General features: G+C 52.8%; 3 protein-coding genes and 1 pseudogene across 4 annotated transcripts; all 4 read right to left on the bottom strand.

The window, feature by feature from the left end:
* Window positions 1-2,700: 2,700 nt before the first annotated feature.
* LOC141978579 (amine oxidase [copper-containing] 3-like) lies at window positions 2,701-12,748 on the bottom strand. 2 transcript variants are annotated; one of them, XM_074940776.1, is made up of 4 exons: window positions 10,588-12,748; window positions 7,937-8,222; window positions 5,637-5,766; window positions 2,701-5,329 (listed from the first exon to the last, which is right to left on the bottom strand). In XM_074940776.1, exons 1-4 carry the CDS (start codon window positions 12,158-12,160, stop codon window positions 5,045-5,047), a joined length of 2,274 nt encoding a protein of 757 aa, XP_074796877.1. In that variant the 5' UTR covers window positions 12,161-12,748; the 3' UTR covers window positions 2,701-5,044. The 2 variants fall into 2 exon arrangements, with proteins under 2 accessions (XP_074796877.1, XP_074796878.1); XM_074940777.1 differs by lacking the exon at window positions 10,588-12,748 and adding an exon at window positions 8,761-9,128.
* Window positions 12,749-22,678: 9,930 nt separating this feature from the next.
* On the bottom strand, window positions 22,679-35,824 carry LOC141978378 (amine oxidase [copper-containing] 3-like). Its single transcript, XM_074940415.1, has 4 exons — window positions 34,179-35,824; window positions 25,240-25,525; window positions 23,983-24,112; window positions 22,679-23,453 (listed from the first exon to the last, which is right to left on the bottom strand). The coding sequence occupies exons 1-4, from the start codon at window positions 35,746-35,748 to the stop codon at window positions 23,169-23,171; spliced, it is 2,271 nt and encodes a 756-aa protein (XP_074796516.1). The 5' UTR covers window positions 35,749-35,824; the 3' UTR covers window positions 22,679-23,168.
* A 1,821-nt stretch (window positions 35,825-37,645) lies between these two features.
* Window positions 37,646-39,410, bottom strand: LOC141978369 (amine oxidase [copper-containing] 3 pseudogene; annotated as a pseudogene).
* A 4,763-nt stretch (window positions 39,411-44,173) lies between these two features.
* PSME3 (proteasome activator subunit 3) lies at window positions 44,174-56,089 on the bottom strand. Its single transcript, XM_074940491.1, has 11 exons — window positions 55,941-56,089; window positions 52,336-52,368; window positions 51,853-51,915; window positions 51,326-51,430; window positions 50,975-51,023; window positions 50,306-50,418; window positions 49,592-49,660; window positions 48,836-48,903; window positions 48,613-48,667; window positions 46,391-46,477; window positions 44,174-45,840 (listed from the first exon to the last, which is right to left on the bottom strand). Exons 1-11 carry the CDS (start codon window positions 55,980-55,982, stop codon window positions 45,760-45,762), a joined length of 765 nt encoding a protein of 254 aa, XP_074796592.1. The 5' UTR covers window positions 55,983-56,089; the 3' UTR covers window positions 44,174-45,759.
* Between the last annotated feature and the right edge of the window lie 1,011 nt (window positions 56,090-57,100).

Raw genomic sequence — 57,100 nt, 5'->3', positions numbered from 1 at the left:
AAACAGTAGCAAAGTTATTGCACAGATACAGAACAGCTGGAGAACTCATGCCTCTGGGGCCCTGGATGTGCTGCTCCCAGAGCCCTTTAACCTGCCCCTTGCTCTGTGTACCCCCGACCCACCGGGCTCCTTACAAATCACAATCAACGATTGAACAAATAGTCCTCAGGGAACAACAGGCAACCCAAAGGAGGGGGAGCTGAGCCTCCCACACGCTGGGCCACAGACAACCCCACTGCGCTCTTGCCCTGCGCCACAGAGCTCGGAAGCAGCTGGGTTGCCGCCTGCCGGGAAAGGGGGGAAAGGAGGAGAGCAGAGGTGGCATCCTCATGCTGGGAGCTAAGCCAGCTCCACTTCTCTGGCAGCTGTGAGTCTCCTCCCCCTCGCATGCGAGGTTCTCCTGCGCCTGGACGGCGGGGCCGTCTTCAGCGGTCTTGCACCATGGCCGCTTCCCCCTCTGACAGTGACGGCACGACTGGCTACTGTGGTGACCGCTGTGATGTCCCAAGCAAATCGAGCCCGGAGGAAGCAGCCGGAGCAAGGGAATTTCGAAGGTGGCTGATGACCTGTTCTCAGGCCAACCCTCTCCCTGACCCCAGAACCCTGCAGAGTCGGGCGGAGGAACACGGACAGTCCCCTTCATTAAAGGGAAGGCACCACACTTCCTTGGGCCTGCGCCAAGGGCCCCCTCCCCCCAGCCTGGCGAGAAAACCCGTCATCATAACAAGAGGGAATAGCGGGCACTTCGCTCCTCAGCTCCGGAGCGAGGGGCCTGTTGCTTTGTGCAGTGCCCAGCTTAGTGGGGTTGGGGCCACTCCACAATCCTGCAGCACAACTCCCAGCAGCCTGCTCCAGCGTGGAATACGCCCCAGCCCCCGGGCCGCAGCACTGCCCGCCCCAAGCCAGCTACTCTACCTGGGCCTACTTACCGGAAGTGGCTGGGGAGCATGTTCCAGCTCGCTGGACCCTTGCTATGGGATTTGCCGAGAGCTTGGCCCTGGTGCTCAGCCTCTGACCCCTCTTGCCCTGACTGTTTGTGCAAGAGAGACAATTAAGCGGCCCACCAGTGTCCTAAGGGAGTGAAACTTCCTCATCGCGGACAGAGGGGATCTGAGGACCAAGAGCAGAACCTAGCATTTATTTCCTGTCACTGCGCTGAATGCTGCAAAGAGAATCTTGCAACCCCCTCACAGCAAGCCAGGCCAGTGCAGGTCTTTCCTCCATCTCTGAGCTTTCCAGTGTGTTGCAATGCACTTTTAATGACAATCAGCGTCTCTGAGCCCCCATCTCCCACAACCAGCCAGCTCTGCAGCACCGCTGACAGGCTCCAGAGTCAGGACTGACGGCCAGGGCCTGGGGAAGGAGAAATGAAGGACAATTTAAGGGAGCACCTCTTCCCACTGCCCCCCAGATCATCTCTTCCTGTTCATAGCAAACAGGCAGCGGAATCCCCATGTGTTAGGAGTTGGAGTCAGGGAGTAAAGTTTAGGCCTGAATCCGAACTTTCCCAGAGAGTGTTTGGAGCTGGGGTTCTGGTTCCAGCCCATCTCTAGGAAATGGATCCTACACAGGTCTGGGTTTGAAAAGCACTTGAGTGCTAGCGTATTAGGCAAGGAATGCCATTCTGAGCACCAGCTCCCTTGACCCAACAGAGACTGCAAATCCCCCAGACCCCTCAGCAAATGACTCCTGACCAGCTAGCAGACAGATGCAAAACCAACCCGAAAAGCCTGGAGAAAGGGTTGCCAACATTGTATTTTAAAAATAAGGGACTGTTTTCTTAGCGCCCCTGCCCTTCCTCTCCTCTGATATTATTATTATAATTAATTATTGACAGGACTCACCTCCATTCACCATCACGCACTCAGCAACTCCCACTCTTTTTGTACCAAGATGAAAAAATAAGGGACTGTTATCAACCCTTATTGCATGGATCCACCTAGCACTCAAACCATCCAGGCTGTTCTCCCACGAGCTGGGCAGTGAAATAACAAGGGGCATTCTGGACAATTCCAAGCAAATGAGCATGCCAGCCAATGCCCTAACACCTCCCCATGGAACTGGCAGTCCCCGAACTGCACCAGCCATTGGGACCGTCTTGAACATCTGTCTGCCATCTGCAGTCTGCTGCAACATAGCCTGAGCTTTCTGACAGTCTGCCTGGTGCATTCCCCCCTCCTGCCCCTTCCTTTCCCAGGACACAGAAAGTCATCGCTGTCCTACACCCTCCTGTTGGGTCTCTGCAAAAATCCTGCCGGGTCTGTTTCAGCCCTGCCTCCCTCCAGTGGGAACACTCATCACCTTCATCCATTGAGCTCAAAACATTTTACAATACATGGTCAGCATTATTGATTCATGCCCCTTTTACAGCAGAGAAAACCATGGCACCAGGAGGTCAAGTGACACCTCCCAGGTTACCCACACTGAGTCATAAGCAGAGTTGGGAACAGAACCCATACCTTCTGCCTCCCACTCAGCGTCCGGCACGCTGGACCACACTTCCACCCGAAGGTGCCTTTGCTCCCTTACAGCAGTGGTTCTCAACCAGGGGTACACGCACTCCTGGGGATATGCACAGGTCTTCCAGGGGGTACATCAACTCATCTAGATATTTGCCTAATTTTACAACAGGCTACATAACAAGCACTAGCAAAGTCAGTACAAACTCAAATTTCATCAGCCAATGACTTGTTTATACCGGTCTATATACTATACACTGAAATGTCTAAGTACAATATTTTAATTTCAGTTGATCTGTTTTATAATTATAGGGTAAAAATGATAAAGTCAGCCATTTTTCAGTGATTGTGCGCTGTGACACTTTTGTATTTTTATGTCTGATTTTGTAAGCAGGTAGTTTTTAAATGAGGTGAAACTTAGGGTACATGAGACAAATCAGACTCCTGAATGGGGTACAGTAGTCTGGAGAGCCAGTGCCTTACAACAACACAAAATGGGAGACAAAAGCAGGACATTTCTAAAGCCGTTAGCACTTTTTAAAACCTTTTCTGAAGGACACTGCTGTAACTGACCTTTTATTAGGCTCAGTATTAATAGCATATCTTTTCCTGTGGTTTGTAATGTGGAGATGACGTACGTCTGACTATTGACTATGGGCGAATGTACCGACGTCTGCAATATTCTGACGTACGTCTGACTATTGACTATGGGCGAATGTACCGACATCTGCAATATTCTGACATACGTCTGACTATTGACTATGGGCGAATGTACCGACATCTGCAATATTCTGACGTACGTCTGACTATTGACTATGGGCGAATGTACCGACATCTGCAATATTCTGACGTACGTCTGACTATTGACTATGGGCGAATGTACCGACATCTGCAATATTCTGACGTACGTCTGACTATTGACTATGGGCGAATGTACCGACGTCTGCAATATTCTGACGTACGTCTGACTATTGACTATGGGCGAATGTACCGACGTCTGCAATATTCTGACGTACGTCTGACTATTGACTATGGGCGAATGTACCGACGTCTGCAATATTCTGACCTACGTCTGACTATTGACTATGGGCGAATGTACCGACGTCTGCAATATTCTGACGTACGTCTGACTATTGACTATGGGCGAATGTACCGACGTCTGCAATATTCTGACGTACGTCTGACTATTGACTATGGGCGAATGTACCGACGTCTGCAATATTCTGACGTACGTCTGACTATTGACTATGGGCGAATGTACCGACGTCTGCAATATTCTGACACACGTCTGACTATTGACTATGGGCGAATGTACCGACATCTGCAATATTCTGACATACGTCTGACTATTGACTATGGGCGAATGTACCGACGTCTGCAATATTCTGACATACGTCTGACTATTGAATATGGGCGAATGTACTGACATCTGCAATATTCTGACATACGTCTGACTATTGAATATGGGCGAATGTACTGACATCTGCAATATTCTGACATACGTCTAAGCCAATGAGGATACAGAGCTTGCAGCAATATAGAAATGTTACAGGAAATAAAAATTGGTCTTGAATGCACATCCACCCTGAGCTCCGTGGTAGGCCTGTGAGAAGATGACAGATGCTTACAAGTGAATGTTCTGCTTGCAGCTACGTCAGAGCATGTCTAGTGAGTTTGCACAGCTTCTGTGTCTAACTTTCTTATATACACTCTTAGATAAACTGCAACTCTGCACTGGGTCACTAGGTATCTGTTGAATCAAAAGGGACCTGGGAAAACTTTAATTAGATATGAGGTATTTCAAACTTTGCCCAATTGAGGGCCCTGTTGGCAACATGTCAGGAACCTGACTGCTTCACCTACTTGGCATTCAAAGGAGTAGACTGCAGCCACCTCTCCTCTTTAATACAGAGGTGCAAGAGATTCCAGCATGCAACGCTCCATCTCAATCCCTGTGGCCTTAGGGATGAGGCCAGCCACGTGCCGCCCTGCACAATTCTGTGGGCTGCATTATACAGGATATGCAGCAGCCTCAGTCACCTGCATGCTGAGAAATCCCACGCTGCCATCTAGATAGAATCACTTTGCAGAACTCCACCTGAAGGGCCAGATTGTCAGAGGAATTCAGCTCCCACCTAGGAAACTTCTGACTGGTCTATTTAAGTGCCTAAATGGGAGCTGAGCTCCTTTGAAAATCCAGCCCTAAATGTACACAGCGAACAGGGAATCACAGAAAAAAAGTGAAGCTAAATAAGACATGCTGCAGGGGTCTCATCTAGTCCAGCTCTGGGTAGTGCAAGATTTCTCCTTGTCTGTTCTCAGTGCTTTGTCTAGGACTTGTGCATTTTTATTGATGTCAGTCCAGCAGCAGAGTACGGCAATTATGTTTGATCAGAGAGAGAGAGCGCATCCTCTTTCACTGACGTTTTTGTAAGCAGTTTGACTATTCAGCTACATATAAACCATCTACAGATCTATGGGTGTGAGTGAGCCAGAGGTGACTGCTGCTTCCGATGGAAGCCTGAGCACATGGCCCAAGGAACAGTCGATCACCAGCACACTGGCAAGGCCCTGCAGTCAGTGGCTCAGGGACCTATCTGGTTCTGGAAGCCGTTGTAGGTGAATGAGGGGAGGGCTGGTGAGCACGAGGCAGTCTTTGACAGGCAGGCAACATGGTTAACTTCACACTTGCTGGGGTCCTGGTCACTTCTGAAATAGATGCCGTCAGGTGAGTGAACAGAGGGGTCTTCATCGAAATAGTTGTAGGGTCTCAGGAAAAAGCCGACCCCGTTCCCCACAGTCACCGTGTTAGGAATATCCTCCGTGTGCGGGACATGCAGGAAACCAACAGAAATCCAGGCAACCAGGTCCTGGAAGAGGAAGAGATGCATCACTGGGCTATTTCAGGAGAACTGCTAGTTAGGAGAACACACTTGGGGCAGACCCTCTGTAAACACCACTGAGCAACGACCATTGGTCCAGCAGACACTTCAACACACACAGGGAATGAGGGAATACCCTGATGGCTGTGACATGAACTGCTCTAGCCAGCACTGTGTCTGCCCACCCGTGGACTGGGCTCCCCATTTGCTTGCTGTGTGTGTATGTCTGTCTGTCTGTCCTGCACACTCCCCTGGAAGGTGCTGCAGCCCCCAGTGGAAGGAGAACCCCGCACACCTCGTTTACGATGGTCTCATTGTCTATGAAGTCAGCGAAGGCCACGGTGGGCGTCCAGGGGTCGTTCTGATTGTAGATGCTGGTGCTGGTTGGCTCCTTCTCTTTCCGTTTGGTGACAGCAAGTTTGTATCTAATGAGCAGAGAGAAGAGATTGATTTGCTCTCCCCATGCAGACTGAGCGATGACATCTGTGCTGGGAGCCTGGACTCCTGGATTCTCTTCCCTGCTGAATGAGCCTGGGCGAGTTACTTCTCCGCTCTGTCCCTGTTTCCCCAGCAGCAGAGTGGCAATAATGATCCCTGCCTCCATGGGTGTGTGACAGTAAGAGTTAGTGCTTGTAAAGGGCCTGTGTGTTTGTCTGGGCGGAGTGTTAGTGAGACTCCCTCTCTGCAAATCAGCAGTGTAGTGGTCCCCCTTGCATGGCATCCGTCAGTGCAGAGCACCCCAGGCCGGGAGAGGACCCACCCCACACTTGCAAATGCTGACGAGGGGCAGGAATACTAGGGGAGAGGATGTGAAATGGAAGGGCCATGAAACCATCAGCACCATACGGTCAGACAGATGAGTAACGAAGGACAGGATCTGGCACAGGCTGTGTGGTGGAGGGGTACAGTCTGGGGCATGACAGCAAGCACTGGAGAGATTACCCTAGAGCTCTGGCTACATGGACCTTGTGAGCCCCAGATTGCTGCCTCCCAGTGGGCATCACACTGAAGTTAAAGGGACACTGCTCAAGATGACAAGACTCAACATGTAGGTGTTAAATAACAGTCTAGATTCACCTAAAGATGGGGGGGGGCATAATATCTTTATTGGACCTCACCCACCTTGTCTCCCTAATACAGCTACAGCGATACTGCATACAACAATCAAGATTCATAGCACTTAAGGCCAGAAGGGACTATAAGATCTATCATATCCCTCCTGTATATGATAGGTAGGCTATCTAATTTGAATTTGTCTGGCTCCAGCTTCTAATCAATGAACGACTATGGAGAGAAGCAATTCTGCCACTTTTCTCTTGCATTTTAAAGGCCAAGAATATTTATTTTAATTGTTTAACCTTTCCCCTGTAGGGCAGGTAGCCCCAGCCCCACTGCCCAGGGCTATGGCATGGCCCGTTGATTTCCATTTCCAAACAGAGCAAGGACAAAGTTAGCAAAGAGCCATGGCACAGGGGAAAGGAAACTGGGGTTCGAAATACTTTGGGGTTTGTGTCATCAGCAAAATAGCCTGGAGTATCTCTGGGGCTGAGCCCACGGTGAGTCCCCCCTCAACCAGGGGCCTCTATCTCTGGGTCTGAGCCCACGGTGAGCCCCCCCTCCCCCCCCATACAGGGACCTCCATGTCTGGGGCTGAGCCCACGGTGAGGCCCCCCTCAGATGGGATCATCCATTTCTGGAGTTGAGCCCAGAGTGAGGCCCCCCCCTCAGATGGGGGCCTCCATCTCTGGGGTTGAGCCCACGGTGAGCCCCCCCCCAAGATGGGGGCCTCCATCTCTGGGGCTGAGCCCACGGTGACCATGGGAGCTGTGCCTGGATCCTTTTAAAGTCTATTTTTATCTTCACTCACAGCTCCCCAGGCTCCAGCAGCTGGGCAGGGGGAGCGAGCGCCTCCGTACTCCTGGCCTCTTTCCCTCCACTTTGTCCCAGCCCTGGATGCTATTTCAGCACAGGGATTTTATCATTTCCCTGTGGCCATATTCCCTCCTTGTATGGGGCTTGCCCCGTCCAGAGGCTGAGCAATGGCAGAGAGGGAAACACCGTCGGCAGAGCTTGCACCAAGTCACTTTCTGCTTTGGATCCATCTCTCGGGGTCTCACATCCCTGCTGCCCCAGAGTGACTCCTGTGTGACCCCAGCAGGACAGGGTGGGAGAGCCGGAGTCAGAGGCCCAGCTGGTATATCAATCAGACCACAGCATTCCTGTTGCGCCCAAGTAAGGCTGGATGGAAACGGGCCAGCACTGAATACCCTCCTTTATCTTGGCGTCAGACTGGAGAGTCCATCCAATCCAGTGTCCCATTTCTGAAAGCAGCCAGCACCAGATGCTTCAGAGGAAGGTGCAAGAAACCTCATAGCGGGACTTGTGGAATAACTGGCTCCCCTTACTGCCAGGCAAGCAGTGCTTGGCTCAGGCCCTGAAGCAGGAGGCTGCAGGCCCATTGCTGCACCGTTGGGGGCTGCTCCCCAAGGCCCCGGTTTTGCAGCCACTGGTCCCAGCATGGCACCAACCCAGAGAGGGATGGCAATTCTCTAAGCACAAGCAGGAATTGCTTAATTTCTAAATGTAAACACCTACCTCCCCCAGCTGATGGACCGCTCCATGGAACTGGCTTCTGGCAGAGGGTCACCAGCAAAGCTGACTATCTGGATCCTGTAGCCACGCTGGTTACCCCACTTATTTTTATGGTTGGTGGCAAAGTGGATGTATCTGGGGATCTTGGAGTGAAGTGGGAACACGGCCTTGTCCTCTGTGTCCAGGACTGTCTTGGTGAGCCGTGGCCTCTGTATCTGGTGCTCTGGACTCCAAGGAGCCTGCACGGTATCAAATGTCATGTCATGAGCCACCAGAGAATTCTTGGTTCCTACAAAGCAAAGAGAAAACCTCTGAGAAATTGCACCTTTGGTCTCCTGGGCTTCCCCATAGGTTGTAAGAATCAGGCCTTGGCTCATTCTAAACTGCAAGCTACAGACGCAGGCCCTGCGGCTCACTCAGGAGTGAAGAAGAACTGTGTGAAAGATCTTGAACAGAACCAATCTATTGCATAGAGGAAACACCACCCCTCCAAAGGAGCAGCTGACAATACTGCAGAACAAGGAACTTCCTACTCACTTAGCATGTTGAGACATGAAAAATTCTAGAGTTCTCTCCTGGATCGACTCATCAGGGTGAGGATCCCCAGCCCACCCTGCTGTGCACCCTAACTACTTGTGTCCTCTTGGAAACTCCTCCTTGCTCCACTGCTTTCCATTCTTCAGCCATGTGGGAAATGGGGAAAGGTCATTCCCCCCCACAACTCCTGGGAAAAAGGGTGTTCTCCTCTCTCAACACTTAGAGCTAGCATGGGGACCTGAGATTTATCGCACAGGGCTTACTACACAGTGACTGTGTTTCAAAATCACCTGCTATATTTCTATGATGTCTCTTCAGGCAGCTCCACCACTAAACGATGTATCTGCCACCCTCTGTCTGTGACATGAGTATAGAGGTAGTCCTTTAATAGGCACATATTTTTTCATAGGTATCACCAGTCGATATTTAGATCGTTCAGCCATCTAACTCCTCGAGGGTAGCAAGGTGTTACAGTTCACCCTCCAATCCTCTAATTGTGCAACCTTCAAGAGTCTATCGTCCAGTCTTCCAAGAGGTGCTGGTCCCATGGGACTCATGACATTTCATGGGTGGATTAGGGGCAAGGCCCAGCCATCTTTGTTGAGAGGATTAATGTTTAATTTTAGTTGTAAAATACCTTGCGCTTGGCTCAAGAGAGTTTAAAAGTCCAGAAGGGAGACAGAAAATTAGCAGTGGAATATAGCCAGGAGCTAGAGCTCTGCCCTGCTGCTCTCCAGGAGGACACCAAGTGCTTTCAGCCAATGCAACCCAAGTTAGAAGCATTGTATCATCAGAAGAGACTTGCTGGCTGATAATGCCCAGAGGGAGAAACTGTTCCTAGAAGCTTCCAACAGCTGCTGCCTTTTCACAAGTTAACTCTTCCATGGGTGTGAAAGCATTCGCAGGAGTCACATGACACAGGGGTATTTGCCGTTGAACCCTTCCTGCCCCAGGTCATGCCATGGCGGTCAGGACGGAACTGAAGCTTCAGCTTCTTGCCAGCTGTCCCGTGTGTCTGACTCTCGTTGTAGCGGCTGTCCCCTGTGTGCTGAGAATGCCCCTGGGACTTGTTCTGCGGATGCTCCGCTACTTAGGCTCACGCCTATCGGGATGCTGAGAATCACCACCTAGTGGTTAATTGGACGCTTTACTGGCATGTGGCTAAGTATGGTCGGTATTTCGTCATGCGACGCTGTTCATGCAGAAAGTCACAAAGTCACTAGCAAGAGTAATCTGTTTTCCATGCTATATCCTACTCGAATAGCTGGGTTTGATTCCTGCAAGCATCCCCTTTGGGGCTCAGTAGGTCTGTTACATACAGTGGCCTCTTACCTGTGCAGAATTAATGCATGCCCCCACAGGTGGATTGGAGTGAATCCATCCAAGCCTCTTATTCCCACAGGCAGTTAAGTTATACTCTTCCATGTTCAATGCGGAATCCTTTCTCCTCCCCCCAGGGAGGCATCCAAGATCTATGGCACGCAGTCAGCAAAGTTTGTGTCCTCAATTGCTAAACCTGCCAAAGTTTTATGTTTTTCCTATGGAAGTTGATCCAGAAGGTTTTCTAATTTAATCTGGCTTCTCCACTTTATCTGCTGCTCTGGTGAGTTTCTGTGCTACTTAGTTACACTGGTCTCCAGCTCGCTTTATGGGGAGGGGCCCTTGCCAGCTCCCTGAAGTACAAACTATAGAATGCAGAGCTTATATCCAGAGGCCCCAATTCTTGCTGCATTCCAGCTTCTTTACACCATTTCAGCACAGGGCAGATCCCAGAGCAACCCAGGGATGGTGTAATGACTACTCCTACGCACTCCACTCCTGGCAGAGTGACCCAGGGGTGGGAAAGGAGATGGCTGCCTGATCCCTTTGAGTTGCAGTTGTTCTGGGCTGTGGGAATCTGCCTTAAATTAGGTTCTAATTTACACTGAGGGATGGGCAGGCCCTGGCCAAGCCCAGAACTCAGAAGCCCCCTTTGCGCCACCTTGGGCTGCTCTTCCCAGAATGTGGTCCCCCATAGCTACAAAGAGCACCGCAGTGCTGGGTGTCCTTCACAATGCACAGGCATATGAGAGAGAGAGAGAGAGAGAGAGAGAGAGCGCACATGCAAAGAGACCTACCTCCAACATCCAAGTCCACTTTATAATTGATGAGATGGTTGTGCATTGTCCCCAGGGTGTGTTCCCCAACCTGATTGCCATGGTCAATGCCTGTGCCATAGGAAAAGGATGAGCTGATATAGCCGGTGGCGTGGATTTTTACTTCGATAGCTCCATTCTGGTAGAACATGAAGTCCCAAACGTAGTCATAGTTTATGAGAGTTGAAATGGCTCTAAGAACAAGAGCATATTTAGCCAGACCCCCATAGTACAGGGACTGCAAGTTGGAATAATGGCGCCTCAGCGGGACTGAAGCATCCTGCTCGAAAATACATAAGGAGTTTTTATTAACTTTAGGGGTCTTTGATTCAACTAGATAGTGTCTATCCACATAGGTGGCTGTGTAGGGGCAATCAACACCTCTGACCAGCTCAAAAGCAAACCTGCCGATGCCAAAGCTCCCATCCATGTATCTGGTCACCATCCCTCCAGGACAATTAGAGCCATAGACAGCAAGGGCTTCTTGGAGACTCAGCTCATAGACAATCCTCTCTCCTTTGAACTTGATGTCAAAGAGACGTGGTCCTGTATTCACATCCATCCCAAAGGCGAAACTCCAGGACTGGAAGATGACTTGATTGTTTTGGATGCTGTAGCGGGGCCCACGAGGCTCATATTGCAAAGGGCCTGGTGCCACGGGGACTACTCTGGGCCTCATGGAACCAAATTCCTCATCAGGTTGGACTTTCTTAACTTTTACATCTTTCACGTGGCCTTGTATGAACTTGCTCTCCAGCTGCTCCATGTCTTGATAGTACTGGCCATTATAGAACACTTGGCTTATCCTCCATTGGGAGATGTCCAGGCTGCTGTGATTAACCAGCACCTCCAGCCCCACTGGGTGCAGATAGTAGCCACTGCCATTCACATTCTGGAACAGAACAAACCAGGTGGCACGATCTCCTGACTGGAACCCCCGAGGAACCGTGGTGAGGGTGGCAAAATTGGTCCCATCATAATCACAGCACTGTCTAAGCAAGCTTGGTGCTTTGGAGAACTCCTGGTAGACAAAGTGGTCAATAGCCTTGTATTCCTTCTCAGTCACTGGTCTGCGGTGGTACGGCAGCTTCCCTCCATACTTCTGCACTGTGAGATCCCTGTGAGTTGTCGGCTTTGGCAGGGGACCCACCACGTATTCCGTGACATTCGGGTCTGGTTGGTTTCCAAAATACACCACAGCCAGCGCCTGCCGGGGGGGTCGCCTGCCCCCACGATCCAAGAACCCCAGCACCTCTGCCTTGGTGGGGAGCTGCACATCGATGTAATAAATGCAGTTATCAGAAGGGTTTGCTTGAGAGGCATCTACCAGTGGCACCCCAAGGTTTTCCTGAAGATACGTCACCACTTGCACCATTTCTTCTGGCGTCAGATCAGCAAAGACCAGGCTCTGGTCACTGTGCTTTCCCTGCAGGGTGCTCAGGGTCTGCGGCTCACAGCTGGCTGGTTTCACTCCTCTAGTCAGCAACACACAAACCAGAGCGAAAATTGTGGCTAGCGCCAGAACCAAGAGGATGAGGACAGTTTTCAGGTTCATGTTGCTGCAGCTGCAGAGCTGGCTCCTGAAGCCTCACAGAATGGGGGGGCCTGCTGCAGTCAGCCTTGCTGCTGGACGCGTTATTCCAGGAGACGCAGGCTGTGTCTGTTTGTGGGGAGGTGCAGGGCTGGAGGAGGGAGATGTGATGAGAAGACGCTTGAGGTTAGCTGGCAACCATAAAAGGCTTCTTCCCCGTCTCCAGACCATTCACAGGCTCAGGTTCTTAAGCAGCACTTTATGCCTCCACACAGCTTACTTCCTGGCCAGCTCTTCAGGAGGCAGGTTACCGATGCTGCTCCCAGCTCCCGGGTCCTTGGGGCAGGGATGGCTTTAGAGTCCTTTTAGAAAACACAAGCATAGACCCAAAAAAACAGGGAAAGCAAAATGCTCAGGCCAACAAAGCAGAGACGTTGAAGAAGAGAGATGGTCTGCTAGGGGCTTCTTGCCAGATGCTGTAACTCGATCCCTCCCTGGCTACAGTCCACTTCTCTGCAGCCCTGTCCCAGACTTTCCCCCTTCAGACTTCCCTCGGTCTTGCTCCTAACGGTTCTCCTGCAGGGCGATTTACTTGGTTACATCCCAAGAGCTGTTGTTCGGGCTGATCAGGCTGGACTCGTCTCTTGCACCTGCTCTGCTCACTCCTTTATTTAGCGTTTGAGGGCAAACGGGCCTGGCTCTGCCAGGGGTGACTCCCTATATCTAGTCCCTGTTCCAGCCTCCTGCTGCTGTTCCTCTCTCAACACCGCAGGGAGTTCCTCACTGGGTGTGTGGCACCTTACTCTGCGAAAAGCCCTCTGGAACGGAACTCCTCCCTGGCGGTTGTCACGGAGTGTGGGGGAGTCCAGGCCCTGCACCCCTCTTCCTGGGATTCACTGAGACTCTCAGCCAGCCAGTAAAACAGAAGGTTTATTGGACAACAGGAACACAGTCCAAAACAGAGCTTGTGGGTACACCCAGGACCCCTCAGTGAAGTCCTTCTGGGGGAGCAGGGAGCTTAGACCCCAGCCCTGGGGTTCCCTGTGTTCCTCCACCCCGCCCCAAACTGAAACTAAACCCACCGAGCAGGTTCCCTGCTGCAGCCTCCATCCACATTCCTGGGCAGAGGTGTCACCTCCCCCTCCCCCTCCTGGCTCAGGTGACAGGCTCTCAGGTCTCCCGTCCCCAGGGCACATTCCCAGGTCAACACTCCCCCCTCCCTGCTGCGTCACATCGTCACATCTCTCCCCCCTTCGAGACTGAACTGAGCGGGGTCACTGTGACCAGTGACCTGGGGAAGTTCGGGGCCCCCTCTCCGGGACAGCGCATCCGCTATCAGGTTGGCACTTCCCTTCACATGGACCACGTCCATGTCGTAATCCTGCAGGAGCAGGCTCCACCTCAGGAGCTTGGCGTTGGCTCCTTTCATCTGGTGCAGCCAGGTCAGGGGAGAGTGGTCGGTGTACACGGTGAAGTGTCGCCCGAAGAGATAGGGCTCTAGTTTCTTGAGGGCCCACACCATGGCCAGGCACTCCTTCTCGATGGCCGCGTAGTGTTGCTCCCGGGGTAGCAACTTCTTGCTCAGGTACACGATGGGGTGTCTCTCCCCCTTTTCATCCTCCTGCATTAACACCGCCCCCAGTCCCGTGTCGGAGGCGTCGGTGAACACCACAAAGGGCTTGTCAAAGTCTGGGTTTGCTAGAACTGGGCCACTGACCAGAGCCTCCTTCAGCGCCCGGAAAGCCTCCTGGCACTGCTCGGTCCAGACCACCTTGTCTGGCTTCCCCTTCTTGCATAGCTCAGTGATGGGGGTGGCTATGGCGCTAAAGTGGGGCACAAATCTTCGGTAGTATCCTGCCATCCCAATAAAGGCTTGGACCTGCTTTTTGGTGTGGGGAGCGGGCCAGTCTCTGATCACCTCCACCTTGGCCGGTTCCGGCTTTAGGCGGCCGCTCCCCACCCGATGGCCCAGGTAAGATACTTCAGCCATCCCCACCTTGCACTTCTCCGCTTTGACAGTCAGCCCAGCCCCCTGGAGTCGGTCCAGCACTTATCTAACCTGGGACACGTGGTCCTCCCAGGTCTGGCTAAAGACATAGATGTCGTCAATATACGCCACGGCAAAACTCTCCATCCCCCTCAGGAGCTGGTCCACCAGGCGCTGGAAGGTGGCCGGCGCTCCCTTGAGGCCGAAAGGCAGGGTCAGAAACTCATAGAGCCCCAGAGGGGTGATAAAGGCCGATTTCAGCCGGGCATCTGCATCCAGCGGCACTTGCCAGTAGCCCTTTGTAAGGTCCATGGTGGTAAGGTACCGAGCTCCTCCCAGCTTGTCTAGGAGCTCGTCCAGCCTGGGCATGGGGTAGGCATCCGATACAGTGATGGCATTCAGCTTCCGATAGTCCACACAGAACCGGACTAACCCATCCTTTTTGGGGACCAGCACCACCGGCGAGGCCCAAGGGCTGGCCGATGGCTGGATCACGCCCAAAGCCAGCATGTCCCGGACCTCTCTTTCCAGGTCCTGAGCAGTTTTCCCTGTGACTCGGAAGGGGGAGCATCTTATCGGCGGGTGCGACCCTGTCTGCACCCGGTGGACAGTCAGATTAGTGCGTCCAGGCTGGTTGGAAAACAGCTGTCGGTACGGATGCAGCACCCCCCTGACCTCAGCTTGCTGGGCAGGGGTTAGCTGATCCGAGAGGGGGATTGTTTCCAGGGGGGAACCAGCTCTGGTCCCAGGGAATAGATCTACTAAAGGGTCATCTCCCTGCTCCTCCCACTGACCACACACAGCTAACACCACATTCCCCCTGGCATAATATGGCTTCATCATATTCACATGGTACACCCGGCGGTGGTGGGCCCGGTTCGACAGCTCCACCACATAGTTTACCTCATTGAGCTGCTTGACGACCTTGAACGGGCCCTCCCAGGCGGCCTGTAGTTTGTTCTTTCTCACGGGGATGAGAACCATCACCTGATCCCCGGTGGCGTAGGCCCGGGCCCGCGCCGTGCGGTCATACCAGACCTTCTGCTTCCTCTGGGCTCTGGCCAGATTCTCCCTGGCCAGGCCCATGAGTTCAGCCAGTCTCTCTCGGAAGGTCAGGACATACTCCACCACTGACTCTCCATCGGGAGTGACCTTCCCCTCCCACTCGTCTCTCATCAGGTCCAGGGGGCCCCTCACCCTCCTTCCATATAACAGTTCGAAAGGTGAAAATCCGGTAGACTCCTGGGGCACCTCCCTGTACGCGAACAGCAGGTGAGGTAAGTACTTGTCCCAATCCTGCGGGTGCTGGTTCATAAAGGTTTTCAGCATCATCTTTAGCGTCCCGTTAAACCTCTCCACCAGCCCATTGGACTGGGGGTGATACGCTGAGGCCCAGTCATGCCGGACCCCACATTTCTCCCACAAGCACCGGAGCAGGGCCGACATGAAGTTGGAGCCTTGGTCTGTCAAGACTTCCCTGGGGAACCCCACTCGGCTGAAAATGGTCAGGAGCGCATCTGCCACGGTGTCTGCTTCAATGGAAGCTAAGGGCACTGCCTCGGGGTAGCGGGTGGCGAAATCTACCACCACCAGAATGTATTTCTTCCCCGACCGGGTCGTCTTGCTGAGAGGCCCCACGATGTCCATGGCCACCTTCTGGAAAGGCTCCTCTATGATGGGCAAAGGTCTCAACGCCGCTTTCCCCTTGTCCCGGGCCTTCCCCACCCTCTGACAGGGGTCACAGGATCGGCAATACTGCCGGACGGTGGTAAAGACCCCGGGCCAGTAAAAGTTCTGTAGCAACCTCTGCCGGGTGCGCCGGATTCCCTGGTGCCCTGCAAGGGGGATGTCATGGGCCAGGGACAGGAGCTTGCGGCGGTACTTCTGGGGGACCACCAGCTGCCTCCTGACCCCACAGGACTCCCCTTCCCCTGGGGGAGCCCATTCTCGGTACAGGAACCCCTTCTCCCACAGGAACCTCTCCTGGCAGCCTCTCCTCATGGTCCGTCCCTCACTGAGGTCGGCCAGGTCCCTGAGCTTCTGCAAGGAGGGATCTTTCCTCAACTCGGCCTGGAACTCAGCGGCTGGGGAAGGGATGGGGCCCGGTTCCCCCTCCGTGGCCAGGTCTGAGGCCGCAGCCTCTCTGAGCCGTGCCCCTCGGCGCTCCCTCCCCACCCGAGTAGGGTCTCGCGCCTCCAGTGTGGTACCCTCCCCAGGGTCAGGTCGCAGTGCCCCTCGCCGGCTCTGGCTACGGGTCACAACCAGGGCGGTCTGGGGGTCGCTTGGCCAGTCCTCTAGGTCTCCCCCCATCAAAACTTCAGTGGGCAAATGGTGGTGTACCCCCACATCCTTGGGGCCCTCCTTGGTCCCCCATTTCAGGTGTACCCTTGCCACGGGCACCTTAAATGGGGTCCCGCCCACCCCCGTCAGGGTCAGGTAGGTGTTGGGCACCACCCGATCTGGGGCCACCACCTCGGGCCGGGCCAGCGTCACCTCCGCACCCGTATCCCAGTATCCATTGACCTTCCTCCCATCCACCTCCAGGGGAACAAGGCACTCTCTCCGGAGGGACAGCCCCGCACCCACCCTGTAAACCGAGCACCCTGAGTCCAGAGCCTCCAGCCCTCTGGCGGGGCTGGCTGGGGGTACTCTTCCCTCCTGAGCAGGTGGCAAACTGGTAGCCCCCCTTTCCTGGGTCGCCTGCCCCTCGTCCAGCTGAGTCCCTACCCAGTTAACCCTGGGTAGGTTGGGTCTGCTCAGTTTGTCCCTGAGCCCGGGGCACTGGGCCCGTACGTGGCCTCTCTGGCCACAGTGATAGCAGCTCAGGTCACGTTGGTCCCCTCGAACGGGTCGGAGGGGCCCGACACCAGGCGTTCCCCTTTGGAGGGGGTTCTCCCTATTTCCCCGCTGGGAGGCCCCATGGTGACTCTCTCTCTGCATCGGGGGGGGCCTGTTCTTTTGGGACTCCTCCCGGCTACCCCCTGACCGGCTGTTCACAAACTCGTCGGCCAGCTGCCCTGCATGCTGGGGGTTCGCGAGCTTTTTGTCCACCAGCCACAGCCTCAGGTCGGAAGGGCACTGTTCATACAGGTGCTCCAGTACGAACAGGTCAAGCAGGTCCTCTTTAGTTTGGGCCCCCGCTGTCCACTTGCGGGCATATCCCTGCATCCTGTTGACCAGTTGTAGGTAGGTGACCTCAGGCGTTTTACGCTGACTCCGGAACCTTCTCCGGTACATCTCGGGGGTCAGCCCAAACTCACGGAGCAGGGCCTGTTTGAACAGTTCATAGTCCCCTGCCTCTGCCCCTGTCATCCGGCTGTAGACCTCCACGGCTTTGGGGTCCAGTAAGGGGGTGAGGAACTGGAGCCTGTCTGCAGGGTCAACCCTGTGCAGCTCGCAGGCATTCTCAAAGGCCGTCAGGAAGCTATCCATGTCCTCCCCCTCCTTCCGCTGGGCCAGGAAGCACTTATCAAAGCTCCTTGCAGTCTTGGGTCCCCCCTCACTCACCGCAGCCGGGGCCCCACTGCTCCTCAGCCTGGCCAGCTCCAGTTCATGCTGTCTTTGTTTCTCCTTCTCCTGCTGCTCATGTTGACGTTCCCTCTCCTTCTCCTGACGCTCCCTCTCCTTCTCCTCCTGCTCATGTTGACGTTGTTTCTCCTCATGTTGACGTTGTTTTTCATGATCCTCCAGCTCCCTCATTTTCCTCTCCCTCTCCCATTCCAGCCGCATCCGCTCCAGGGATGGGGAGCTCCGCTGGGAGGATCCCCTGCTGGCTGCTGGGGTCAGGGGGCCCTCGGTATTCGCTGGGCTTCCCACAACCCCTCCCCCAGGCATAGGTAGGAAGGGTCTCGGGGTGTCCTGGGCAGCAGTCTGACCCCTCCCAGCCTGGTCAGGCCCCAGGGCCCACGCTGCGTCCGCCGGGCGGCTTCCCTCAGGGACAGGGATCGGGTCATCCAAGCGATCCCTCTCCTCCAGCTGGGCAATCAGCTGTTCCTTGGTGGACCTCCCGACGCGCAGCCCCCTTTGCCTGCACAGCTCCTCCAGGTCGCTCTTAAGGCGTTTAGCGTACATCTCCCGGCTGGCCACTCGCAGGCCGGGCAGCTGTCCACGGTTTCCAGGAAAAGCCCCTAGTGTGCCAGTCCTTCTTGAGGTCACCACCTCTTTGCCAGGGTCGAGCTGCAGACTCCTCCGCCCCTGGGACCGCTCGCTGCAATCCCCCGGGGGACCCTGTTACTGCAAAAGTCCTTCTCTCTGGTCACACACTCCCAGGGGTTAACCACCCCCTGAAACCGTCTCTCTCTGAATCTTCAGCACATCTGGTCCCCGTCAATCCCCCTTCGTTTTACTGTTCCCCAGTCACTTACTGCAGGAAGCGCCGTTCACGGGGTGCAGTAGATCCCACCGCTGCCACCAGTTGTCACGGAGTGTGGGGGAGTCCAGGCCCTGCACCCCTCTTCCTGGGATTCACTGAGACTCTCAGCCAGCCAGTAAAACAGAAGGTTTATTGGACAACAGGAACACAGTCCAAAACAGAGCTTGTGGGGACACCCAGGACCCCTCAGTGAAGTCCTTCTGGGGGAGCAGGGAGCTTAGACCCCAGCCCTGGGGTTCCCTGTGTTCCTCCACCCAGCCCCAAACTGAAACTAAACCCACCGAGCAGGTTCCCTGCTGCAGCCTCCGTCCACATTCCTGGGCAGAGGTGTCACCTCCCCCTCCCCCTCCTGGCTCAGGTGACAGGCTCTCAGGTCTCCCGTCCCCAGGGCACATTCCCAGGTCAACACTCCCCCCTCCCTGCTGCGTCACATCGTCACAGCGGTACAACCCAGCGGGAATAAGAGAGGCCAAACTGGGCCCATGGGGGCTAAGGACTCTTTCTTTGCTTGTCAAGCACCCTGCACATTGCTGAGGCTATCTGCAATAAAAATCATAGTAACAGGGGCTGCTGGGAGGGGAATGGGGCTGCAGGAGGGTTCACGGATTACCTGTTTGCCTTTAGAAATAGTGTTTATATTATGTAGCAGCACCCAGAGGTTCTGGGGCCGGTCGGAGCCGCCTGGTGATGGGCACTGAGCAAACATACATGGAGAGACAGAGCTCACAAATGCTATGAAATAAGCCCAGAAAAAATAAGCAAATCCCACTCCCATTCCCCATATTTTGGGGGTTGGATGTACCAATCACAAATGTGCTGTAGGCGGGTTGCTGATGATGGCCAGACAGGGTCAGAGACCAACAGTGTCTCATCCCCTCAAAAATCTCCTTCCCCATGGCGTACCCCTCCTATCCGGTTTGGAGCTGGATTTGGCGCAGAAAGATAGAGTGGCAGCAGCGAAGCCCAGGATGCTCTGACTCGACTCACTGTCACTCAGTTTGCCTCGTCAGCAAATTGTCCTTTTCCATCCCTAACCCCCACGTTCAGCAAATGCCCCATCTCCCTCAGGCTCTGCTCCCATCCCCACATTTCCTGCCCACCGCTGCTGCCTTCTCTCCTGCTGTTTAGGACATTAGGTGTTTTCCCCTCTTCCCATCCCCCTCCCTTCCTCTTTTAAAGTCATAAGTTCCTTTCACCGAACGCTTGGAGAGCCTCCAGCTCTCACTGTGTAACTAGAGGTGACCAGGCTTTGCTTTTGTAACAGCTGGGCAGGGCTGGCTCCAGGATTTATGGTGTCTCTGAAACCTGCATGTTGTCAAAATCAAAGCGTTCCCCGCACACTCCACCCCCCCGCGCAGAGCTGACCCAGGTGACTCTCTCTGGCCTCATCCTGAGGGCTGCTGCCCCCTCAATACCAGGAACAGGTGAGGATCTGGACTCTGCATAGGGGTGGGGGCTACACCCCTGATTGGTTAAGGCCCCATGTCCTGTCCTGTCCCACCAGTTTGGCAGAAATTGCAAGCTCAGCTCAGGCACTTTGGAATTTAGTCTCCGTGGGCGTTGGGTGGGGAGGGGAGGGGAGGGGGGTTAGACCAACCCTTCCTGTGATGGAGGAGACGTCTGAGCTGCCCACTCTGCCCCTTTCCTTCCCAGGAGCCCCGTTTCTAACCCCAGAATCATTTTCAAATTCACTCCTTCCATGCTTCCTCATCCTAGGGGTCTCTCACAGTGGAGCAGGGCAGTGTCCCAGCGGATAAAATGGCCATCTCCTCTTGCGGCCAGGTCAGTGGCGCACTGGGCTCTTTTGGCAATATGTCCCTAATTCTGGCCTAGGGACCATCCCCCTGCGCAGGGGCATGGCCCTGCCTTGTGACTTGATCCAAACCTGCCTGCAGAGCCCCGTCCCCTCGGCAGGCAGCGGGACCAGGCCCTGGCTGGGGATGCTTGTTGCAAGGCAGGTATCAGAGGGGGCCCCAGGGCACGGATGGATGGGCTTGGACAGGCTGAAACTGGGAGAAGCCCCCAGGAGAGAGATGGATAAGGCAGTGCCATCGCCTGTCTGTGGGGAGCAGGGCTGCCCGGCACCTGGCACCCACATGGTGCTCGCACCAGGAGCGCCCGCCGTGTCTCAACTGCGCTCCCACAACGGGCACTGGCCCTGCAGCGCCTCCTCCTGGTCCCGGGCTGCTGTGGCAGCTGCCAAGCAAGCAGCCTCTGCCTCCCGTCTCACTGCCCCAGGCCCCAGCCCACAGTAGCAGAGACTCAAGGTGCGGGGGGGCCCTAACACCAGCCCCACAATCACTGTCGCTGGCTTCCCTATCAGCCCAGCACCCCCACCCCTGCACCCCCCCAGCCCAGCACCCCATCTACCCACCACCAGCCCAGCTACCCCCAAGCTACCTCTGGACCAGCACAGCACCCCGCAGCCTGCTCACCAACCCCAGCCCTGCACTCCCCGAGCCCTGCATTAGGATGGGCGTTATGGGAATGAATAGGGCTTGGTGTCAGTCTTGTGGGACAGCCCTAGCTAAGAGCAGTGGGAGGTGCAGCCTCACCTGCTGTCTAACCTCCCAGGCCACAGAGGAAGCTTGAGTTCAGATTCTCTCGTAGTACCCTCCAAGGTCACATTGCCTCCCCCACAAATGACCAGGTCTCCCGGAGCAAAAGCTGGCCTAGGCCCTTAGTCTGCTTCCTTTGCAGGATCAAATTCATCTGGGTCTGAGCCTCAGCAGCCCCATCATTCCCCAGCTGCTCTGAAAACCATGCTTCCTCCTCGGACAACAGACCCCCAATCTTGGGAAGGAGCCTCCTCCCTTGGGACTAGGGAGGGATGAAACTTATTTCCATGTCCCCTTGTCACTAACATCCTTCCAATGATGAGCCCTAATGGTCTCATTAGCTTCTGGCCAGTGCTTGGTCTTCGTTTCCTCCACTCGATAGTCCACTCACTGCATTGACCATTCTTAGCCATTTAACAGGCCTTTCAGGTCTCCTGCCTGCCTCTGCATCATCAGCCCAACGTTCCTTTGTACTCCAGGCAGTGGAAGCTGCTTTGCACCCTGGTATGTGATATGAAAGAGTGTGCAGTGTCCCATCCCATAATATCACAGCCATGACACCCGTGAGTGAGTGGCTTGTGTAGCCCCCCACCCTCATGGTCTGGCTCGACCCAGCACCTTTCAGTTCTAAGCATCCCATTCATTTAAATATTGAACAGCTCACTTGTCCCTTTTGTGGCTTGTGATGACCCAAGGGCTCCTTGTGCCCCATCTACTATTCTGCGGATCTTCAGACATCTTGCTTTTACATCACGTATTTACCAGAGATCACTGTCCCCAAGGCTGCTCACTTAGGGAGCAGATGCTCAGGAGCCAGTTGTCAAATCTTCATCCCTTATTCCTTTCCTGTTGTTGAACTACCCAAAAGGTCTGGAAAGCGAAGTGAGTGGGAATGACTTAGCTCACAGCCTTCTGCAGGGCACCAGACTCTCACTGCAGCCAGATCAGACCCTCGGGAGAGGCCTCAGGCTACCGGGCTTTATATAATTTGATGTTCCTGAAAGACACTAGCCCATGATGAGGACTGGCTAACCTCAGTGAGATCTCACAGATGCTGTACGGCTTGTGCTTTCTCAAGGCTGTGATTTAGCCAAAGCTTCAGGCCAGAGCATGTTTTTAAAGTTGACTTATAAATGTAGGCAGCGCACACTCAGCCTGTGCAATTCATTTCCGGGGGATGTTGTGAAGGCAAAAGGTATAACTGGATTCAAAAAAGAACGAGATAAGTTCATGGAGGACAGGTCCATCAATGGCTATTAAACAAGATGGGCAGGGACGCAACCCTATGCTCTGGGTGTCCCTAGCCTTTGACTGCCAGAAGCTGGGACTGGACGACAGGGGATAGATCACTCAGTGACTGCCCTGCTCTGTTCATTCCCTCTGAATGGCCATTGTCGGAAAACAGGATCCTGACCGAGATGGACCATTAGTTTGACCCAGTGCGGCTATCTAGTCACATGTGCTTATGCTAAGACTCTTCGCCCCTTCAGCCTTCGTGGACACAGGCCATGCCACACAGCTGCAGCGGTTTAGGAATAAGGCATTTGAGATAACTTTGGACCAACATCAAGCTTCATTATTTTCACCTGAGCTAGTTACTACTCAGCATTTATTACTGTTATCGGAGGAACAGAATTCACTCTCCTTCTCCCTGCCTCCCTCCATGCGACAGACTGGATTTAAACAAGTTATTCTAAAAAAGGCTAATGCAAATTCTAACCTGGCCGTGCACCGAGAATGTTATGTTTCCCTTTAAAGATACAGCCCCTTGCAGTAGTGAAGTTATTATATAAAAAGCTAGGCAACATCATCAAGAGAGGGACTTGAAGACAGATCTCCATTATTAAAATAGATTTTTTCCGGCAGAGTGGTCACTCGGGTGCATCAGATTCATTTCTCCTACCACATAAAGACCCTGCAGCCCACAACTCTTAGATACAGCCCCTGTAAGCAGTGATAATGGTGATGTTACTTTATCAAAAGATAAACATAGTAATTAGAAATGGATTTTAAGACCGATCTCCGTTATGCAAATGGGTCTTCTGGGCAGAGTAGTCACTCTGGGGCACCATATTCCTTTCTTCTGCCACACAGAGACCCCGCAGCCCATAACTCTTACAGTCTCGTCAGATTTTGGAAGCCGTCATAGGTGAATGGAGGGAGGACTGGTAAACATGAGGCAGTTTTGGACAGGCAGGCAATATGATTGACTTCACATACACTAGAGTCCTGCTCACTGCTGAAAAAGACGCCATCAGGTGAATATATGGAAGGGTCTGTGTCATAATAATTGTAGGGTCTCAGGAGAATGCTGACTCCATTTCCCACCGTCACTGTGTTGGGAATATCCTCTGCATGTGGGATGTGAAGGAAACCAGTTGTTATCCAGGCAACCAAGTCCTGGGGAAGGGAGACAACGTCAGATAATTTGGTTATTTCAGGAGAACATCCATTTGGGAGCACATACAGGGCAGACCAGTAACGTCACCTGGGCCAAAGCCAGCAAATGCCACCTGCCGGGCTCCCTTTCTAGGAGAGCGGCTTGGACAATGGAAACATTTTCCTGACATTTTTTCCCCATTTGGTTGGGGCAATTTCAGATTTTTCAGACTGTCCTGACCAGCTCTGCTCATTCACTCTACACGCGACTCAGTCGTAGGGACTTCACAAAAGCAAAGGGCTTGTGCTTTCTCGTAACAGGTGCCAACTCGGAAGAGGGGAAACATGGAGTGCAGTGAGTTAATTCTCCTTCCCCAAGGTTTTCCTTTTGTCCCACAGAAACCAAGAATCCTGTTAGCAATGTCTGTCTGAGCCCTGAGCAAAAGAACGGGGCTTGTCTGTGTGGGTCCTGGGCTGTGGATAGCTCTAAGACGGATAATACTCAGCACCCCGTAATACATGGCCCCAGCACAAAGAGAACCGAACTCACCTCGGTCACGATGCTCTCATTGTTTATGAAGTCAGCAAAAGCCACAGTGGGTGTCCAGGGGTCGTTCTGGTTGTAGATGCTGCTACTGGTTGGTTCCTCCTCTTTTCGTTTGGTGACAGCCAGTTTGTACCTAACGAGAGGAGAGAAAGAAGGCAGCTTCACAGGACAGGGACATTTAAAACCAGATTGGGAGAAATATACTACAGGGAACACTCTGCCCTGACGCTACCTGGCAGGGTGGACGGGGCATGGGCTAAATAACGTAAGGGATCTTTTCCATCTCAAGCGTCTACGATCCTAATGTACGCCTCACAAAAATATTACCACAACATTCAGCCCAGCTGTCAGGATCTACTAAGGAAACACCAGAGAGGGTGCCAGCAAGGTGCATCAGCAGAAGGGGAGTGGGTGTGACCTGGGCTGGAATAGCGGGTACTGCAGGTCACGACTGAGATACACGGGCTGAGCTATGGCCAAGGGGTGAGGCAGGACTGGGAAAAGAGAGGGGGCTTCAGGCCACAGTTAAGGTGGATTGGAAGAAGTGTGTGGCAGCAGGGGACAAAATGAACCGATGAAGAAGAAAATTCAATCAAGGTGGCAACAGAGGTTCGGCTTTAAACTCCAAGGAGTGGGCAAACAGCTGATAGGGCATAACTAAGGCTACATTTATGCCACGAAATCCGTGACTTCCAGAGATCTCTGACATTGTCTGCTTCAGCCCCAGGGGTTCCAGTGGGGCCCTGGCAGGGTTCCAGCGACAGGCGACAGACTCCTGAGTGGGCCCTCCTCAGGGTTCCAGCAACGGGCAACAGCCTCGCACAGAAGGTGGGGACGCCTCGGGCAAGCGGCTGGGGTGTCCGGTTTTCTCTTGGGGAAATATGGTCACCCTGCATTTCCCAGATGTTGTGGGTGGAGGGGGAACCCCACAGCTCCCAGCCACCACGGTGGTGGGGGAAACCAGGGAGCTGCAGCAGCAAATGTCACAGACAGGTCACGGCTTCCGTGAATTTTTGTTTATTGCCCATGACCTGTCCATGACTTTTACTAAAAATAATCATGACAAAATCTTAGCTTTCGGCATAACTCCCAGCGATTGGTCAGAGGGAATGTGACACTTTCATTATGGCGTACAAGAGCCTTTGCCCATGTCCATTCTATGAGTACCTGAACCAAGCAGCCACTGGACACCTAGGCATCCACAGGTGACTTATGCATCATCATAAATTATGTGGGAACATCTAGATGAAAGCTGCCTACCTCCCCCAGCTGATAGCTCGCTCCATCAAACTGGTTTCTGGTAGATGTTCCCCGGTGAAGCTAACAATCTGGATCCTGTAGCCACGCTGGTGGCCCCACTTATTTTCACTGTTGGCTGCAAAATAGATGTATCTGGGCATGTTTGAATGGAGCCGGAAAGCAGCCTTGTCCTCTGTGTCCAGGACTGTCTTGGTGAGTCGTGGGCGCTGTATCTGGTGCTCTGGACTCCAAGGAGCCTGCACAGACTCAAATGCCATGTCATGGGCCACGAGAGTATTATACATCCCTAAAAGGCAAAGGGAAATACCACTGAGAAATCACTTCCTGGGCTCCCTAGACAGCATATGCATCCTCAGCATCACCCCGTCCCAGAGACTCTGAACAGCGTGGGTTCTGCATGGTGTTATCTCCACGTCTGCAGCTCTGTGCCCAACAAGCAGTCTCATGCCAAACGAGCGGCTAAGTCCTTCTCAGCAACGACTGCAGTTGTGATGAGTGGCTGAGCTGCAACAAGATGTGACTGACCCCATCATCTGGCTCCTACCCTGTGCAGAGGGTTAAGTGGAGCCTAAGAGGTGCATAACCCTAGTGCTAGCCCATGCAGATTGGTGAATTCTCCCTAGATGACAACGCAGCTAATGTCATTAGCCAAACGATACATGTACAATAGATCGGGGTTTTCAACCTTTTTTCATTTGCAGACCCCTAAACAATTTCCAGTGGCGGTGCAGACCCCATAGTCTGCGTCCATGCACCACAGGATGAAAACCATCACGACAGACCAAGTGGAATATTTCTGCTCACGATTTTGCAGCTTCCTAGAAGAGAAGGTGAACTTGCAAAATGACCCGGGGAGTGAGCAGCACCTCTCAAGAACTGGGCGAGTCCATATACTTCAGGGCCTTGCAGGGAATGAGTCTGAGCGGTAAGGGTTGGGGAGGGGAGGGCGGCTTTTGTCATATGTGAATTCCAGGGATTTATAGAGTGACATTATGATATTTTCTATCGTATTATCCGTCCCTTTCCTAATGGTTCTAACCTTCTGTTCACTTTTTTGACTGTCGCTGTACATAGAGCAGATGTTTTCAGGGCATTATCAACGATGACTCCAAGGTCTCTTTCTTGAGCGGTAACGGCTAATTTAGACCCCGTCATTTTGTATGTATAGCTGGGATCATATTTTCCAGTGTCCATTTCAATGCTGCTAAGTGCAAAGTATTTCATCTGCCATTTTGTTGCCCAGTTGTCTAGTTTTGTGAGATCCCTTTGTAACTCTTACAGTCAGCTTTGGACTTGATTAATTTTGTATTGTCTGCAAATTTTGCCACCTCACTGTTCACCCTGTTTTCCAGATAATTTATTAATATGTTGAACAGCACAAGTCCCAGTACAGATCCTTGGGGGACACCATTTACCCCTCTCCATTCTGAAAAGCTGACCATTTATTCCTACCCTTCATTTCCTATCTTTTAACCAATTACTGATTCATGGGATAAGAGGGAAGATCCTCTCATCCCATGACTGCTTAGTTTGCTTAAGAGCCTTTGGTGAGTGACCTTATCAAAGGCTTTCTGAAAGGCCAAGTACACTATATCCACTGGATGACCCTTGCCACATGCTTGTTGACTCTCTCAAAGAATTCTAATAGATTGGTGAGGCATGATTTCCCTTCACAAAAGCCGTGTTGACTCTTCCCCAACAAATCATGTTCATCTTATAATTCTGTTCTTTACTATAATTTCAACCAATTTTCTGGTACTGCTGTTAGGCTCACCACCCTGTAATTGCCATGATCTCCTCTGGAGCCTTTTTTAAAGTAGGCATTACATTAGTGACGTGACACCCCCCCTCCCCACCAGTCATCTGGTACAGAGGCTGATTTAAGCAATAGGTTGCATACCAGTTAGTAGTTCCACAATTTTGTATTTGAGTCTCTCCAGAACTCTTGGGTGAATACCATCTGGTCCTGGTGACTTAATACTGTTTAGTTTATCAATTTGTTCAGAATCCATCTCTATTGACACCTCAGTTTGGAACAGTTCTTCAGTTTTGTCACCTAAAAAGAATGGCTCGGGCGTGGGGTTCTCCTCCACAACTAGAGCCCTGCCTATCCATGGATTTCCGCTTTATATCTGCAGATATCCGCAGGCACAGACCATTTCTGCGGATCGGACGCGGATACAAATTTTGTATCTGCACAGGGCTCTACCCATATCCTCTGCAGTGAAGACTCTGCAAAGCCTTCATTTAGCTTTTCCACAATGGCCTTATCTTCCTTGAGTTCTCCTTTTGCACCTCACTCATTCAGTGGCCCCATGGACTGTTTGGCATGGTTCCTGCTTCTGATGTACTGTACAAAAAATTAAGTAAGAGTGGCTTATTCCACTACTGGGAGGCCTCCATATCTCAGTGAACTTCCAAAAAAACATATAGTCTGACACACACAGACTTAGGGCTAGCAGATGTTTGGACTGAAAGAGTTCTTGGCCCAAACGCAACAGAACAAGCTGTGAATCATAAGACATATGCCAGGGTAATACTGGCTCACAGACTGCCATTTCTAGCACTGTGGTGCCTGCTTCTTCCACAACTATTGGGCTTTATAGCAACGCATGATCAAGATCTTGAAGAGCATATTGTGAAAGCCAATCGGTCACATTCTTATGGTAAACTCATATAAGCTTTCAAAAAATTTCACCTCTACATTTTTGACCAGCAAAGGTGAAGGTAGGGGGTGAACCTCAGGTTTTGATGTCAGTACATGAAAATGGTGTCCCTACTGCTCATGTTCAACTATGCACAGAGAGAAGGAAATTGAGAGCTGCAGCTCTCCACCTTCAAATGTGAATTCGAATAGTGCTATTCTTCGTGAGCTGTGACCACGCAAACTGTGCAAGGTAGGCGTGCGACCTACAATGCAGAAATGCATCAACTACCAGCTGAAGTGGTCAGAGTTCCAGCAAGGAGACTGAGTGGTCAAGAGATCATGTCAGACGTTCAACCAAGTGGATCCTGATCAGAGCCAGGAGTGGCTTACTGGGGTAGGGAAGAAAGGACTGCAGGCGTCACCAAGACTTGCTCAGCCCTCAGCAGAGAGTGTCTTACAACCGGACAGCCCAGATCACAGCAGACTGCAGAACCAAGTTCCACGCTGGCTTGGCTGGCCAGCTGGCTCAAGGAAGCAATGTGACGGGGAAGCTGAGGATTCATTCTTATGAACACTTCAGAGGTTTGAGGTGTTCTCTGGGGACGAACCACCAACTGCATTGCAAAATATCGCAACAAAAGATGTAGCTGCCGAAGCCACACAGGGCATGGTGCTGAATGCAGAGAGCCTAGGGAAAGTGCAAGTGGCCAGCTCTGCTGAGAAACGGCTTATGACACGAGAGAGGGAGCCTGGTCACGTACAGAGTCATGATCCACTGCCAAGAAATAATGCTCCAACTTTTTCCAGGCTCTATGAGGTGGGGGAAGAAGTCAAAGAAAAGCCTTCATAGTTGAAGCCTGACATGTTTTTCAGCAACAAAGCACAGCCCCTGTGAAGCCAGCAGGACTGTGACTTTGCAACAGATTTCGACACGAGTTAATACCTATCCCTTTGGCATTAGCACAGGCAAATGACTGTCTAAGAACAGGCCCAAAGGCAATATTGGGTGATGTACTGACAGCTGATGTCCACTGCCTGCCAACAGTTAACCCTGGTGGGAGAAGCTGTCTTGTGATAGATGCATAAGCTTTGGTACAAGCCATAGGAAAGCCCTCTGGGGCCAAAACATTTGGAGACCTTGTAGACAGATCTGTAAAAATAGGACTGGATCAGACTTTCACAGAACAGACACTGCGTTTGGCAGTTACTGCGAAGAATAGATTAAGTGTTATACAAGGCAAAAAATGCTCAAGGAGCACAAGATGCAGCTGAAGAAAGGTGGACGGCAGACGTGGGCCTCTCCCAAGTAACTGGATGGATTCCATTGCACTGCCAGTAAATCAGGAGGCTCCCGCAATATTTGTATGGGAGTAACTAAGACTAGTCTACTAACAAATTCAGTGCATGGACACAACGTTGATAAGGGCCCATGGGAATAAGGGAGACGCTCACGAGAAGGATTCCCAGGAACTTTCCAAACTCTGTGAGCTGGGAAAAGGTGGTTATAGGCTCTGGTTTTCAGTTTGAGTTGCTCTGGCTTCTTCTGCTTAGGCAAGGCGAGTTTAATTGAGGCGTTCATTGAAAATAATTTCAGAGCAGCTACAGCCTCAGGAGGAAAGTGCAGCGGGACCCCACTGTATCCATCACTACAGACTATGCCTGTAGCTCTCTCCAGCGATTCCTATGAACTCTCTCGCCACTGGCATGGCGGCTTCATGGCTGCTACTGGCAGGGAATCCTCTGGGCAACCTGACTCAGCAAGCTTCACGTCAAGGGAGCCCGTGCAGCCCCCGTGAGGCCTTCACAGATGCTTGGTCCAGTGGGACAGATTAGTCAAACCCTGGAACACACTCCCAAACCAGCCCTGGGACCAGCTGCTTCCCTCCCTCCCGTCTGCTGCGTGGGCAGTTTCCCAACTGTCATCCACATGAAGCCCTTTGTGCGGGGTAGGACAGGGAGCTCCATGGTGCACACAGGTAATCCATGCAAAAACATGCCCCATGTAATGTACAGTCACAGGCTACCTGGCCCTTGAAGGCAAGCGGGGCTCAACCTGGCCATGATCTAGCAGTTACCCCTCAAGCCTTGCCCTGACGTAGCCGCGTAGGGGCAGTTCGCGATCCCAGCCGGGTGTCATGGAGTTGGAGCGGCTGAGCACGGCTACAGAGAACTACTTCACCAGAGCTGGACACGGCTGACGGGAGCAGGCCCAGGAGAGAGGAGGCAGGGAGTGTGTGTCCCCCCGCATCTCTCTGGGAAGGGCCTGCTAAGGAAACTGAGGAAGGCTGTGGGGACAGAACTGGGCCCTGTGGCAGGCCCTGGAAAGGAGGCAAGATCCAGGGAGAGATTGCAGAGGAAGCAGGATTCTCCTAGGAGAGAAACCCCCAGGGAACTGAGTAGGCTCCAGGGTGGGGCGGGGCTGAGATAGGCTTTGTAAGCGAGAGCAGAAATCTTCAGTAGCCCAAGGGGGCAGGTGAATGATTCAGGTTTGTTTGGCTTTTCACTTGGCCCTTCCGGTTACCCTGGACGGGGCTTGAACTCTGTCTTGGCCATGGAAGACCTGGTGAGAAGCAGACAGCCTGCCGGCAGTGCTGGACCGAGGGTACTGGCGCCATTACACATGGACGCAAGGGGGGGCATTCTAAGGGTGAATGTGCCCCCCGTGTCTGTAAGCTCTTCAGGGGAGGGGCTGTCTAGTCACCGAGTGTTCGTACACCGCCTAGCACACAGGGCCCTGTTCCCCCGAGGAGCTGTCCTTGCGACCCTTGGATCTGCTTTCCAGCAAGCAGCTGAGCCTGGAGGAGTGAGCCCAATTCCTGCAGAAAGGCACAAACGCTGTTTCGGGCTCCGACGCGATGATTCTCCCTGCTGAAGGACTGCACCGAGACAGGACCTGGGACAGTCCGGCAAAGGCCCTGCCAGCTTCCAAGGAGTGTGCGGAATGGCACAAGGCAGGAACTCAAACAAGCTAGAGTTGAGGGTTGTCGGAGAGATCCAGAGTGACTGGCAGAGCCCCAGCAACCTCAGCCTCATGCCAGTGGGATTCCGGGGGCTCCGCAGATGTGAGAAGAGTTAATGCCATCTCTACATTTGGGGGAGGCCTGGTGGGTCACCACCTTAGAGCTGACCAAGGGCTCCTGGCAAATTTCCACTCCTTTTGGCATCTTGGGAAGAAATGTGTCTTGCCCCATATGGATCATCCTGTTTTTAAATCCTGCTCCTTGGATTATACAGTGCTGCCTGCGAGCCTGGACCTGGATCCTTCAGCATCGTGGCTAGCACGCTTATGTGGTAGCCTCGGCCTTGGCCGTCACAGCAGGCGTTGAACCGAGGACCTCTAGAGCTAAAACTTGAGCCTCTATAGGGTGAGCCGAAGAGCCAGGCTCAGGAGCTGGGGCTCCAACAGACACACATGTGTGACACACACACCACTGGGTTACACTTGCAGGGGAGATTGTGGTTGTCTCAGCCCAGGAGCCAGATGCCTCCTGCTTAGGGTTGGTTTTACAATCCCCCCACCCAACTGGGACTCCTAGAAGGGCTTCACTGAAACAAGGACTTGCCTAGTTTGTGAACTGCTGCTCCAGGGATTTATCCCAGCTCCTGAGACCAGCCACCCTGCTGCATTGGTTGTTTTTTTCTGGGTAGAGAAGATAAAGCCAGTGAAGTGCATTATTTACCTCCATCCTGAGGTGCTTCCCTTGCCTCCCCACACCTGCATGGCCAAGCACCTGGTGGGTGACATTTGTTTGCATGAACCTTTCCTTATTAAAGACAGCAACGCTCTGGCTCACAGGGCTATTGCCCCTGAAGAAAGCTGGCCTATGGACCAAAACCCCACTAGGCAAGCAGCAGAGATGGCTTCTCACCAGGAGGGCACCAATCTTAAAAAGGTCACGTTTGGCCTGAGGAACCGGGCGCTGGGCATGTGGATGAGCCTGGGCTGAGAAATGCAACAGAAATAAGCAACCATGAGACAGACTCCTAATGGAGAACCTCCCTCTCCCTGTTTCCTACCAGAAATCTTATCATGCCATGTTGGACAAGGACCATTTCCTTGTGAAAGGACAGTTGGCTCCCACTTCCTCCAGCTAGAAATCCCACGGGACAAATTGAAATGCTGTTGGGTTAGTGGTCCCCGGCTGAACCAACAGCGACCAATGAACGGACCTTGATGGAGTCTAGGGCAAGTCAGCATGGGTCATCCCCTGGGCACTGCAGCAGGACGCAGGAGCCCTGGATTCTGTCTCCAGTTACTTGGTGAGCTTGTCCCCTCAGTTTCCCCGTTTAAGTGAGAACGATACGATTGACCCAGCTCTGTGAAGCAATTCAAGAGCTATGACTGAAGGTCTAATGTAAGTGCTATGCATGCTCACTGCGGCAGTTTGCCCTAGAGTATCTCCCGTCTGCAGCTTCTTGTCAGTCAGACGGTCCTCATGTCTCCACTGCCAGGAGCTCTCTGCCTTTCTGCTCCGTCCAGTGGCTGGTAGTCAGCAGGCTAGCTTTTCTCTACAGAGCCCCAGAACTCCAGTTCGTTTGGTGCTGGGACGGGTGCAGGGGCTGCTGTTACCAGAATTCAGGCCACAGCCCATTGCTGAAAGGAGCTGGTAGGACAGACTTCTAACCTATTCATCTGATGGACATTTGCAAGTCACGTGCAGAGCACAGACAGATAACTGTGCATGATGCAGGCCTCTTAACCAACCCGCCCCCATACCCACCGCACCTGCTTCAACCCTCAGCAAAATCCCAGAGGGCTTGTGAGAAATGGGCAAAACGTAAGGGGTTGTTTAAAACCAGTTTGTACATGTCCTGTGCCTCTCACCGAGCCTGCACAGAGCAGCCTCACTGCTGGAAGGTGAGCACCAGTGTTCCAGCCCGGGGAGTCGGGTTAGGTTCTTGTGACTGCTAGAAACTGATCTGCCAGCATCTCGTCTGCTGCACAATTTACCTTGTTGGTTGCGCTAAGGCTGCTCTCTGCTGGCTGAGAGACGTGTTGCCAGGGCCGAACCAGACAGTGGGCCAGTGACACTCATGCCACTGCCCTGACTTCAGCGAGTCAGCCACAGGTACCCGAAAGCAGAAGGCAGACTGCTGTATCTGCATCCCTCTCACAGCATTAGGGGATGGTGGGTATTAGAATACAGCCACCTGGGGGAGGGAGCCGCACAGCCTGCTAACATGGGAGAGGGGTATTGTAACAGCAGACAAAGATCTGAGCACCTTCTTTCAGCACTCTCGGGGGCGGGATGGCCTGTGCTACCGTGGGCAGCCCCCTGGGCAAGAGGAGAATTCTAACGGTGACCCATTCGCTGTGCCACCCAGAGTATGTTCAAAATGCCCAGTGTAGACTAGAGCTAAAGAGGAGATCAGAGCGAGAGATTTTACTCTGGAGGAGGGTAGACGAGACACCTCTGCAATCTCTCACATACACACGCACACCCTGTTCCTGTCTTCCCTTTCCTAACACTACGTTTGGGATCACCTAGGATTGGAACGTGGGCCCGGGCACTGTGTGTCAAACACAACACAAAGCGGGAAAGCCGAGAGCTGGTCCGGAAGGGAGACTTACCAGCCCTAGGACAGAAAGGAAACAAAACAGCTGGGAGATCACAATACGTGGGTCTTATCCACATGGGTCCCAAGCAGGCACATTTGGTTCCTTACCTCTTGGGGGGTAAAGAGCCTGTCCCTGCAACCCGTCAGCCTACATGGCCAATCCCCCAAGCAGAAGGCGTTAGAGAGCGGAGAGCAGACATCTCCATCGAGGAAGCTAATGCACAAACACCAGGAATGAGACCAGAACAATTCTGGGATGCCCCTTATTGATTTACAAATGAAACACACACGTTCAGTGGGGGTCTCTAGAACTCTTCACTGTTTATCGGTTTTCAGATTTTGACGAATAGAGATTCCTTAACTTCATTTCCTTCACCCCTGGAAATCTGTAAAATGACCAGTATTCCCCTGCCAGGCCCGCTCAGGGCTCCATTCTCTCACTTCGCGATTGATCAGAGCGGTTACACAGCTATTAAGGAGTCTGACCAGCAGCAGAGCAAGTTAACGCTTCCCCACCACAACCAGAGTGAGGACACAAGAGGGGGCAGAGACAGAGAAACCCTATTGCTGGGGCATATGCCAGGCAGGTCCCTCTGATACCAGCGGAAGGAGAAAAGCAGCACTCCAGAGTCCATGAGAAACCTAATTTTGCAAATGTAAATGTGCCTGGGAGGTGCTGAGATACTAAAAGGATGGGCACAGAACTAGAAAGGAAAGTTACACCGAGACCTACCTCCAACGTCCAAGTCCACTTTATAATGGATGGAATGGGTGTGTATCGTCCCCAGGGTGTGATCCCCAACCCTATTGCCATAGTCCAGACCGTCACCGTAGAGAAAGGATGAAGTCATGTAGCCTGTGGCATGGACTTTGGCCTCGATAGCTCCGTTCTCGTAGAAGATGAAGTCCCAGACGTAGTCATAGTTGCCCAGAGTGGCAATGGACCGAAGGACCAGAGCAGAGTTGGTCAGCCCCCCGTAGTACAGGGACTGCAAGTTGGAGTAATGGCGCCTCAGAGGAGACCCAGAGTTCTCCTCAAAAATGCAGATGGAGTTTTTATGCTTTTCAGGTGTCTGGGTTTCAATTAAGTAGTGTGTGTCTACGTACGTAGCTGAATAGGGGCAATCGACCCCCCGGACTAACGGGTACGTGAATCTCCCGATGCCAAAGCTCCCATCCATGTACCTGGTTGACATCCCTCCAGGACAGTTGGACCCATAGACAGATATAGCATCCTGGATACTGATTTCATAGACAATCCTCTCCCCCTTAAATCTGATGTCAAAGAGACGCATCCCCGTGTTCACGTTCACCCCAAAGGCAAAGCTCCAGGCCCGGGAGACGACTTGGTTGTTTTGGACACTGTAGCGGGGCCCATGAGGCTCGTACTGCAGAGGGAACGGGGCCCTGGGAGCTGCTCGGGGCTGCATGGAAGAGAATCCCCCGTCAGGTGGGGCTCCCTTAACTGGGTCCACTTTGACATGGCCCTGCTTGAACTCGCTCTCCAGCTGCACCAAGTCCCCGTAGTACTGGCCGTTAAAGAACACTTTGCTCACCCTCCACTGGGAAACGTCCAGGCTGCTGTGATCAACCAGCACCTCCAGCCCCACCGGGTGCAGGAAGAAGCCGCTCACGTTGTGGAACAGAATAAACCAGGTGTTGCGGTCTCCAGACTGGAACCCCCGGGGGGCTGAGGTTAGTGATGCAAAATTGGTCCCATCATAATCCAATACTTGACTCAGAAAGGTAGGGGCTGTTGAGAATGCCTCCTTCCGTAAGAAGATTTCAATCTGCTCATACTCCTTCCCCAGCACTGGTCTGCGGTGGTACGGCAGCTTCCCTCCATACTTCTGCACCGTGATGTCCTGGTGAGTTGTTGGTGTTGGCAGGGGACCCACCACATACTCCGTGACATTTGGATCTGGCTGGTTTCCAAAATACACCACAGCCAGTGCCTGCCGGGGGGGTCGCCTGCCCCCATGATCCAAGAACCCCAGCACCTCTGCCTTTGTGGGGAGCTGCACATCGATGTAATAAATGCAGTTATCAGAAGGGTTTGCTTGAGAGGCATCTACCAGTGGCACCCCAAGGTTTTCCTGAAGATACGTCACCACTTGCACCATTTCTTCTGGCGTCAGATCAGCAAAGACCAGGCTCTGGTCACTGTGCTTTCCCTGCAGGGTGCTCAGGGTCTGCGGCTCACAGCTGGCTGGTTTCACTCCTCTAGTCAGCAACACACAAACCAGAGCGAAAATTGTGGCTAGCGCCAGAACCAAGAGGATGAGAACAGTTTTCAGGTTCATGTTGCTGCAGCCACAAAGGCAGAGGAGACTGTGAGAGCCTTCAGGAGCCACTTCCAGAGTGGAGTTCCCAGCTGCACGCAGCCTGTTTAAGCTGCAGCTGGACGGGTTAAGTACAGGAAACATGAAATGTGGAGGCGAGGTGAGAGGAGGAGGAGATATGAAGTTTGTTGGGACCAGAAAGGGCAGGTCTTTGCTATCAGCCCATCCAGCACGCTCTGTGTTACACAGAAGACCAGTTACAGAGGAGGCCCCATTACTTCTTGGTTCAGACCAACTTCCAGAGGCTGCCTGTAAAAGTTGTGATCCAAGCACTTAGCATCAGTAGGAAGGTGAAACCAAATCTGCAAAAGGCTGGAGATTTTTTGCTATCGTGCAGAATTTCATCCTTTCCTGGCTCACTAAACTTGGACTGTTCCTGGGGCTCCTTTCTCGTGAACTCTCCACGCTGCTGCTAGTTTCTGGTTCTCCGTCTGATTTGCTCTTGCATTTCCTTGGTAAGCAGGGTGGTTGTATCTGAAAAGGGTTCATCTTGACTGTGGCTCTGGCTTAACCAAAGCTTGTTTGGGACAAAGACTAGAGCCGCGGGACACAGCAAATGTGACGGAAGGTGCTAGGTGAGGGTTTGGATTTTAATGCGCACTCGGGCCTTGCCAAGACAAAGGCTGTAGGGACAGTGGTGCAGTCCTCTAAGGGGGACATGAAGCACGCTGGTGGCAGGTGCTTGTGCTGGGGTTTGCACTGGGGTAACGTCTCTAACCCGGACAAGGCCTCCATTTCCCCCCACCCCTGCCATTCCAGGAGTCAGCACCTCTGTGTTGCTAACAGGAAGCAGGTCCTTGTGAGATGGAGGGGAGGCAGGGGATCCAGGGGATCCATCTCCTCCCGATGCCATGTCTGGCTCTGGGGGGACGCAAAGTGCCACCTCGTTACTGTTCCCTTTTTGCAGAAGCATTTTTAATTTAAAGACCCTCCCCCCAGTGCTGTCACAGAGTCCCTGCTGAACTGACGTCTTGCTGAGTCGCAGACAGACAGACTGACAGCCCCACTGAGATGACTGGGGTTACCAGTGACCCCCGAGCACAGACACTTGGACGACACCTAATAGTTTCAGCCAGCAGATGGCGTGCACAGTAGCACCAAACACCCCTGGTGTGTAGGACGTCATACAACTCTCAAATAACCTTCCACAGGAACTGCTGCTGGAAAACATGCCTGGCTGGGTCAAAGCAATAGGAATTCAGCAGCCGCAATGAGGCCAGTTTGGGGTCCGAGCCTTGGGACCTGAACCACAAAGGTTCCCAGAGAAGATCAGTAAATGCTTGGCACGGCACAAGCTAATCAGCTAATCCTCCCCGCCCCATGAGATAGGGCACTGGTATCCCTGCTTTACAGCGGGGAAAGGTGACAACCCCAAGGTCATAGGGAGAGGCAGCGGTTAGAACTAGCGAGACCCTGGCTCCCACCCTAGGCCTGGCCACTGACGGGGGTAAGAAAAATACACACATTTCCAAACTGCTACCTTACACGTTTCCCCTGGACCATGGAGCCAGCTGCCTCTCGCTGGGATTCGCATGGCTCCTGAGATTTGTGACTTTCCCTGACTTTTCATTTGAATAAGTCAAAAAATAATGTTGCAAAGAGCTCTAAGGGTAAGAGAGTGAACAAGGAGGATGCCGCTGGCCGTCTGCAGGAGTTCTGCATCTTGGGACAGCCCCCAATCCTGCAGTTCTACAGAATACAGGCAGGCCTCGACTTTACCACGTTCAACGTACGACGAACGGCACTTACAACCGTTCTGAATTGACACCCTGATTCGACTAACGACTATTGGTTTAGACTTTACAATGCTCAGTCCCGCAATAGAGTGCATTGCGGTTCCGAGTCACGACATTTCGACTTACGACACAATTTTCAGGAACCAATTGTCATAAGTCCGAGGACGTAGCAAGTGAGAGGCACTAGGAGAGGGAGAGAGAGAAACATCACCAAAGAGACCTACCTCCAACGTCCAAGTCCACTTTATAATGGATGGAATGGGTGTGTATTGTCCCCAGGGTGTGATCCCCAACCCTATTGCCATAGTCCAGACCGTCACCGTAGAGAAAGGATGAAGTCATGTAGCCTGTGGCATGGACTTTGGCCTCGATAGCTCCGTTCTCGTAGAAGATGAAGTCCCAGACGTAGTCATAGTTGCCCAGAGTGGCAATGGACCGAAGGACCAGAGCAGAGTTGGTCAGCCCCCCGTAGTACAGGGACTGCAAGTTGGAGTAATGGCGCCTCAGAGGAGACCCAGAGTTCTCCTCAAAAATGCAGATGGAGTTTTTATTAATTCTAGGGTTTGGGGATTGAGCTAAGTAGTGTGTGTCTACGTACGTAGCTGAATAGGGGCAATCGACCCCCCGGACTAACGGGTACGTGAATCTCCCGATGCCAAAGCTCCCATCCATGTACCTGGTTGACATCCCTCCAGGACAGTTGGACCCATAGACAGATATAGCATCCTGGATACTGATTTCATAGACAATCCTCTCCCCCTTAAATCTGATGTCAAAGAGACGCATCCCTGTGTTCACGTTCACCCCAAAGGCAAAGCTCCAGGCCCGGGAGACGACTTGGTTGTTTTGGACACTGTAGCGGGGCCCATGAGGCTCGTACTGCAGAGGGAACGGGGCCCTGGGAGCTGCTCGGGGCTGCATGGAAGAGAATCCCCCGTCGGGTGGGGCTCTCTTAACTGGGTCCACTTTGACATGGCCCTGCTTGAACTCGCTCTCCAGCTGCACCAAGTCCCCGTAGTACTGGCCGTTAAAGAACACTTTGCTCACCCTCCACTGGGAGGCATCCAGGCTGCTGTGATCAACCAGCACCTCCAGCCCCACCGGGTGCAGGAAGAAGCCGCTCACGTTGTGGAACAGAACAAACCAGGTGTTGCGGTCTCCAGACTGGAACCCCCGGGGGGCTGTGGTCATAGCTGCTAAATTGGTCCCATCATAATCCAATACTTGACTCAGGAAGGTTAGAGCTGTGGGAAATGCTGTCCTCCGTAAAAAGCCAGCAACCAACTTGTACTCAAAATCCAGCACTGGTCTGCGGTGGTACGGCAGCTTCCCTCCATACTTCTGCACCGTGATGTCCTGGTGAGTTGTTGGTGTTGGCAGGGGACCCACCACATACTCCGTGACATTTGGATCTGGCTGGTTTCCAAAATACACCACAGCCAGTGCCTGCCGGGGGGGTCGCCTGCCCCCACGATCCAAGAACCCCAGCACCTCTGCCTTTGTGGGGAGCTGCACATCGATGTAATAAATGCAGTTATCAGAAGGGTTTGCTTGAGAGGCATCTACCAGTGGCACCCCAAGGTTTTCCTGAAGATACGTCACCACTTGCACCATTTCTTCTGGCGTCAGATCAGCAAAGACCAGGCTCTGGTCACTGTGCTTTCCCTGCAGGGTGCTCAGGGTCTGCGGCTCACAGCTGGCTGGTTTCACTCCTCTAGTCAGCAACACACAAACCAGAGCGAAAATTGTGGCTAGCGCCAGAACCAAGAGGATGAGGACAGTTTTCAGGTTCATGTTGCTGCAGCCACAAAGGTAGAAGAGACTTACGGAGCCTTACAGCAGCTTCCAGAGAGGCTGCTGTCAGCCTGTTTGGACTGTGGCTGGATGGTTAGTACAGGAAACACGAAAGGTGGAGAGAGGCTGGGGGAGGAGATCTGAAATTTGTGGGGACCAGAGAGGGCAGGTCTTTGCTCCCAGCCCATCCAGCACGCTCCGTGGTCCTCCAAGAGCAATGCATTAGGAAAACTGCTGAAGCCGCAGGGCCAGTGACTCATAAGACAAATTTCATATGATTATGTTGCTTTTTTAGTCTGGCCGGTTTGCTGAGGTTACCCATGAGAGCCGGGATGGCGTTGTCAGCATCAGGTTGGGGAATGGAGGGAGGCACATTCCCAGCCTGTGAGAGTGGAGATTTCACTGCCACAGCTCAGAATTCACCTCTTCGCAGTTCACTGAGTTTCCCTAATTTCTCAGGCTCCTTCCTTTCACACACACACCCCCTCGCTGTGTGGTTTTGGTTCCCAGTTTGACCTCCAGCAGCCGTTCCTGTATGGAGGAACATGCCCAGCTATGTAACAGCCAAAGGGATGTGGCAGCCCCAGCCAGGTCCACTTTAGGGCCTTAGTCCCAGCACCCAAATCACAATGAATAATTAGCACCAGCATCATGCCACTGCACAGCCGGAAATTAGCCAGTCCTGGCCACACTCCCATGAGACAACTCAGGGTCATTATTAGCCCTGCTTCATGGGAAGGGGGGCGTGGGGGGGGGGAAAGAGGAGATGGCTGCAGGGCACCAGGAGAGGCAGAGCCAGGGTTAGCGCACAGGAGTCCCTGGATTCCACCATGTGCTTCTCCCTCTCCCCAGGCCGCCTGGCCACACGCTGGAGCCCAGGTTGGTACCGGATGGGCGGGCTCAGGAAAAAGAGAAGACACATTTCTGAACTGCCACTTTTCACATTTTCCCTGGACTGATCATGGCGCTGGCAGCCTCCTGCTGGAATTCCCGCTGGCGAGCATGACTTCTCGTGACTCATAAGTTACTGTTTTCCTTGGTCTCCCTGCACCTCCAGAAAGGCGCAGGTGTCACAGTTGGCTAGTGAGACGGCTCCTAAATGAAATAAATAAAAGCCCTGCAGCTTGAGCCATAATCCCTGCCGGATCTCCAGCCTGTGCTGAACACACAAGCAAACCAAGAATCAGAGCAAGTTTCCATTCCCGCTGCCAGCCTCCCCTCCCTACCGTCTCCGGCAGGCAACACTTGCTCTTTCCTGCTGGGGGCAGGTTGCTTCCTCCTCGGGCAGTTCCACCTCTACTTCCTCACCGTGGGTTTGGACCCATCTCCCTGCCCTGTAGAGAAGCATTTAGCCAGGGCTGCTCTTGACAGAGCACCCCATCCCATCATCATCAGCCCCAGCAGCCTTCTCTGGCCTAGTCTGCAGCTGTAAAGACGGACACAAGCGGCCGCACGTCATTTCTGAGTCCACCCATTTCCGGCTCCTGGGCAGCTGGAGTCTAGCGCTGTGGCGAGGGCAGGGGCTGCTGCTGTCACCACGCACCTGCTGGCAGGCGAATTATACAAGACGGCTACCCCAGAAACATGCACCTTTCCTTCTGCCGGACGCACTAGCATCACACCTGCAGACAAGCAACACGAACCCAGGGAGGAGACACTACAGGAGTGGCGCATTCAGCAGGAGCCTTGAGAATGAGCCCTGGCTAAGAGCGACGCAATGACAGTTTACATCTCCTCTGAGCTGTCTGTAGCCAGGCACAGGCTGCAAACAGAGCGTTTTTCTCAGGGACAGGGAGTGGTTAAAGAAAGGTGGCTAAGCCCTGCAGCTGCCTGGAGCCAGCACGGAGGGAGCTGCAGGGTGGCCTGAACACAAAGGTTTGGGATTTGTTCGGTGTTTCGATGTAGATCTAGCTCACTAGTTACACCACAGTAAAAACCCACCTACCCCCACTAACGAGCAGCCTATTTGTGGGGAAGGATACGGCCAACATGCAGCGAACGGGTGGTTCTGTGCGGCTGCTCTCCCGAGTTTCTAGCCTGTTGATGTGCCCGAGGACACCCCAGGGCAGCGCACTGTCTAAACGTGCAGTACTTGACACCTTCTGCTTCTGCGGCACGGTTCCAGCCGAGGGATCTGAAAGCATTTGATAAAGTTTTCCGGAGCCACAGCAGCCCCACCCTTTCAGAGTCAGTGGAGAACAAATCTGAATCCATTTCAAAACTGCAAGGGAAATGTCAGGAAGCAAATGAAATGAATTGAACAGCAGCACTGCCAGGACACCTGGGCTTACTCTCTGATGCTTACGAAAAGCGATCTGGGTTTTTTAAGAAGCACAAGTGCTGAAGGCCTTGGTTTTATGTCTCATCTAAAAGAGAACACCTCCAGCAGCTCAGAACTTAGGAAGTATCAAGTCTCCTTACTAGCATTAACACAACCTGTTTACTCCCAGTTTCAGAGCATGCATCCCCTTCCACACATCCGATCCAGCCACAGTACAGAACTTCTTGCAGCCCTGCCCCAGAGAATTCACTTCCTGCGGAGGTTTATTTTAGCCAGGTAATTCCTTTTTGGGACCACCTATTGCTACATCCTGGGTTTGGTAAATTCCCCCCCCGAAGGAGTGAGAAGGGAAGTTTTGTGTTGTTGAGGAGAGCAGACACTGCAGCTCACACAACAGGTACAGCTGCACAATTCATCTCTGCAATGTACAGGAACCAAACCAAAAGCCAGCTAGCCAGCGGCAGCACCAGAATGCCAGCCACCGGGGCAGGGAGCCCATTACTCAACTCCCCATGAGCTGGCTGGGCTTGTCTACTTCCAGGCAGAACTCCGGCTGCAGGGAGGTTTAAATTCCTTGCTCCCATTTTCTCCTGTCAGCTAGTTACATCATTTTAAATGTCAAAATAAGTTTGCTTGATGTTCATTCACCCTCCTTATATTGGCTGCAGGGATGGGGCAGATCGCTGCTGTGCTTTGTTGCCCCTTTGACAGGCATTAATAGGCACACTCACCTAGGTAACCTAGGTGAGTTTCCCCACATACTCATGAGTTCAGGCCCTAGCAACATGTTACCAGCTTCCTTGTGAGCACAGCAAAAGAGCTACTCCCAGCTAGAGGGTGAACGCCCAGGAAGCTGCTCCAGCTTTGACACAAGCAGCCCGTTCCCCTGGCTTTGCAGCTGGACCAGCTACTAAGATCCACCAGTGCTTATTTCTGTGGTAGTGAGGAGCGGGTGCTTTTCACACAGTGCCACATCAGGTTCTTTCAGCGTCAATCCATGCTGACCCCCAGCTCCTGCGGCCTCACAGCAAACAAAGGAATTTTATTTTAAGCCACAGTCCTTCGCTCCTGTTGCGAAGGGGGCCTGGCTTGAGTAGGCCTTTGGCATTTCCCACACCACAGGAAGCGCAGTGGAGGGGGCCTCACGGGCAGCAGGAAACTCAGACTTATCCAGAAGTTCTCACATTCCTCAGTGGTTCCTAAGATTTGTGATGAGATCCAGTGTGCTCTCACAGGAGCCAGCTGCTCGGGGCGGGAGCACCATGGTTCGGTGGCTGGAGCAAGATCATCATCTAGTGGCTGTTGGCTCCAGACAGGGAACCCCTCAGTGTGTGCTTGAGGATGGCTTCTGTACAGAACAGACCCCTGCCCAGATCAAGCAGCCTTAACTACCTCAGATCCTCAGCATCAACTGTCTAAGTCCCCCCTTCACCCAGTCCAGGGGGTTAAGAGGACTGCGAATACCTGACACCACACTGGAGTGGAGTGTGTGGCAAGTTCCATTAACCCAGGGGAGAGCCTGGCTCTAGGGCAGTAAGGAGACAGCATTAAGGGGGAGATTTCAATCCTCCCTCAGAGCTCAAGCTCATGGGAGAGGAAGCTTGGAAACCATCGGTTGCCATTGGAGAATGTGGTGGAGCTGGGAGCGCGCGTGCAGACTAATGCGGAGGAGCAGGTCTCTAGCCCCAGGATGGAGCTGCTAGCCGGAAATGAGGCAAGGGATGAAAAAGAAAAGATGAGGTCAGTGTTCTGAGACCATAGTAGCTTTGAACTCAGAGCAGGAAGTGGAATGAGAAAACCATGGCGTGGCAGACTCTGCCAGCCTGGGCACTGCTGCTGAGCTTTGCAATTGGCCCGTATCTTTCCTCCTTTGGTCTCCAGCTCTAGCCTAGTGCAAGGGGCCAGGTGAGAGCCCTGGAGCCTGCACTCTAGCCCTAAAACAGCAGGCAGCAGTGCCAGCTTCTCCCACATGCAGGCCTAGTCCATCCAGCCCTCACCACTGAGACTGACAACCCTGATGTGGGAGACACCCACTACACAGAGCTGCAGCCAGGACCCAAGGAAGAAGCTCCAGGCACCAGCTGCCTAGAGTTGGAGGCTCCCTTATCCCAGTCCCTGGTCCCCAGTGGCCCATTTTATTCCAAATGATTCTAGCAACTCCCATTTGCTCCGCGCAGGAGTGAGTAACGGGCAGTGTAAGGACATGGGGCCTTGGTACTAAGTTGCTGGATGCTGCTGGAACCCCACAGCAGCAGACGATTGTCTGGACACATGGTGAAGGACACGGTGATGGATACAGCACAAGGGTGGAGCGAGTGGACATGAGAGAGGCATGGCCAGACTGGGACAGAGGCGAGGCATAGCCACCGACAGAGCATGTCTGACAACGCAGCATCACACAAGGGTCCTACTTAAGAATTCAAAGTACCTGTATTTTAATTTCTTGACATGGTAAAAGTTTTACATACGTTAATCTGGCAAGGAAAGTTGAACAGTCCAACAAATAAAAAGGAATCAGTACAAAGAAACACACAGTGAAGGTGCTGCTCCCAGGCAGCAGCTAAGACGCAGTTGGTTTGTTACTGAATATTTATTAACGGGAAGACGAAAATTGGACTTACTACAAACAACAACAAAGGAGTCTATCGAAAGGGCCAGGGGGCCCTCCACGCTCAGAGCAACCCCTGGGAAACCAGCAAGAGAAAACGTGGCTCTTCAGCACAGAAGAAGAAACAAAAGCAACAGAACGCAAGAGGGAAGGAGAGGACGTTCATTCCACTTCTCACAACTAACTACTATAAGGCTACTGCACAAGAAGTTACAAGTGTGACAGTGAGACCCATGGAAGCTTCAGGGGTCCAGGACCAACTGACCCAGCATTCCCCTGAAAGAGGGTGTGAAGTAAAAATACCATAAATAAGAAAATGTAGAAGGAGCCTGCAGCATCATGAGCCCATTTCCCACACATACAAAAACTGACAACGCAACTGACCGTTTCCCACGGGGTTTGCAATGGACCATGAAACGTTCCAGTGGCCTTAGAGGAGCTCCTGGGCACAGGAGAAGGAATCGAGGTACTTTTCATGGGGTGCAGGGTTTTGAGACTGATCTGCTGTGGCTGCTTCTGGCCATCCTCATCCCAACAGATCAGCCATCGCAGCCAGCCTGCCAAACCCTGCCCCCCAAATACACTCGGCAGGGGACTGTGCATCACAACCTGCTAATTCCTTAGCATTATTGGAGACTATGAGGACTTCAAAATTTGAGCTCGGGCCTCTCCCTAACTTCATTCTGGACAGAAATGCCTCACGCTGAAGGAGAACAACATTGATTTTAACCAGGACAACTGCTTTTGTAGAGCCAAGAGGAAAGCTACATAGGAGCAAAAGCTACCCGGGCTCCGAACCCGCCAGCCCAGTGGGACGTAGCTGGTGGCAACCGGCTCTAGTGACAGGTGCGCCACATAGCCCTCTGCATTGATCTAGCTGCATTTCACAAGGGAGAGGGACAAATGGGGTGGGATCTAACTTAAGATAGCTCTTTCCTGGTTTGTTCGAACCTAAAAATCTCTCAGTGGCACTTTGCTGAGTGTGGCTGCAGCCTGGCCTAGGGGAGCTGCCTGCTCCGAAGGGGCACCTCCTCCCAGCCTTACAGTTAACACGCATAAAACGACTGGCAGCAGAGGGCTCACTCAGAGATGGCACTGAGAAGCAGCCGGCTTCTCGCAGCCAGCACACACTCTGTGGACTCAGTCTAGTGTTGAAGACACTGCATCTCCTCCATTCCCAGGGACCCCAAGGAAACCCTGCAGCTGACAGATGGCGGGGGGGGAAAGGGGAGAACCCCGGGGCTTGGTGTCTCATCCAATTCCCACCTAAGTAGGAAGAAAGGCTTGGAGGAGCATTCCTACCTGGCAGCTGCTCACTCTCAGTAGCCTGCATGTCCCATGGCAGTGGCCTGCTCAATACCAATTCCTACATTAGGGAGAGTTCCTGAGACCTGAACAAAACCAATCACAGAACTAGGCGAGGGTTTCTTTAGAGTTTAACTACGAGTGCAATACTATTTCCAGCCAGTTTCCCATCTCGATAGTCACGTAACAAACCAAGGCAATGACGGTCTTTAGTTGACTGAACAGTTCTCAAGTTCAAACGTTGACACTTAGTAGAGAGTCTCGGCGTTGCTGCTCCGAGGCCTCTTGATCTTCTCGATGTTTTTAAGGATCATATCATGCAAAGTGACCTGGAAAGAGGAGAGAGATCATGGATGTACATCAGGAGGGGAAGTCCACAACTTGACTTAACTTCACTCTCACCATAAGCACTGGCCTAACCTGAGTAATGGCTGCTCTTAGTTACAGCCCCTTGGCCCTTCCCCGCCACACCAGCCTTTGCCCTCACTCAGCGCATCATGTCTCATGTCAAGCAGTAAGCTTCTTAGGCAAGGCCTTGCCTGTCTGCACTCTGAAGAGACCAGCATGTTTTGGCCCCACCAATGAGAGTGAATTAGTTAACAGAGCCCAGGATCGGCCTACGCCATCTAGAGAGGTTGGGTCGGAAGGTTCCCGCAAAGAGCACAATGAACTGCATGCCCCTGGGCTTGCCTGCACTCAGTACAGAGGTGGGAAATACCAGACTCTCCAGGGCAGCAACTTGCCGCGATCTCTGCTTGCTAAGAGCAACGGGAAAGCAGAGGCCCAGGCCAGCTCCCTCTCAGGGCTCTGAGGTGGGATTGATCCAAGGGTGCTTCTCCACAGGGGAACATATGAGCTGGGGTCCCAACTCTCACTCACATATTGATTCCTCAGCTCAGAGATGATTAAGCGCAGACTAATGTATTCCTTCTCATCAATTTCTGTCACCGTGCGGCGATAATCCTCCTACACAGAGAAGGGAGAATGTGGCTGTGAATAGCCTAAAAGCCAGGCTGCCCCTCCCTCTACAGACATCAAGGGGGCTCTCTCCTGTTCAACCTTATGCATTCAAGGGCACAAAGGGGCCACTGTGATCATGTAGTAGGACACCCTGTATAGCACAGGCCAGAGACTTGTCCCCAAATAATTCCTAGAGCTGACATTTTAGAAAAACCTCCAGTGATGGAGAATCCACCACGACCCTAGGAAATTGTTCCACTGGTTAGTTACTCCCACAGTTAACACCACACACCTTATTTCCAGTCTGAATTTGTCTAGCTTCAGCTTCCAGCCATTGGATCATGTTAGACCTTCCTCTGCTAGACTGAAGAGCCCATTATCAAATATTTGTTCCCCAGGTAGGTACGTATAGGCTATGATCAAGTCACCCCTTAACCTGCTCTTTGTTAAACTGAATAGATTGGACTCTGAGTCTCTCACTATAAGGAAGGTTTTCTAATCCTTTAATAATTCTTGTGGCTCTTCTCTGAGCCCTCTCCAATTTATCAACGTCCTTCTTGAATTGTGGGCACCCCACAACTAGACACAGGATTCTGGTAACAGTTGCACCAGTGCCAACACAGAGTTAAAATTACCTCTGTGCTCCTATTCAAAATTCCCTTGCTTATGCATCCTAGGATTGCATTAGGTCTTTTGAACACAGCATCACACCGGGAGCTCATGTTCAGCTGATTATCCACCATGACCCCCTTTTTCTGGGTCACTGCTTCCCTACATTCTTTGTTCCCAGATGTACATTTATCTGTATTAAAACAGATATTGTTTGCTTGCACCCGTTTACCAAGCAAGCAATCTAAATCGCTCTGAATCAGTGACCTGTCCTCTTAATTATTTACCACACCCTATTTTCGTCAATTGCAAACTTTATCACTGATAACTTTGTGTTTTCTTCCAGGTCATTGATAAAGATTTTCAATAGCATAGGGCCAAGAACCGATCCCATCAGGATCCCACTGGAAACAGACTCACTCAATGACAATTCCCCATTTACAGTTACATTTTGAGACCTATCAGTTAGCCAGTTTTTAATCCATTTAATGTGGGCCATGTTAATTTTATATCATTCTAGTTTTGTAATCAAAATGTCGTGCGGTACCAAGTCAAACACCTTACAGCAGTCTAAGTATATTACATCAACACTATCCCCTTTATCAACCAAACTTGTAATCTTACAAAAAGTATACCAAGTTAGTTTGAAAGGATCTATTTTCCATAAAATCATGCTGATAGATCATATAACTGATGTATTCCTTAGTTCTTTAGTAATCAAATCCCATATCAGACACTCTATTGTCTTGCCGGGGATTGATGTCCTATCATTACCTGGGTAATCCCATTTACCCTGTATATACTGGCACAACATTCGCTTTCTTCCAGTCTTCTGGAACTTCCTCAGTGCTCCAAGACTTATTCAAAAAAAAATCAACATTAACAGTCCAGTGAGCTCCTCAGTCAGCTCTTAGAACTCCTGGATGCAAGTTATCTGGACCTACTGATTTCAAAATGTCTGTCTTTAGTAACTGCTGCTTAACATCCTCCAAAGATACTACTAGAATGGAAAGTGTTATCACCATAGGATGAGACTGTATCTTCTGTTTTCCCCCCAAATGTAGAACAGAATTTATTGACCATTTTCACCTTTTCTGCATTATTACTGATAATTCTACCATCTCCATCTAGTATTGGACAAATACCATTGGAGGGTTCTTTTTGTTCCTCATATTTTAAAACTCCCCCTTAATGTCCTTTACTCTGCTGGCCATAGATTTCTCCTTGTGTCCCTTTGCATCCCTTATCGATTTTCTACAATACCTAACTTCTGATTTATATTATTATCAGTTTTTCCCTTCCCTAGAGAAGCCAGATCCTTCCAGCCCTGCAGGCTCCCCTCCCAGGGCTCCTAGCCACCACAGAGCCCCTCCGCCAGCCCTCCAGGCTCCCAGCCCCCACAGGACTCTGGCAGCTGCTACTTAAAGGAGTCAGTGATAGAAACAGCCAGTAGAGGGCTATCCACAGAAACAGAAAGACAATTAATTCTCTTCAACCCCACCAAACGCTCAGCAAAGAGATGCTCCACTTACCACGTGAGGATATTTTGCTATTTTGGAAACCAGCTTTGCCCTCGTGATATAGTATCTGGAAGGCAATGGAAGAGGGTGGATTTAATAGTCAGAAAATAGCAAAGCAGTGTTCTCAGACCTTGCCTTAGCCACGGGGCTCAAGTCCTTACCCAAATGCACTCAGCCTCCCCAGGGAGGGACCCATCGAAGAGCTCATAGCCACCCCTTCCCCACCTCCACCTACCTAGAAATCTGGTCCAGATATGAAGCTGCCTCACTCTCCACAGTCCGCAGCTCAGCCACTGTCTCCTCCTGCAAGGGAGCCAAGGACGCAGTGTGAGCTTCACAGCAGAAGCAAGAACCTCCAACCCCACTCACGTGTGCAGCCACCCAGGGTCAAGCAGCTCAGTCTCTGGCCATCTTTAAAGTTGCTCCATCTACCCATCAGGGTAGAATCAGACGCAAGTCTCAAGCCTCAGTCAGTTAGCGAAGGTTACAGGAACATAGGAGCCAGCAGGAACCAGAAGTTCCTGGCCACAATGACCCCCTGCACCAGCCACGCAGCTTTAAGAATTTAGTTTGCCTTGCTCAGAGGATCAGCAGCCAAGTTCCAGGGAGATTCAGGGAAGAAAGCAATGCAAATAGCTTCACACAACCACCCTGATCCTGCCCGGTTAGGGTGCTGGGTGGGGCAGGCTGCCTGTAGCACACAGCCTCCCTCAAACATGGCTCAGCTTTACTGGGTCTTGCAAGACTATGGTGTGGCTCCCAGGCCTCTGAGCAAAGTGATGCTTTTAGGTACTCTCTGCCCCTCCCGCCTCTCAGATGCCAGGGAAGGATTCAGGTTTCAAGACCAAAATTAGCCCAATCTACCCCTCAAAGAGAGCTGTTTGGAAGCAGAGCCAGGTGGATCTAATGAAAGGCTCCTCAGGAGCCCAAGATGCCCTGGTGTCTGGGGCACTGGCCCATAAAGGAGCCACGATGTCATGGGTCGCCTTACCTGAATAGAAACGCCAAAGTTGTTTCCATCTTCTATCCTGGGGATCAGGAGCTGCACCCACATTTTGACCTGGAGGGACAGAAAGTGACACTGTGACTGAGTCCAGACAGCACTGGAGGGACCTGCCTTTAAACCAGAACCTCTTATTGGGGGCCCTCAGAAACTCTCGCTCGGGCAGCTCATCCCAAGACTGTCTCAGGGCCTGACTCATGCGGTGATTGGGGACTAGGCCTGATACCTTGACCTCTCCTGGGACCCCGTGACATCCACCCAAGCATTAAGGGAAGCTTCTGTCCCTCGATTTTACTGAAGCCCCACACAGCAAGTATCTCAGGTGTGCCTGGTGCTGTACAACATCACAGAGATGCAAAGCCCTTCCGAGCAAAGGACTAGCGGGAGGGAGCTAGCTGGGGGCTGCAGTGACAGTGCCCGCTCCAGGAGCTGGAGTCAGGGCAGCTCCAAGCACTTTTGAGGGAAATGCCATTTCTCTTGGCCAGCGCCGGCACCTGCCCCTTTGAGGAGCATCCTGTTCAGAGACCACAAGAAGCCGGGGGGAGGGGCGGTGTCCTACATTTCCTTATTCTATAGGTAGGATGGAGGCCCAGTTCGCTCTTTGTGGGTCAGTGAGAAGCCCTGACACTATGGGGAAGGAATTCGGACAGCGGTGTCTGGGGGCCGATCGTCATCCAGCCCCATGCTCAGGCCCACACCCACCGTGTTGCACTTCTCAATCAGCAGCCTGATCTCCGGTTTCACTTTCTCAATGATGTCCACTAGCTGCTGGTTACTCTTCAGCATCCCATTGGGCATCACAAACACTTTTGTACCTAGCGCCAGAGGGGAAAGGTCAGTTATTCACAGCATCTCAAGTCAGAGACAGCCAGCTCTGCACGTGTTCCAATCACGCCGGGTTGCCCTGGGGACAGGGATATTTAACAGGCTATTATAGAGACTACCATATGGGAAGGGGGAGAGAGAAGACCCAGGAAGAAACCCAAACTGGAGAAACAGGGTGCAAAGGGAGCTGCTCCCTGAGCCACACGTAGGAGCTGCCTCTGTTTAGATGCAGCATGAGGCTTGACAGCTCCTTCCTTCCATGAAGGGGTCCATGTGGCTCTACCCTGCTCCCTCCATCAGCATGCCGGCTCTGATGAGCACTACTCCAGTCTCTTGGGAGAGGCCAAGCTCGGCTCAGCAGAACTACTATCGGGCTCCTCCATGACTCAGTCACACGCCCCAGCTTTTAAGAGGAAGCACGGACAGGCCTGGGTAGGGCAGTGGCAGTCGGGAGAGGGCAGGTGGAGCTTGTGCAGGTTCATACCCCTAGGCACGTAGCGCTGGCTCAGCGGGCAGGCAGCGGCACAGAGACTTGGGGACTCTTACCCTGGAAGGTCTCTTCACAGTCTTCCAGCTTCCTCTTTTTCATATTTGGCTAAAATACACACAACAGAACATTTTACTCCCCAACTACCCGGGACCAAGAGTGACAGCAGCGAGGAAATTCCTTACAGAACATCTTCGAGGGTTCTGATGTCAGAGCAGCCTTCCCCCTCCAACCGGGGGCGGGTTACAGAGCAAACCACAGCACTGCCTCCAGCCAGGATCCACGGGCTGAAGAGACCAGTTCTCACATGCTCACGGGCGGCTGCAGCCTGTCATTATCAGGGAACAGTCTAACCGAATGCACAGCAAGCCATGCAGGTTTAATTAATGTAGCCAAGGGAGGAATCTTACCCCGTCCAGTCCATCGTGGCTGTTAGTGAGAAGGATCGGGTCAGGGACAGGGAGGTTCATGTCTGAGTGGATCTGGGTGAGATCATGAATATTCAGGATGGGCTCCTGGAAAACAGCAAGAAGTCACATACAAATCTAACAACTTTTGTCGTCATGTTAATCGCCAGGAAATGGGAGATTCCAGACCTCAGGTTTCATCCAGCCACCAGGCAAGCGAGAACAGAGGCAGGTATGAAGATGGGACCGAGAGGACTAGGAAAATGGGTTGTCAGTTTGGGACAGAATTTGTTAGGTTTCAATCCAGTGCCCAGCTGATGGACTCCATACACTATCACAGTCCGTAAGAGACACAGGGCTGAGTGTCTAGGGCTAAGGGCATTCAAATGGGTATAACGCAAGTTTGGGACACTGCTTTTCAGCGTTTTATCCTCTGTTTTACCCTCTGCTCTGACTAAAGACAACTCTTCCCCAGGGTCAGGATTGCATGCTGAAGCGAGTGGGGAACCAAGTAACAGCACATATCTTACCTTAAGGAACCCATCAAGTTCTAACAACTTCTTTGGGAAAAAATTCGCCACCAAATCTTCAGCCTAAATGAGAAAGAACAGCAGATGGTTACATGAGCGCAGCGCCCCAGGCTGCCCTCACCTCTTAGCTGCACTTAGCCAGCAGGCAAGGACACTGTGGAAACCAAGGCTACTGCAAAAGGCCAAGCATACAGCTCTGTTCAAAGCCAGGGGGAAAAAAATCTCAGAGGGCATCAAACTCTCCCACCTGAAGGCGGAGGAGTCTTGGCAGCCCTCCACTCTGCCAAGGCTCTGGAAGACAGAGCTACAGACTCTCCACACTCAGTGAGTGACTGAAGGGCTGAGTGCCAGCAAGGAGCCTGCAAAGAAAGGTTCTGCTGCACCTCAGAGATCATAGCACAATCCAACAGAAAGCTAGAATCCCAACATGGCATTCACTCTGCCCCCACGTGCCATTCTGGGGAGATGGGAGTGGACACTTACCTCACTTGTGATCCGCTCCCTGAAAGAGTCAACCTAGAAAAGAGGAAAACAACAGCTGAGAATAACTGATCCGAAACAACACAGTTCACAGCCAGCCTTAGTTCTTCCTGATATAGCAGCCCAGGTGTGCCAGGCACTGGCCCAGAGGCAAAGCCCTACATATTCATTCCACAGCTACAGAACTCATCCCCTGCCTCAGAGGTGGGCACCCAAATTCCAGTTCTCTTAGAGGTGTACATTGTTACATTCCTGAAGGCCAGTGAAAAGCCTGAAAACTAGTATGGGAGGTAACTGACCCAGGGCCATTTACCTGTCTGCAGAGAGCCTCAAACAACAGCAGAGAGGAGTGAGCTGACCTACTCATCTTCATGGGCTTGCATGGAAGCATGAAGATGACAGTGAGAGAACTGGAAATGCAGAGCCTGCATTAAAAACTGTACTCTATCCTAAAATTAAGTAGTGGGGCCACCGCCCCGCCCATCCTAGCCATGACATATTGAATCCAATAAGAAACCCGGTTTTCAGAATGTATGTGAAGCTCCCAGAGTCTCCTAAATGCCCAGAATTTGGGGACCTTGATGCAGAATTTAGGTCCAGTTTGCCCTGAAGCACACAGAACCTCCTCATAGGGTACGTGGCCCCTTTACAATGGAGACCCAGGGTGAGAATGATATTGTAGAGGGGCGGGTGGCCACATAGCAGTCTCTCCAACACCTTCCCCACCAGGCTAATGGGAAAGACGACAGAGCTTTATAAGATGTCATTATTACCAACTGCTGAAAGGCCTCCAGACTCGATATTCCGGGCAGAAGCTGTTACCCCAGGACAGGGAAAGTCCCTGTTTGTTAGACTCAGCAACCTCAGTAAACAGAGCCCATGCTGTCAGTGCAGGGACAGCAAGTCTAACATTCCCAATCCCTGCACTGCTACCATGGGTGATGGAGAACACAGCAAGCCGCCGTGGCAGGTGAAGCACAACCAGAGGCTGAAGCTGCAGCTGTTAGATCGACAAGTCAAGAAGTGCACTCAAGAAGGTCCCCATGAAGCCTCAGAAACATGCACATTATGCTAGTGACATCTGCAGAGCACTCCTGGATTGGAACAGAGGCTGCCACCAGCCAAACTTCTCAGGGCCACCCTACATACTCATTGTCAAGTGTTATGGCTGCCGAACCCTTCTCCTTTATCTGGCTGTTAAGCTGACTTGCTCAAATGCCTAACGCCTGGCTTGATTTATCATAAAGCAGAAATGCAGTGGAACAACTGCCTATCTGAGGCAGTGGAAGAACAGAGTAACTGCACCACCTCACATGCATGCACATTGCAAGATGTATTCCTTTTGCTTAGCTTTAGGCCAAGTGGGTTTTTATACTTCCTTTGCTCTTGTGGTCTGGATGATAGTGAGAGTTCTCACTGTTCACTGAGGGGGTGGAGGGGTGGGCATAACTGATAATTTGCATAAGAAGCCCATGGTTGCCATAGCAGTAAACGCTACCAGTTACTGAAATGTTTTGCCCTTATTCTCACCCCATGTGAGGGTCCCATCAATTCAGTCCTTTTCTCTGGGGAGAGACGTGGGCATGCTCCCCAATGGTGAGAGGATTTGTTGGTTGCCATCAAAGAACTGGAAACTCAACATTCCCTGCCTCAAAAACACAGGACTGCAGAGTAACAGCTAGGGCAAGAATCTGAAGACAAGTGCAGTTTAGTTATTGAAAGGGGCATCACCAACCTGAAGGCTAGTCAATTTAAAATTGAAGTGGTTTGGGGTCCTACGCATGATCTTGAGCCCTTTGACAATTTGGGGTATGACGACCACTTTTCGTTTTTTTTAAAAAAACATTTTACTCTCATGTTGCCACGTGACTGACGCACACACAGGGAACCTGACTATAGCAGGGAAACAGTGCTACCAACTATGCACAGTCAAACAAGCAAAGGAAACAAACCAGGACAAATGCCAATATTTCCATTTTGTAACCTGAGGTGTTGCTCTGACAATAGAAGGTGCAAAACGTTGCAGTCAGAGTGAAATCTGAAGTTGATGGTGCCCTTACAAGTATTTCAGAGAACAATCTAGAGCCTCTCTGAATGCAGAAGGGGGTGACTTGGAGCAGACAAAGGGTTTTGCAGACTCAGACCTATTCTAGAGCAGACCGTGCAGCACGAGCGCCCAGATTTACAATCTGAGAGGTGCAATGAACAATAACTGCGTGGCTGATCTGGCCCCACAGACCTGACTGTTAATTACAACAAAAGTGACCCCAGTGACAATCCCCCTCCAATATTCTCCCCCAATCCCCAGGCTTAGGCAAGCGTTCCCACACCGTAGGCACCTCACCTAAAAGGCTGCTCCTCAGAGGAGTGAATTCCAGGACAAAGCAGCAAGACATTTAACATCTGCTGCCATTATCTCCCAAGCAAAAACAAAAAGTAGCAAGCGAAGGCACATGGCCACCCATCCTGAGCAACAGGGCAGCCTGCCCAGACACTGAGTTGCTGATATTCAGGGTCTATCTACGCTGCCACCATAACATTGTGGTGTAGACACTTTCTACTTTGACTGAAAGAGTTTTTCGGTTGATGTTGTTAATCCAGCTCCCTGAGAGGCGGTAAGTAGCTAGGTTGATGATGGAGGAATTCTTCTGTCGACCTAGCTGCATCTACACTGAGGGTTAGATCAACCTAACTATGGCACTCAATGCACAAAATTTCACAGCCTAATTTTTATGTGTAGCCCCCTCAGGGTCCTGTACACTGCAGGGCAAGCGTGACCCAAGCTCTGTGGGACTCTGGCAGGTGCAGCAGGCTGGAAATTCTCAGGCAGGGACATGGCAAGTAAAAGGAAGGTCAGCATTGAATTAGATATAGCAAGAAGGATGCAGCCAGTGAATCGGCCCCTCCCCCGGGGTCAGTCATTTGGCCACCCACTAAGCTGTATTTTACGGCCATGTGTGCTGCAAGTGTGCGGCTGTCTGCATCCAGCCGTGCTGGGGACAGAGGCAGTGCTAGCCCACCGGGGACCCTAAACAGGAATATTTGCCCCCCCCCCCGCTAAAAAAGCAAATGGGGGCCCCCTTGAGCAGCTCAGGGCCCAATGTAATGGCTCGGTCTGCTTATGCTTAGCGCCAGCTCTGGCTGGGGAGCTAGCGAGGGGCACCGCCACGTACTGGGGTCCGGGAGAGGCTCGCCCTGCAGCAGGCGGGCTGGGATTTGCAGGCACCGCAGGCTTGTTGCGGCGGTAACTGGGGGCCACCACGAGGCAAGCAGCAGGTTTGACGTGTCATCGGTAGGCTTCAGGGTCAACGGCGCGCACCGCCCCCGCCCGAGACCTCAACCGCTCCGCGGGGGCGGCAGCTTCCCCCCCCCAGCCCGGGCCGCAGCGGCTGTCGGGAGAGCACGTGTGTACGGTGGGGGGAGGGGCGGCCCCACGAGGGGACCCGTGGGGGGAGGGGCGACCCCACGAGGGGGAGGGGCGGCCCCACGAGGGGGGCTGGGGGCGGGGGGGGGCATGAGCTGGGGGGGCGGGACAGGGCCGTGAGGGCACGTGGGGGGGGGGAGAATACGGGCCGTGGGGGAGGGGCGGGCCCCCGGGGCATCGTTACCTTTAGCTTCACTTCCGGGTCCACCTTGAGCAGCGAGGCCATGGCGGGGCCGGGCCGGGGAGGGGTCTCGGGCCGGGCGCCCCCTTGTCTCGCTCTCGCTCGGGGTCTCACTCGCGCCCGCCCGAACCACCGGCTTCGCCGCCGCCGGAACTGACCTCACAATACCCTCCGCCAATCCCTGAGCTCGCCCTCCGCACGTGACCATTCTTCCCGGCGCGCATGCGCCGCACGCGGAGCAAGGCCCCAGCCTGACCGGAAATTCCTCCCGCCCGCCGGCCGCGGAGAAGAGCGAGCGAGCGAACAAAAATGGCGGCCTCAGCCTTTCCCCGCCCGCCCGGCTTCCGGCCCCCGCCTGACGTCATGCCCCTGGCGCCGACGCCGCTCGCGAGACTGGAAGCCGTAGGTCCTGGTTGGGTAGCGGAGCAGGCGCTTTGATTCGCCCTGATAAAGTCTGTGTTTTATCTTCCAGGACCGCCCTGGGGCCCGGGGGGCAGCGTGGGGCTGGGCGGCCGCAGCGTGACCAGCTGCGGTGGGAGCTGTTCCTGGAGATTGCAGCACAGGGCATCATCTCTCACTAAAGATTAACCTTCGTTTCCGGGGAACTCCAGGCCAGTCCTGGAGGGTTGGCAACCCGACGGGCCAGGGAGGGGGGCGCTGAGCACCCCCCCCCCCGCGCAGCGCCGCCGGCCTCGTGCTTCGGCCACCAGCGGGTGACCCTCCCTGCAAGGCGGACCCCGGGGCGAACAAGCCCGCAGCCGAGCCGAGCCCCCCGGGGCGGGAGACGCAGCCCGGGGGGCCGGGGGCGAGTCTCGCAGGGAGTCTTTATTAACAGCCAGGCGTCAGAGCTCGGAAACGGGCACGGAGATGCCCCAGCGTCCGAGCATGGGTGACAGACGCACGGGGGGGCAGATTCAGCTGCTGTCCGTCCCTTCCCTCTGAAGACGGGGGCACCTCGGGGGGGGGGGCAATAGGTGGATTCCCGTCTCTGGGGGTAACTGGCCCCTTGTTCCACCGGCAGCAAATGCCTCGGGTGTGAGAGACGAACAAGCCGCTCCCCCGGCCGGTGACCCGCGTTGGCGGACTCACCCGTGGGCACGGTCGGAATGATCCCGACTGTGGACCTGGCTCCTCCAAAGGGTGTGAAACCTTTGGTCAGGGCA

The sequence above is a fragment of the Natator depressus genome, chromosome 27 (genome assembly GCF_965152275.1).
Source record: "Natator depressus isolate rNatDep1 chromosome 27, rNatDep2.hap1, whole genome shotgun sequence".
NCBI classification, from domain to species: Eukaryota; Metazoa; Chordata; order Testudines; family Cheloniidae; genus Natator; species Natator depressus.
The sequence above is the reverse complement of the archived record's forward strand: the minus strand, read 5'-3'. Positions and strand labels throughout refer to the sequence as shown.

Excerpts from the sequence above, each read along its gene's own strand:
- PSME3 (XM_074940491.1), bottom strand. The coding sequence starts at position 55,982 with ATGGCCTCGCTGCTCAAGGTGGACCCGGAAGTGAAGCTAAAG. Across the intron at positions 51,024-51,325 it reads GCCACGATGGACTGGACGGG|CCAAATATGAAAAAGAGGAA; the intron begins GTAAGATTCCTC and ends TGTGTATTTTAG. Across the intron at positions 46,478-48,612 it reads TAGCAAAATATCCTCACGTG|GAGGATTATCGCCGCACGGT; the intron begins GTAAGTGGAGCA and ends TTCTCTGTGTAG.
- LOC141978378 (XM_074940415.1), bottom strand. The coding sequence starts at position 35,748 with ATGAACCTGAAAACTGTTCTCATCCTCTTGGTTCTGGCGCTAGCCACA. Across the intron at positions 25,526-34,178 it reads AGTGGACTTGGACGTTGGAG|GGATGTATAATACTCTCGTG; the intron begins GTAGGTCTCGGT and ends TTTGCCTTTTAG. Across the intron at positions 24,113-25,239 it reads CGAGCTATCAGCTGGGGGAG|GTACAAACTGGCTGTCACCA; the intron begins GTAGGCAGCTTT and ends TCCTCTCGTTAG.
- LOC141978579 (XM_074940776.1), bottom strand. The coding sequence starts at position 12,160 with ATGAACCTGAAAACTGTCCTCATCCTCTTGGTTCTGGCGCTAGCCACA. Across the intron at positions 8,223-10,587 it reads AGTGGACTTGGATGTTGGAG|GAACCAAGAATTCTCTGGTG; the intron begins GTAGGTCTCTTT and ends TTTGCTTTGTAG. Across the intron at positions 5,330-5,636 it reads ATGAGACCATCGTAAACGAG|GACCTGGTTGCCTGGATTTC; the intron begins GTGTGCGGGGTT and ends TTCCTCTTCCAG.